General features: G+C 38.2%; 2 protein-coding genes and 1 long non-coding RNA gene across 3 annotated transcripts; 1 reads left to right on the forward strand and 2 right to left on the reverse strand.

The window, feature by feature from the left end:
* Window positions 1-25663: 25663 nt before the first annotated feature.
* Window positions 25664-26824, reverse strand: LOC139198339 (uncharacterized). The gene is made up of 2 exons (XR_011583752.1): window positions 26764-26824; window positions 25664-26093 (listed from the first exon to the last, which is right to left on the reverse strand). It is a non-coding gene; the product is annotated as an uncharacterized lncRNA (long non-coding RNA).
* Window positions 26825-27220: 396 nt separating this feature from the next.
* Window positions 27221-33490, reverse strand: LOC103441493 (putative L-ascorbate peroxidase 6). Its single transcript, XM_070826298.1, has 7 exons — window positions 33230-33490; window positions 33059-33096; window positions 28488-28520; window positions 28285-28327; window positions 28100-28196; window positions 27612-27695; window positions 27221-27341 (listed from the first exon to the last, which is right to left on the reverse strand). The coding sequence occupies exons 2-7, from the start codon at window positions 33089-33091 to the stop codon at window positions 27221-27223; spliced, it is 411 nt and encodes a 136-aa protein (XP_070682399.1). The 5' UTR covers window positions 33092-33096; window positions 33230-33490.
* Window positions 33491-50645: 17155 nt separating this feature from the next.
* On the forward strand, window positions 50646-54115 carry LOC103441494 (uncharacterized). The gene is made up of 4 exons (XM_008380177.4): window positions 50646-51202; window positions 51394-51549; window positions 52122-52547; window positions 53021-54115. Exons 1-4 carry the CDS (start codon window positions 50873-50875, stop codon window positions 53975-53977), a joined length of 1869 nt encoding a protein of 622 aa, XP_008378399.3. The 5' UTR covers window positions 50646-50872; the 3' UTR covers window positions 53978-54115.
* Window positions 54116-72089: the final 17974 nt, after the last annotated feature.

The raw sequence follows: 72089 nt of genomic DNA on the forward strand, positions 1-72089 counted from the left end.
AATAATTTTGGAGTACTGGGTGTACTTTTGATCACCTGGTTGGAGCTATTTTGGGCTTATGGGTATTCGCCCTCCACAACATGCCAGCCCATTTATTTTGGGCATTTCCATTTTTTTATAAATTTTATTTTTTAATTACCCTCTAATGGGGTTTATACATATTACCCTCTGATGAGGTTTATACAGATGTCTTCGAAAGTAAGAATAAATTACATCATACAAAAACAAAGGTTTCAACACAAAAGCTTCGACAGTTGCAACTTGTTGGTGCGTTACTTTTGCTTTTGCTTTCGTTTTCTGCTCTCTGTTTGGTTGCTGCTGGGACTTTGTAGTGGGATGGCATGTGAGGAAAGCCTCCATTTTCTTTTCCTAACGCTCCGTGGTCAATGAGTCCACAACTTGTTATCCACCTGCATTCTTGATTCAACAGCTGTTGCACTAGATGATAATTGCTCCCTAAAGGTGGAGAACAAATTGCTTTCAGTCTCTTCAATATAACTTTGGTTGCTAGAAGGTTGCAAAAGAAAAGGGTGAAGAGATTCACATGCTATCTGGTATGCGTGGGTAGCTCCAAAAGGAGCTAAGTCGGCATGGGTTTATTCCCGACCGTGAGTGCAAGGAACCAGGTCAGAGATGAGAATGATGGTGAGCTTGGAGTCAGGGGAGCCGGTGACATGGGACTCGAGCACAAGTTCTGTAGCCTGCCCTTGTTGAATTCAAGCACAAGGGTAAAGGTGGTGACAGTGTAAGTACCATTAGCAACAAAAGTAGGAAGGGACCTTGCAGCATATTTTCACCTAGTAAAAGCAACCATAAAACCCATAAGCATTCGGATTGAATCGACATGAAACGTATCAAGCAGAAGCTCCAAGACTTCTCTGGCCTCGACCTTCTCTGATCTCTACTTCAATCCATTCGTCAAAGCCATGAGCGACTTCTGCACGGAGTCTTTGAACCGCTCGATCTTCTCTTGTACTGCTACTTAATTAGTAACACTATAACTCGCTCCCTCACTCCCTCCTAATTTGCAATTAGGGTTTTCCATTGTCCCTCATTTCCGTCATTTTTTACACCGCTTACATGAAGCGCGGGTTTGACGATTTCAAAATCTCTGACGAGGAATGGGAGGAGCACTCATCAGCCTTCAAGCCTTCTTGCGTCCTCAAGAAGCCTCGCACCCTGACGCCGCGCCCAATCAAGTCCTTTGACTTCCGATCATCCCCCAAACCCCAATAATTCTATGACGAAGATGAATACTCTGATTGCATCGAGATTAAACCCGAACTGGAGGACAACGATTCCGATTGTGTCGTGATTAAGGACGAGTGGGCAGCAGGCGTTATCGTATGCCCTTCGAAACTCTTAAACCCGAACGTTGCAGCCAAACCCACCTCAGATCGTGAACTAGAGTTGCAAAATCTGAGAAACCCGGCTTCTAGTTAGTCTTGAAATCGGGGGATTTAGTGGCTTTCAGGAGATGTAGCGGCGAAGTAAGGTGGATGAGGGAAAAATGGATGGATTTGGTGGTGGGTCAGAGTCAAAGAGAGCTCCAGAAATCGTAGAAATGGAGATCAGAGCCGTCGTGAGGACCTGGTGCGACGAGACGTCGCAGGAGGATTTAGGGAAGCGGAGGTGGGGCTTAGGGGAAGAACTTGGTGAGACGCAGATGTCGGGGGTTTTGAGGAGGAAGACAAAGGTGACGGTGCCGATAAGGATGGTGACGTAGGAGAGCCTATTCAGGAATATCTCGATGTGCCTCTCCATAACTGAAGAGACCGGAAGCAAGCTTTGTATCGATGGCGGGTCTGAGTAGAAAATTGGATCTTCATTTGTTGGATGATGTTACACTTGTTGCCTTTTCCGACAGTTGAATTTTCTGAAAAGCCCTCGTGTTTGATAAAATTGCATCTCTGGCCTGTTCTTTTTGCCTCGATTTCCAAACCTTTTTTCTCAGGTTTGCATCATTTTGGGTTTTGCAAATTTTGCAGATTCTGCGGATTCACGGTGGAGGTAAAAAAAATGAAAGAGAACCGACATAGTTTTTTGTGTCGATTCCCACAGACGGCGCCAAATGTTGATGCACAAAACCGGAGGTCTTGGAACAACGTAAATCCGACCGTGAATCTGCATGAAATGTAAATAACACAAGATGTATCGTGGTTCACCCCAAGGTTTGGGCTACGTCCACACTGATTGTATTGTATTTCTCGGAGAAGTGAGGGAGAGAGAGAGCTCCGAGAGTGAGAGCGTTGAGAGGGTGAGGAGCCTTAGGAATTGGCCTCCCCTAATTGTGAGGGTGAAGGGTCCTTTTATAGAATAAGGACTCCCCACTTATTACATATTTGCCATTTCCTTTACCACATAATTACATTTAAGTCCCTCGAGTATTTATACGAGATCTAAATACGAGGCCTTAAATATGGTATAAATATATATATATATATATATTTGGAAGCAGTATGATATGGTTAAGTTTTGGATTGCATCAGGGCATGTCCATAAGCATATTATTGCGTATAATTATTGTGAATGTTTTAAAGTACGAAGGTGAACGCAGGATGCACAGATAAGTTTAGGTGAGTATATGTTGTGAAATGTGGGATGCATGGTTATGATTACATTTTATTTGGAACGTTGAGTGATGGCATGACTATCTTTATGTTTTAAGTAATATGACATTGTCGTACATGTTGCAATAAAGGCAACTCCGACATTGTCCTACAGGTTGTCTATAAGTCGTACATGCCATATTAAATGCATTTAAAGCTCATAAACCTGCACCCTGGTGTTAGTGTTCTCGCCCGAGGACAGGGCATAGCCTTCACGTGATCGTTCATCTCCCGCACCACACACTCACCTTGGATTCAAGGTAGGTGCCAACCTATCGTACATACCACATTAGGTGGTTCCGACTCGTAGGTGACTTGCGATACTTCGCACAGCCTTCACGTGATCGTAGCACTTAAGCGTAATTATTTACACCTAGCCTATCGTACAGACCACAAGAGGTGGTTTCGACTTGTGTGCAGGGATATATGATGAGCTATGAGTTCAGCTGTACAGGCCACAAGAGGTGGATCCGGTTGACATATTACCGGGATATTGATTGATGAGATATGGATAAGTTGCACAGGTCACTATAGGTGACTCCAACTTATGTGCTAGCATTGATTGATGAGATATAGGTAAGTCGTACAGGTCATTATAGGTGACTCCGACTTATGTGCTAGCATTGATTGGTGAGATATGGGTAAGTCGTACTTACATGTCACTATAGGTGACTCCGACTTATGTGCTAGTATTGATTGATGAGTTATGGGTGCAGTCATACAAGTTACATTAGGTGACTCCAACTTGCGTGCTAATATAGATTATTGACTACATGATTATTCATATTGCTGATGAGATGATGTGTCGTGGTATATTTATGGAATTACTGTTGATATACTTTTGATTTCACATGGATACATGGTATGATTTTCTAGAAACTATACATGTATTGCAGTAAGGGGTTATAACATTCTAGAAGGTTTCTATTAAAATTTTATTTCTAGGGCCATTCACCCTTGTTTTGTTTTCACCCTCCAGGTTTTATTAGCTGAGCTTTCTTATCGTCAAGGATTTGTGGCAAATCTTAGTATTGGAGATTTCTTTCGAGGGTATGATTCTTAATTCTCTCTACTGTACTTACTTATGCTCTAGCGTTACGTGTGAAGTGGGTTAACTCCCGCTCACCAACTCACTCTGGTTTTTAGGCTCTCTTAGGTTTAAATTTATTCACTTTTTTTCCACATCATCATACTTTATGGCTTCGTCACCTTTCAGGTGTTGGCCAACACAACTCGATTCAGAGTCCTAGTAGACATCTCGGGGTGTGTCAAAATGTATGTACCGAAATGTGTGTACCTAAATGTATGCACCAAAATGTATTATAATGAATTTAATGTACCTAAATGAAGAAGACAAAGTACATCAAAATATATTGTATAACAAAAATTAATTTATCTAAATGTTTACAACAAAATGTATTACGATAAATGAAATGAAAATGAAAATTATAATGAAACAATATTAATAAATTAAAAATTAGGAAGAAAAAGAGAAATAATTAAAAAATCAAAATATAATTAATAAATGAGGTTATTAATGCATCAAGGGACTAAAATTAGATTTTGATCTTACTCATGGTTTTAATCTAAAAGTCATCTTTACCAAGGATTAAAATGAAGTTTTCTATTCATTTTAAACTTAAATTCCTATGTGTATGTACGTTCATATGTTTTAGAAATTAAGTGGGAATGAAAAATTGCAGATAAATTAAATTGGCATGGTATATGAATTTTTTTTTTAACAAACGTTATAATTTATACTAAGAGAAGGAGGTGTGCTTAGCCTTACAATGAGCTAATAATAGTGTAGTTTAAATTCGTTTTTAGCAAGAATCGAAACTATTATATGAGTTATATAAGAGTGTACTATCACAGAGGAGAGACACAAGGAAGCAGAGGAGCATGGGAGCTGCCAATGCATGCCCCCTCCTACTTATTAGCCTCCACGACATCCACGACATTCTATATCATTTGCACGTGTGCTCTGTGTCCCACAAATTTCTTATTGGTTGCGCAAAGATATTAGATATGTCACGCACCATGACTCTTCTCCTCTAATTACATATATCACATATGGGTGGTGTTATCTATGTTGGAAAAAAATAGTTTAAATTGATATATTATTACGATTGTGTTGAATATTCTCTCATTATGACTCAATGTAACACTATAAAACCTCTAACTGTGATATGAGTGATGTTATCTATGTTGGAAAAAATAGAGTTTAAATTGATATATTATCACGATTGTGCTGAATTCTTTCTCATTTAGACTCAATGAAACACTATAAAACCTCTAACAATAGTGCAACATGTGTATGAATATGTGAATATAGAAGTGATTAAATGACTCCAAGAGAACTTGCATAGTCATAGAAGTAGAGGTGTATCTTTAAAAGTACGTAACTAATCATGAAGAGTTAAAAGTTGCAACTCTTCATTTGAATTTTATGTTTGGAGAGACATTTTTTTACCAAAAGGCACCACTAATAATTTCCATTCAATTAATAAATATAATAATAATATTAAATTTTCACCAATCCTCACATGAATGGAATTTGACTCAACACTATGCACACGACAACCCAAACATTAGAGAGAGATTCAGTAGGGAAAGTACTGCCTTTGGATAGGTACCTTTTGGTTTTGAACATTCTGTAATGAATTACTATCAAATTTCTTGGCTAATCAATGAACACAATATCTTGAAGTGCTCAACTAGTTTTGTAAACCAAGATAATATTAATCACAAAATACCTTTCTAAACACCTCGTGGTTGCTTGGTTGTATTTGTTTCGGCCTTGAACAATTCCTAGTTTCTCATAAGCACTCTAGAGAATTAAACCCTTCAAAAAATTCTCATAGGAACGACCTCATTCTTTACTCAAGATAGGTGACTTCCCACTAAAAGTATTCTGCTATACCCCAATTGAACTTCTAAGTATTCCAAGCTAAAGGAATCATTAAAAGCAAAGGTTAACCTAATCTCAATGGCAAGTAGCACTGTTATCATCATGGGACATAGGTAGTATAGAGTATATCTCCACAGTGCTACTTCAAGTTGTCATAATTTAGCATTCCCTTCTGAACCTAGATCTTAGGATATCCAGTCAACTAGGTTGGGTTTCCACTATGACTACTCTTGTTATGGGCTATTAACCCATTCCACTCGATGATACAACTCGCTCTCTAGTCAAACCTTTACAAATTGGTACCACTTAGGTTGATATCTCTAATATATGGCCCTCATAAATTTCACATCCATGCATAGAGATAAAACCATTCGAAAGTGCTTGTTTCCAACGTTAAGTCCTCCAAAACATATGCTAGGACTTACAAAGTAATTTGCTAATACTCGAGGTACATTCTTCCACATTTAAGGATTTGTAAGAATGTCTCCAACCTTTCAATGCCTAAAATTTACTCATTAAAAGAGATAATTTTTAAGTAGTCAAGCTGAACTAATTAACTATATTTTTATTATCTCTTTCAAGAAGCAAATTACTTTTTCATACTTTTTAAATACATATCATTTGATAAAGATAACTATGTTACTTCAACAATCTCCTTTCATTGTGGTTGCTTCTAACACTATCAATAAATCACTTTCATATGTACCTTCTGATGTAAGAATATGTGAACGATAGGTTCTCTATCTTCACTTGCCAAGCCTTTTAGCCTCATTAGCCTTTCTAATGAGGAGAAGTCGGCAGTTTGAAGTACAAGCACCTTCATGGCTCTTAGCACTTTTGAACTTTTTAAGTACATTTAAATACATTTGCAATCTATTTAACACCCACGAAATAAAGAGATTTCGTGTAATTAAGAATAAAAGTGGACTAATCTAATTGTTTAAAATTTATACTATTTTTTTTTGTAGTGTCACAAATCCGCTCCATACATGCTACAAAAATAAAAATTATCATTCATCATCATTCATTCACGTTCAAGAAAACTTTTCTTTTTCTTGGTTGTGATTGAAAAAGACGGAAATATGAAAATGGAAACTACATTTTTGTAGACAAAATAAAAGAAAATCTTAGGCTGACTTTAGGATGACTACTGGACTCCATCATACTCAGACCAGGTGAACAACCACCGGTCAGGTCAGGAGTTGCTCTTGCTCTGCCCCAACAATATTTGTCCTTTTGTTTACTTATTTAATTTGCTCCATTTTCAAGTTTTCTTGCCCCCTAATCACTCCCATTGGATTTTTTTTTTTTAATTTTTTGGAAGGAGACTCCCATTGATATTTTTTGGAAGGAGGCTTCCTCTGTGTGTGTGTGTGTAGAGAGGAAGGAAACCTTTAAGGGAAGTGATCCCTATTTTTCAAAAAAAAAAAAATGAGAACATCCACTTGACCGTTAGATTTATATATATAGGAAGGAAGCCTTTAAGGGAATGGATCCCTATTTTTCAAATAAAAATGAGAACATCCACTTGATCGTTAGATTTAGCTTTAATGAAATTCTGTGGTTGAGATTCTGTGGCTTGTAATTTAATCTCAATTACAGAATTTCATTAAAGCCAAATCTAACGGTCAAGAGGGTCTCCCCATATTTTTTTTTAAAATGGGGATCCCTTCCCTTAGAGGGCCTGATATATATATATATATATATATATATATATATTTTTTTTTTTTTTGGCAAGAACAACATATATATTGGTGTAAACATAATTAAAAAGAAAAAAAAAATTCATAGTATTGTAACTTGTACGTTATAACTAAGCATGAAGAAAGTGGAAGTTTCACTATAAATTAATTGACAATATAAAGAATAGTCCAACTTATTTATAACTCCATGCAATGTCTCTACTCCTATTAATGTCACATTCATTCTCAACAAAGTAAATTGTAACATGGTGTAATTATTTTACTTAAATTATAACACGTGATTTTATTTTTTTAGTAATATAAACCTAAAAGAGAAACATATATTAACCATGTCATTCACACATGGCCGGCTTATAAGTTATGTGAAATGTGCGACCGCACAGGACCCAACGAACTAAGGGCTTTGGTTGCGGAAAATTGCAGGGGCTGCGGGAGGTTGTGCAAGTCAGTTATTTTTATTTTTATTTTTTTGAATAAACGATATTATTTACAATAAGGGGGTGGGGAGTGGCTAAACCTCACAATGAGCTAGCCATAATGTGGTTCAAATTCATTTTTGGCTAGAATTGAACCTAAGACCTCTCACTTACTAGTGAAGAAAAATTCCACTATATTGTAAAAAATAAAAATAGAAAAAAAATTGGCCACACTTTTTGTACAAAAAGATAAATGAGAGTAAAAAAAGCCTCTATAACTAGTAAAAAAATGGGCCTCTATAAAAAAAAAACCCTGGAAATGAAAACATTTCTCTTTTTTCATGCTCCAGCCCCTACCCTTAATAAAAAAGGAAAACTAAAGAAAAGTCTAAAAAAATTTCTATTTTAATGAAAAGTCATTTTTAAAGGTATAATGAATAGTACCAGGGAAATGTATAAATGTGGTTTTTCGTTAAAAGTGAACAGTACCGGGAGTGTTTTGTTAAAACTTCCTAATAAAAAAGATCTTTCCTTTCTTTGTGGTTTAGGTTAAAAAAACAAAAAAATTATCTGTGCTTGCTTTGAGCATTGGAAGGCAGTAGATATTAGTTATTCGTGTTCTTCAAAATTAGGTGTTAATTTTATTTCCTACAGAAAAATGCCTCAAATTATTTGCCCATACAGGGCCTTCGAAATCAGGTAGAGTTTGGTACGTGGACGGGACGAAATGGGACAAAACATGACATAATGGGACATAATGGAATGGAACACAGCAGAGGTTTCATTCTACGTTTGGTACGCACAGGACGAAATGAGACAGTTGTTCTATTTCGCGTTTGGTACGTGCAAGGGGGAATGAAATGAATGATTAAATGTCAAACGTACCCATGGATCTCCGTCGATTCCATCGACTCAACCCCATGGACTTTCTGTAGAAATTGGATTTTCTGCAGCCGTCATGGCTATGGGAAGGAAGGTTAGGCAACATGGGGGACCATCGGGCAGGACCATCATTGCTGGAGCTCTGTACCTTGCATGCCACTAGACCTTCCCTGGACCTCTGGATGCAAATTTAGTAGCGTCACCGCTCACAACAGCGACGACGTCGAAGCATCTTGAGCCGCGAAGAAGAAGTCGAGGAGGCGGAGGATCTGGAGATTAAGGAAAGGGAGGCGGTGGAGGATTTGGGAGTGATGGAGGCTACGTGAGAGAAAAGGTATAAGAGAAGGGGGTTACCGGAGAAAGAGAGAGGGTAGAAGCTCTGATCTTGTGACGACACCTGAGAAGCAGCGAGGCATCGTCGAGCGACAACGTCGGTCACGTCTTGCCAATGTGTGACCAGCAGGGAGACAGTCTCGTTGTGGGACCAGCAGGGAGAGAGAAGAGGCAGAAGGAAGACGGGGTTAGGCGGGTGGGTTTGCTGGGATTGGGTTAGCGTTGGGGCCGATTGGAGATGGAGGATGAAGTCGTCCTGTGGGGAAGATGGTGGAGAAGCCATGGTTGGGTTGCTGGATTTGTAGTGGAGGAGGAGGAGAAGAGAGAGAGGGAAGACAATTGAATTAATGAAAAAGATAAGGGGTATTGTTGTTAAAAAATTTATAATTTTGTATTTCATGGGTTGAAATAAGTCCGTTCCAGAGGGTGAGGGTAGAACAAAAATTTAATTAAAATCTATTCTACGTGACAATGCGTTCTACTCTTTTCGCGCACCAAACGTGGAACAAGTGAGTTCCGTCCTATCTTACGTACCAAATAGTACCTCAATGAATCAGCCTTGTATTCATCTTATTATAATTTATAACATATAAATAATAGAGTCTGTGACTTAGAGTTTCCGATACCTACCAAAACTTTCTCTTTACAACTTATTGCAAATTAACTAGGTTGAAGCCAATCTTGTGAAAGTGTTTCGACCCCTCTAGGCCTTTGGAGATTACTTACTAAATCAAACCCCAATTTACAGTAATTAAAGCAAAAGAGGATTTGTTCTTGCGGTACTTCGTCTTTATTTTTTAATAGAGAAAATCTTAAATTTAGATCTCATGCATGCACGACAGACGTTGAATAAATAAATATTACAGTGACAGACAAGTTGATTAACTTAAGAAAATAAAAAAACATTTTAATATCCTTTTAGGGCCACAAATGTGTGAACTACTAATCTGGCAGGTGCATGTATAGATCTTTATACACACATTTTTTATTTGGATGAATGCTTAGATATACAGACATTATTGTGAAAGCCTGTTTAATGTGATATCTTTGGTTTAATCAAATAAACTAATGTAGATTCCTAAGTACATAAATTTGTATTAATTAAGATAAGCTGGTTGCAGAGATATGTGATGAAGATTTTTAAGTAATTTTGATTAAAAGGATTATAGTTTGATTATTTTCATAAAAAGAAAGATGCATAAACGTCGGATCTTTTTCTTGGGGACTCCGTGGATCGTGTAATCATATCCGTTCATCATACATTGTACAGTTTTCGTTAGGTACTAATTATATTTAATTTTAAATTTTAAATTTTAAATGATTTCTGATTGCACAATGTACGATAAACAAACATGATTACACCATCTCCGGGATCCTGAGGAAAAGGATTCGGCGCATATATTGAACACAACATATGATACAGTTCAGTCTGACAGCAAAAGGACCCTGGGTCCTCTTCACTGTCCTTATGTAGCCCTGGACAGGAAAAGAAAGGGAAAAATGATGTATCTAACTAAAAAAGGGAAAAACGGCTAAATTTATTATAACTTTTAAAGTGGGCCTCTATTTGTAGATATTGGATCAAATTTCAATTGCCCGGATCTTCAGACCTGGTGAATTAGGAGAAATCCAGTTCCCTTTCTAGAAAAATACATATTTCTTCTTAGGAATGAGTTTTTTTTTTTCTTACATGCAAATCACAATTTATGATGTAAATCATTTTTATTTATTTATTTTATCAATAAGTTATTTCTTTATATGTTTGTCTTTCTAAGTTAAAAAATGGGGCAATGCTTAAATTTTGACATCAATGGTCCACACATTGATCATTATACTTAACATATTTCTAATTGGATATGTTATTAGCACTCTAAAAATGTCATATTGTAGCAAGTGACCCTTTGACATAGTAGTGGAGAGGAGTATTGCTCTTGCACCACGGCGTGAGTTCGAACTGTGACAACCCGTCCCAAATTTTACGAGTTTATAAATTTTAAAATGTGAATTTACGAAAATACCCTAAAGGCGAGGGTATTGATTTTCGTTGACCACTAGTTCATAACGCGTATGAACTATTACCTTACTGTATTCCAAAAGTATTTGGTGGTGTGAACGCGTAGACCCCCGCAAAAATTGAATTCGAAACTACGACGGAGGTTTACAGGACTATAAATTCGGAAAGTACATGGTAAGGACTGTTATTCATTATTTTATTTATTTCTCATAAATACCACTATATTATTTTAATAGTTTGTTGTTAGGAATTTGGGGAAAAAGAAGAAGGAAATGGGGAGGAAGGATAACAGAGGAAAAAAAAAAGGGATTGGGCAAGGATGCCCAATCGGAAGGAGAGGGACAGGAGGAACGAGTTAGAAGAGGAGGGAGGAAAGTTTTCCCAATGAGAAGAGAGGAAAGGATGGGAAAGGAGAGAGGAGAAAGGGAGAGGTTTGGCCGAATCCCTTGAACCTGCATTGTAATATCCTGAAAACTTAAATATATGAAATATATTCATAATTATGAATATGTGGAGAAAATCGAAAATAAATAGATTTACGGTAATGAAGATACAATTGAGAAATTATTATAATTTACGTAATTGTATTATTGAGATTTTATGTTATTTTTCAAGAAATTATATTAGTTTATTTGAGATAAGTTTTTAAATTAAACTAATTACGAGGTTTAAAGTTTGGAAATTAATTATTTAACATTCATAGACCTTTTGAGGTCACAATTTATATTTTTGAATAGAGCTCGATCTCATGAACGCATAGGTGCAAACCGTTCGTGAAACGGAGTTATAATGAGAAAGTTATGAACGATAGAAGTTGAGGGTAAAATAATTATATTGTCATTAAGTGGGAAGATTCTAGAAAATCTTGAAACAAAAGGGGAGTGCCACGTGTGTGGCACTGATGGAAAGGAAAGGAGAGATAAGGGAGAGTCTCGGACTAATCAGGGGGGAAAAAGGAGGGAATCAGGGAGAGAAAGGAGGAAAAAGAGAAATGGGGGATTGGGACCTGGCCTTTAGTGACCCGACCCGATCGGCATCCTTAGCAATTTCGGATGGGTTTTCACCCATTTTTCCGGTGAATTACACCAAGCAATCACTTGGAAACCCCTCCACGACATCCCCTTTCCTATTACATCCAAAAAATATAGGGATTTGGACTTTAAATCAGGAGAAACCGCACAGTGGGGTGCGGCTAGTGGGTTTTCGAATCCACTAAATTTGAAACAGACTACATCCATCTCCACCACCATTAGACTCCCCTTGAGGTCTAGAACAAAGCCCAAACAATGGTAGGGACGGCAGAGCACCGGAGGTGACGAATCAAGGACACCCATTTATAGGGTTTTTGACGGGTTCAAGGCAAATTGGAGCCTTTCTAGGCCAAATTGGACTTGGCCACATGCATAAAGTTTGCTCTGCTATTTGAGATCTTTATTTTTGTAATTTTTGAGAATTTTTAGAAATAATTGATTTTTCCAGCGAGTCGAGACAGCCGACCACCACCCACGGCGACAGGTGTGGTGGTGCACGGCCAGGGAGCCGACAATTGTGTTTTATGCGAACTTCGTTATTCTAATTATGTTTTGAGATCAAATTGCTGTGGTTTGAATATTAATACGATTTTGGTATATGTTGGATTAAATGAATATATTCAGATTTGGTTTAAATTTTGGAATTTGTGAACTACGAAAGACTTGATCCCGCTAACGGGTACGTAGGTAGTCTAACAATGTTAGATGCAGCCTTAAATAACCGAGATGAATCATACTTTGGAATTTGTCTAAGAAGAGAAATTGGTAGATTAATTTACTACATTTATCTTATGCTCTTGATGAATGAGTTGGGTTATGGATTTTGTGGGTAACTCATAATTTGTCAATCAAGAATTATTTTATGTTGAAAAGTTGAGTTATTAGAAGAAAATTAGATTTGATAGAAAATTGATAGGAGCATATTTATGCGCCTTAGTTAGCTAATTCTTATGCATTTTTGTTATGTTTTCTTAGTTAAAGTAGTCTTTTAAGGTATTTTCATGTGTTTTCAGGTTTTAAGGGCATATTATACAAAAAGATGCAAATTGGAGCTTTTTGGAGAAAAAGTGAGCTTGGAGTGAATAGCACATGCTTGGAACTAAAGGTTTGGACGAAATTGAAGATTTGAAGATTTGAGGATTCCTAGTCCAAGGAATCCTAATTGAAGAAGGATTCCTAATCAACGAGGGATTCCTAGTTGAAGATGGATTCCTAGAAGAATGAAGATTCCTACTCAAACAAGGTTTCCTACTTGAAGTAGGAAAGTTAAGCCTAGAAGTTGCTATTTTGGGTTGATCTTTCCTAAACCTAAATGGCCTTAAGTTTCAGCAACATTAGAAGGTTCCTAAGCATTGGAAGACACAAAGAAAGGTTGGAGAGCATTTCCTTATCCTTGCCGTGGGTTAGGGTCTATTTTCTCTTGGTTTTGGGCTTTTAGAAGCCCTATCCTTTTCCCCTTAATCCATACCGCACCTAGCCTTCTAGAAACCCCTTGTTCCTTGCCTTGCAAGGCATTATAGAAGCCTTATCCTCCCTATCCCTTATCTGCCGTACCTTTAGGCCTTTTCCCTTGAAAATTCTGATTGTTTAAACCTATTTCCTGATGGATTTGGCTTTCTAGAAGCCCTAATCTGATTTGCTAGGGTTTTAGGTGCCTATATATATAATTGTTTGACCCTTTGCCGCACACACCACCTCTCATAATTCACAATTCACGGCAGAAATTCATTCCCTTCTCTGCCGCAGCTTTCCACCACCATTCTCCATAATTCCGGCCCCTAAACACCTCTTGCCGCACCACCCATCAATCCTAACCACTACCATACCATTCCATATCCATTCCCCTGTACAAATACCACCCAAAACCTGTCCAAAATCTCTGTGTTGCAGCAAGGAGGAAGGAGGAATCATGGATGCACCTGCTGCGAAGTTGGAGCGTTTTAGGTGTTCTCTTTCTTTGGATTTCAATGTTTAAACTTATTTATCTTTGCTTTGTGCGTATGAGGAACTAAACCCCCCCTTGGCTAGGGGGGATTCGAAATCATGTTTATGCTTGCTATATGATTTGATTACTTCTAATTGCGTTTCATAAGTTGTGAATTCAATTTACTTATCTATATGAATTAAAACTGATTTGTGTGTGTTGGTTGAGAGTGCACGCTTAATTTTCATGCATAAGTTTGATGCTAGGATATAAGAGAATTTCACCTAATCGTTATGAACTTATATTCGAAAGTAGTAAAGGTTGTTGATCACAATCGTGTTAAGTAAATTCTTGGCATAAGTTTCATGCAATTCATAGTAACAAGTGCCTCGCCAATGCTTATGGTTTTCATAGAACTTAATGATCTTTGCTTGTATCTTTGTTATGCAATTCATGCAGGGAACTTGTGAGGAATGCTTTAGGTTGTCGTATGCAATTCATCCAATTCGATAACTTTAGGAAAATCTGAGGGTTAATTAGTGCAATTCACGGTTAATCTGGGGCGTTGGGAATTCATGGTTTATTGAGAAGCAATTGGAAATCGGTTTGTATGCAAGTGTGACATGTGTGGAGAAGAACCCCTTAGCTAGCTTTCCATCCATTCACTTTTATCAAATTCGTTTTAGAATCTGTTCAATTTACAAAGTTTTGTTTTTGTTTTCAATTTTCGTCAAAACCAAATCCCCATTTATTTTGAAGTATTAGATTAGTTAGAAATCAATTTAGTTTGTGTTTTTAAGTGTCTTGAGTGAAGTTACAACCTATTTTCATCCAAATTGTGTTTTGTGTTCAAAACTGCCCAAAAAGTGTTTTTAAGGTAGTTTTGAGTGTTTCTGGGCTGTTTTGAGTCTTTTGGTTTGTTTTAGTGTTTTAGAGTTTAGTTTTGCATTCTTTGAGTCTAGTTTAGTGTTTTAAACTTTGTTTTTACGTTTTGAGTCAGTTTTCAAGTGATTTAGCAATCCCTCCTAATCCCAGCCTAGAACGATCCCTACTTACATCCTTTGCTACAATTGATAAAATGAGGGTTTAATTTGTGTGCATATATATTTCGCATCAAATTTTTGGCGCCGTTGCCGGGGATTAGTAACATTGCTAATCCCTTGGATTGTTTTATTTCAGTTTGTTTTAATTAATTCCAGATTCTGACTTTGTTTTTTCTCGTTTTAGGTTCTAGTTTATGACTCGGAGTTCTCATCTGATTCGTGAACACATCTTGGACTTTGACAACGATTTCGAGCGAGAATTGAGACGAAAAAGGAAGAATCCAGAACCTAGTGAATCAAGTTCAAATTCAGAAGCCGAAGTTGAGATTGAAGAAGAGGAACCCACGGCAAGAGTGGGTGAAGTAGAGGAAGTCATGGCACAAGACAATTGTACAATCAAGGAGCTTTCGGCTTCGGGATTGGACAATGCCGCACCCCTATGTATTCAATATCCCGCGGCTGCCCAAGGAAAGACCGAGGAATTCGAGTTGAAGTCAAGCTTGCTACACCACATTCCGAAGTACCATGGGTTGTCCATGGAGGATCCTAACAAGCACTTGAAAGAATTCGAGGTGGTGTGTTCAAGCATGACTTCAATCAACGTCGATGGGAGCATATTGAAGATGAAGGCCTTTCCCTTTTCTCTCTTGGAAAAGGCGAAAGATTGGTTGTATGAATTAGCTCCCGGAACTGTCACATCTTGGGAGAGCATGAAACGGGCTTTCTTGGAGAAGTTTTTCCCAACTTCTCGAGTCATTCTCCTACGAAAAAGGATAAGTGGAATTCAACAAGATGAAGGTGAGTCTTTTCCTAAGTATTATGAACGTTTTAAATCTCTTGTTGCTTTTTGTCCACAACATCAAATGAAGGAGGAGCTTATTCTACAATACTTCTACGAGGGGCTTCTACCAATCGAATGTCAAATGCTAGATGCCTCAGCGGGAGGAGCTTTGGTGGACAAGACTCCCACGGCAGCAAAGACCTTGATAGCTAATCGAGCGTTGAACGCTCAACAATACGAAGGTGTTGGACAAAGAAGCACCCCACGGCAACAATAAATGCATGAGGTAAGTGCAATTTCCGAAATACAATCTCAATTGGCTAATCTTACTCTTCTTGTGTCACAGGTTGTTGAAGGAAACAAGATGCAAGGACCAAAGGTTTGTGGCGTGTGCTCTATGTAAGGACACCTCTCGGAGCAATGCCCTCAACTAATTGAGAATGGAGGTTGGGAAAGTGCAAACGCTATTGGTTTTCAAGATCAAAATCAACCCAGAAATGATCCCTTTTCTAATACATACAATCCGGGATAGAGGGATCATCCAAATTTCAAATGGCGAGAACCCCAACAAGGCCAAAGTACATTTAAGCAACAACCCTCGGGTTTCTATCAAAGGCCGTTTGCACTAACTCAACCCCAAGCACAACCTGCCTAAAACAAATCAGGTTCTTCTATTGATAATGATCAGATTTTTCAATTACTAACTTCTATGGCGCAGAGTATGCAAATTAAGGACAAGAAGGTAGACAAGTTGGAGAAGCAAGTAGGGCAGATTGCGAAGTTTGTGGGCCAATTCCGAGAACAAGGAAAACTTCCTAGTTCAACCGTTGTAAATCCGAAAGGAGGCTTTGAATCTGCCAAGGCAATCATGCTAAGGAGTGGAAAAGAAGTTGGCACTGATCCACAACCATCTAAATCAGCCCAAAAAGAGGACGAGAAGTTGACATTCGAAGAGGAAAACCAAGCCAAGGCCACGACAAGGAAGGAAGCACCCTTGCCACAGCCTCCTACATCCCATAATCAATCCAATCCGTCCAAATCAGGTAAGAAAGTTCCAATTCCAATTATTTCTAACGTTATTCCTCCAAATGTACCCTTCCCTAGTAAATTTTTGCAAGCCAAGAACGAATAGGAGGAAAAAGATGTTCTGGAGACGTTTAGAAATGTGCATGTCAATATCCCACTCCTTGATGCTATTAAGCAAATTCCGAAGTATGCCAAGTGTTTGAAGAAGCTTTGTACAACAAGGAAGTGTATTCAAGAGAAAGAAGTGGTACATGTAAGCGAAAATGTCTCTGCAATGTTGCAAAGGAAGCTGCCACCTAAATGCAAAGACCCCGGTAGCTTTACAATTCCTTGTGTTATTGGCAATACTAGATTTGAGCATGCTATGCTAGATTTAGGTGCATCAATTAATGTCATGCCATATTCTGTTTATGCATCTATGAATCTAGGAGAACTTAAAAATGATGGTGTGATTATTCAATTAGCTGATCGCTCTAATGCATATCCAAAAGGAGTGTTGGAAGATGTTTTGGTGCAGGTAGACCACTTGATTTTTCCTGCAGATTTCTATGTGCTCGATATGGAGGATTCAGGCCACTCTTCACCATCACCACTCTTACTTGGATGACCTTTCATGAAAACGGCTCAAACCAAGATTGACGTGGCCAAGGGAGCAGTAACCATGGCATTTGGTGGTGATATGATTAACTTTAAGATTTCTGAATCTGTTGAGAAGACTAATGATGTTCGTTCTTGTTGTGCCATTGATGTAATTGAAAATATAGGGCATGAATGTTCAATGCTAATCATGAAAGATGTTTCTCGCACCACAATCAAGGAGGGACTTGGATTAAAGCACAAGGAGCACGTCCCAACCTCCAAATCACCAAATCTGGCCGAGAGTATCCCTTGTGCATTCACCCAATGTGCTACCACTTCATTGCAGCACATGGGTGAGCCATCTTCTCCACTTTCAATTCCCATTTCGAATAATAGGTTGTTACCTTGTTTGGTGCAGGTACCTAGGTGCATTCAAAGTGGTGGGAGAGTTCATGTTGATTTAGGGAAGTAAAGCACAAAAATCAGGAAGGATCATTATCCTCTTCCATTCAAAGATCTAAAGCATGAAGTGGTTTGTAGGACAGGTTGGAGAGGAAGCACCCTTCCATGTCGTGGGGTCCAATGAAGCCTCAAAGGAGTATCGTCTAGCTGCACGACGTTAAAGCAAGCGCTACTTGGGAGGCAACCCATGCATGCAACAAAGAGAGACCAAGGACTCACTCCAATTCCAGATTTGCGTTTCTAAACCTTTCTCTTTGTTGTTTATTTCGTTTTTGCCATGTTTATTATGTTAGTTGCTGTTTGTTTGTTGGTTTGTTATTTGTGTTAGTTTATGCTTGAAACATTGAGGACAATGTTTGATTTAAGTGTGGGGGGGTAACCAAAGTGTTTTGATGCAAATTCGTAGGGTTTTATCACCCATAATTTCCAATGTTTTTCCTTGCTGTTTTTACTCTTTGGTTTATGCTTGGTTGTGGTTATAACTTATGAATTCACATGTAATCACAAAGGAAAAAATTAGTTTTTGTAACATGCTTGAAGGAAGGAACTCAAACTAACGCTACAACCTTGTGAGACTTGAGCCTAAACGTTTATTTGGAGAGTTAATAATCTGTGCATTGTTGTTTTCTAAAGTCGTTGCATGACCTCATTATTCTTTGCTTGGTTACTACTTAGAAGGCGTTTCATCATTTAGTTCCAAATACTAGAACTCATGCCCATTTCATTCAAAGCATGCTATTGATTTGTATAACACATATTCAAGATGAAGTTGTGTAGCGACCACCATTTAAGCCAAATTGCCGTGTCCCCCATGTTCATTTGTTTTGTAGGTTTTAACCTCATTGAGCCTTGTTTAGCCTATATTGTTTGTTAACCCACATTATCCTTACCTAGCCTAGATTAGGACCATCCATACCCTTGTTCTTGAAGCATAGTAAAGCATGACTCAAGATGAATTCCTTTTGATTAATGTTTTGCAGAAAACAAGTGTGGGGGAAGGGATGTATGTGAGTGCCAAAGTCTTTAATGAGGCACGGGTAGAAAAAAAAAAGAAAAAGAAAAAGAAAATTCGTGAAGAAAAGAAGGAAACAAAGAAAAGTTGTGAAAAATATGAAAAAAAGTTGAAAAAGATGTGAAAATGAACTCTTAAGTGTTGATTGTTGAAGAAAGGGTCCAAAACATTGAATTCGACCCTAAGTTTTGCATGAATCTTCCCTTGTGTTTAGAAGTTGATTTCTGCGTTCTAAAGTGAATTCTAAGTTTCGCTTTCATTGCTTTGCTTGCTATTGCTTAAAGAACCTTTGTTATCCCTATCCGTTCTTTGTTAGTCAATACCCCAAGCCCCGTTACAACCCTTGACTTTAATCTTGAGTGTTGTGTGTTTCAATTTGTGGAGTTTAGAATTGGTATGAGCATATGGTGTCACTGGTTCTAGCATCTAAGTAGTAGCATTCCATTCATGAGATCATATCTAAATGCTTATTAACTCCAGAAAATGCTTTCTTTGTTATATATATATGTGAGTGTTTGTTTTTATGTCTACATCAATCTTCTCACATATAACTAGTATAGGGTGTGTAGTTAGAAAATCTGAGTGAAAATTGAGTGCATATCTTGTAAGGAATTGAGCAAATTCTCTAAGGCATGTTACTACATTCAAAACATCGTTTTAATTGGTTAAATGTGAGCTAGTATGTAGTGACTATGATTAAGTATGTGCTTAAGTGTGAAGATGATTAAAATCTGTGGGAATGATGCTTTTTAATATGTCATGTGCATTGGAAATCCCTAAGGCAAACGTTGGAAGGTTTAGGTTATGTTTTGTTTGTTTGTTTTGTTTCGTTTGTCTTTTGTTCTTTGTTTGCTCGAGGACTAGCAAAAGCTAAGTGTGGTGGAATTTGATAGGAGCATATTTATGCGCCTTAGGTAGCTAGTTCTTATGCATTTTTGTTATGTTTTCTTAGTTAAAGTAGTCTTTTAAGCTATTTTCATGTGTTTTCAGGTTTTAAGGGCATATTATACAAAAAGATGCAAATTGGAGCTTTTTGGAGCAAAAGTGAGCTTGGAGTGAATATCACATGCTTGGAACAAAAGGTTTGGATGAAATTGAAGATTTGAAGATTTGAGGATTCCTAGTCCAAGAAGGATTCCTAGTCCAAGAAGGAGTCATAATTGAAAAAGGATTCCTAATCCACGAGGGATTCCTAGTTGAAGATGGATTCCTAGAAGAATGAAGATTCCTACCCAAACAAGGTTTCCTACTTGAAGTAGGAAAGTTAAGCCTAGAAGTTGCTATTTTGGGTTGATCTTTCCTAAACCTAAATGGCCTTAAGTTTCAGCAACATTAGAAGGTTCCTAAGCGTTGGAAGACACAAAGAAAGGTTGGAGAGCATTTCCTTATCCTTGCCGTGGGTTAGGGTCTATTTTCTCTTGGTTTTGGGCTTCTAGAAGCCCTATCCTTTTCCCCTTAATCCATGCCGTACCTAGCCTTCTAGAAACCCCTTGTTCCTTGCCTTGCAAGGCATTCTAGAAGCCTTATCCTCCCTATCCCTTATCTGCCGCACCTTTAGGCCTTTTCCCTTGAAAATTCTGATTGTTTAAACCTATTTCCTGATGGATTTGGCTTTCTAGAAGCCCTAATCTGATTTGCTAGGGTTTTAGGTGCCTATATATATAATTGTTTGACCCTTTGCCGCACACACCACCTCTCATAATTCACAATTCACGGCAGAAATTCATTCCCTTCTCTGCCGCAGCTTTCCAACACCATTCTCCATAATTCCTGCCCCTAAACACCTCTTGCCGCACCACCCATCAATCCTAACCACTACCATACCATTCCATATCCATTCCCCCATACAAATACCACCCAAAACCTATCCAAAATCTTTGTGCCGCAGCAATGAGGAAGGAGGAATCGTGGATGCACCTGCTGCGAAGTTGGAGCGTTTTAGGTGTTCTCTTTCTTTGGATTTCAATGTTTAAACTTATTTATCTTTACTTTGTGCGTATGAGGAACTAAACCCCCCCTTGGCTAGGGGGGATTCGAAACCATGTTTATGCTTGCTATATGATTTGATTACTTCTAATTGCGTTTCATAAGTTGTGAATTCAATTTACTTATCTATATGAATTAAAACTGATTTGTGTGTGTTGGTTGAGAGTGCACGCTTAATTTTCATGCATAAGTTTGATGCTAGGATATAAGGGAATTTCACCTAATCGTTATGAACTTATATTCGAAAGTAGTAAAGGTTGTTGATCACAATCGTGTTAAGTAAATTCTTGGCATAAGTTTCATGCAATTCATAGTAACAAGTGTCTCACCAATGCTTATGGTTTTCATAGAATTTAATGATCTTTGCTTGTATCTTTGTTATGCAATTCATGCAGGGAACTTGTGAGGAATGCTTTGGGTTGTCGTATGTAATTCATCCAATTCGATAACTTTAGGAAAATCTGAGGGTTAATTAGTGCAATTCACGGTTAATCTGGGGCGTTGGGAATTCATGGTTTATTGAGAAGCAATTGGAAATCAGTTTGTATGCAAGTGTGACATGTGTGGAGAAGAACCCCTTAGCTAGCTTTCCATCCATTCACTTTTATCAAATTCGTTTTAGAATCTATTCAATTTACAAAGTTTTGTTTTTGTTTTCAATTTTCGTCAAAACCAAATCCCCATTTATTTTGAAGTATTAGATTAGTTAGAAATCAATTTAGTTTGTGGTTTTAAGTGTCTTGAGTCAAGTTACAACCTATTTTCGTCCAAATTGTGTTTTGTGTTCAAAACTGCCCAAAAAGTGTTTTTAAGGCAGTTTTGAGTGTTTCTGGGCTGTTTTGAGTCTTTTGGTTTGTTTTAGTGTTTTAGAGTTTAGTTTTGCATTCTTTGAATCTAGTTTAGTGTTTTAAACTTTGTTTTTACGTTTTGAGTCAGTTTTCAAGTGATTTAGCAATCCCTCCTAATTCCCAGCCTAGAATGATCCCTACTTACATACTTTGCTACAATTGATAAAAATAGGGTTTAATTTGTGTGCTTATATATTTCGCATAAAAAATCTAGGCACATGCCATAGTGATTAAGATATGTTACAGTTAATGAGGAGGAATTAAGAAATTTAAATAGAGAATCGTGATTTAAACTTTGCTAAATAAAGCGGGAGTTTATTTTGGGCCTATCATCAACATTATTCCCCATAAACAAAATAAATATTTTCAGGGGCGGGGTGTTACACGCAGCCAACTCGGTTTTGAAACCGGTGGAATTTCGACAGTTTCGAGCCGTTTTTCAGGCGAATTTCATCCTATTTCCACTTGCAATCATCACCATACCTCTTCCCCTTCATTCTTCTATCAAGATTCGATGGAAATTGGGTCAAATCTGTGACATTTGGCGATGGTGACACTGACAGGTCTTGTGTCGATTCTTCCATTTCTGAAGCAATCTCTTCCAATTGTCACCACCAATAGACTTCCCTTGAGGCCTAGAACAATGCCCAATCATTGGTTGGAGCGTCAGAGTCGAATTGGGGACAAATCAAGAACACCCATTTCTAGGGTTCCCAATGGATTCGAGGCAAATTGGAGTCTTTTCGGGCCAAATTGGCCTTGGTCACAGGTATGAAAGTTACTCTACTAATTGAGATCTTCATTCTTGTAATTTTTGGCAATTTTTAGAAATAGTTGAGTTTTCCGGCGAGCTAAGGGGGCCGACTGCCACCCGCGGTAGCTGGTGCGGCAGCGCATGGCCAGGGGGCCGTCGATGTTATTCTTAGGATAACTAGATGCTTTGAGTTCAGTTTTGGTAATTGTATGACGTAGGTTGATTGTTAGAATCTAAATTCTCTACGTTACGTTAATAGGTCATTATATGAATCGACGATCCGACCATTGGATTGTCACCAAACTTTAATATGTTATAGCAAGTAATATTTGAGAACCATAGAAACTTACAGATTGGGAATCCGACGTATGGATCTTCCTAAATTGGATTTGTAATTCATAAAATAAAATGTTGACTGCCACTTGATTTTGGGCAATTGGCGAAGATCCGACCGTTGGATCATAATGAAACCTTAGGATGTTGTTCTAGAAGTTTAATGTGAGTCTTTGGAAGCAACGGATCGGAAATCCGTGATGCAAATCTTCCGAATTGAATTACGTAGGGATGTGTTTTATGTAAATTATGTATGTTATCGGTCAGAACTCTAAGATGTGATTTGATAATTGGTCATAGGCGACGATGGTTCGTGATGTCTCGACATGGGTGCTAGGGAGTCGTGGCATGGACCTCAGATGAGTGGGTCTTTTCCTTTCTATCGTATATTTTATATATATATATATATATATATATATATATATATATATATATATGATTGACAATTCCACAAATGGTCAGAAATTGATTATTGCATATAATTACTGTTAATGCTTTGAAGTGCTAATGCGAACTACGAATGGCTTGATCACTGATTAGTGTACGTAGGCAGTCTAATGAAACGTTAGATGCAGCTATATCATAAATGAGACTAAATAATTAAGACAATAGCCTTGTTTGAGAAATTGAGCAATATGAAGGAATCTGGTGAAAAATGTGAGATTTAACCTTACGTCTTGGTGATTAAATGTTGATTATAAATCAACGTGTGAAGAAACGAGAAATTGTGGTTTTACGTTTTATAAATGCCATGCCATAATTAGTTTATATTTTAGTATGTAAGTCGGTACAAATCCGCATAGTGTTGCACACAATATGGAGGTCAAGGTGGGTATATAATGTCGATATGATTGAACAATAATTATTGATGAATGGACGTGAGTGGAGCTCATAAACCTGCACCCTGGTGTTAGTGCTCCCGCCCGTGGCCAAGGCATAGTCCTTCACGTGATGTTCACCTCCAACACCTTATGCTCACCTTGGATTTAAGGTAGGTGCACATGCCTGTTGTATAGACCATTATAGGTGGTTCCGACTCATAGGTGACCCGCGATTATTCGCACAGTCTTCACGTGATCGTAGCACTTGAGCATATTTATTTACACCCAGTCCTGTTGTACAGACCACCTTAGGTGGTTTCGACTCGTGTGCAGGTATACTTAATGAGATATGGATAAGTCGTACAGGTCACTATAGGCGACTCCCGACTTATGAGCTAGCATATGTTATGAGATATGGATAAGTCGTACATGTCACTATAGGTGACTTCTGACTTATGAGTTAGCATATGTGATGAGATATGGATAAGTCGTACATGTCATATGTGATGAGATATGGATAAGTCGTACAGGTCACTAGAGGTGACTCTCGACTAATGAGCTAGCATATGTGATGAGATATGGATAAGTCGTACAGGTCACTAGAGGTGACTCTCGACTAATGAGCTAGCATATGTGATGAGATATGGATAAGTCATACATGTCACTAGAGATGATTCCCGACTAATGAGCTAGCATATGTGATGAGATATGGATAAATCGTACAGGTCAATAGAGGTGACTCCCGACTTATGAGCTAGCATATGTGATGAGATATGGATAAGTCGTACAGGTCACTATAGGTGACTCCAACTTGCGTGCTAGTATGAGTTATTAATCACATGATTATTGATATTGCTGATGAGATGCTGTGTTGTGGTATATTTATGGTTTACTGTTGATATACTTTTGGTTTCACATTGATACGTGGTATGATTTTCTGGAAACTATACAGTTGTTGCAGTGAGGGGTTATAATGCTTTAGATGGTTTCTATTAAAATTTCATTTCTAGGGCCACTCACCCTTGTTTTGTTTTCACCCTCCAGGTTTTATTAGCTGAGCTTTTTTATCGTCGAAGATTCGTGGCAAGTCTTGGTATTAGAGATTACCTTCGATGTTATGATTTTCAATCCACTCTACTGTACTTTACTTATGCTCTGACGTCACGTGTGAAAAATGTTCATTTCCGCTCACAGCGCACTCTTGTATTTAGGCACTCTTAGGTTTAAATTTATTCACATTTTTCCACATCATCATACTTTATGGTTTCGTCACCCTCCAGGTGTCGGCCAGCACAGCTCGATCTAGAGTCCTAGTGGACATTCCGGGTCGGGGTGTGTCACGAACCCTGTCGGCTCTCTAATCTAATATCTTATTTAACAAATTTATTGTTTGATTAAAAAAAAAAAATATCGTACTGTACTCTTTATGTATATTTTTAGAAATAAAGAAAGTAGAATGACATTTTGTTAGATAACAATTCAATTTTTATCATGTTATTTTGCAATATTATTTTTCTTTCGAAGATGCCGCTATTTGGTTCCCATCAACGAGAACCATTAATTGGCGACCACAAAGACAAGAGCTAGTCAAATTAACAAAATAAAATAAAAGATGAAAGTGGAGTTGAGATGTCCATATATTTTCAGCGCCTCCTTTATACATGTATTCTTGCATTGTTTATTATATGGAAAAATTTGAATCAAAGCTCGAATACGACCCTTAAGAGTTGCTTGACCCACAAGCACACCACCATACTTTTTGGATAACAACTCCTCTTAATATAATTACTCTCTTTTTAGTTTCTTTGTTTTTGGTGTTCGTTGAGAAATCAACCACAAGCAGATAACAGAGGTTCTTAAAACACATAACAGTTCGTGTGTGATTAATTGTAGCTCTTTCATATCGGGTGAAACATGAATGTGGGTCTCACACGTGGGCCCCAGCTTGGTGTGAGAGAACTGCATAATAGAGCGATCACACTTAAGACGTTCAACTAGATTTGAATTTATCGCACGGGTCTAGCATGTTGATTCCATTGGTCTCTAATAGAGAAGAGGGATTCTATTGTATAACCAGAGTATTAATCCTTGTTGCATGCTCAGAAAGAGAGAAGGCGATATATCTCCACTCATACTCAAGGTTTTGGTCAGATAAAAAAGCGGTAAGTAAATGTGATACAAATAACACTCGTTCAAAGGGAAATGAGTCATGCACAGATAAATTTATGATAGCTCTAATAACCTTGCTTTCTCACATCATGTAGCTATACTTGTAGTCCAAAAATTCGTTATTTCATATCTGAATTGGCTGAATTATTTGACATAAATGTTAATTATACAAGATAAGTCTTGCTTGGGGTCTCACCTTATCTGTCAGCTAATCATTCAATTAACAGTGGCAGCTAATTAATTCTTCATTCTAGCAAGACTCAGCCCTTGTTGCCAATGCTTCGCTTCTTGATCTCTTTATTATGTTCCATTACTGCGTCATAAACGTCAAGTTTGCTCGCTTCTGCAATTATTTCACAAGCTCTTCCACCTGGCTCCTGAATTCACTAGTTTGAGATAAGCCGTCTTGAAATCATTGAAGAACGTATCTGGTCCTCGGCATACTTTGTGATCCAGCTGCGCAGGAAGCAAGATTCTCTTCAGTTGGATATGAATAAGAAACAGATACTACACGTACATAAACATAGAGCATAGGCTACTCTGTCATTTTTCTAAGCTGATGGCTAAGTATGCAACAGAATTATATATCTATTTTCTTCCGGAAAAGGGTGAAAGTAGTCCAGGTTTAACCAGTGGGAAATCAGACGTAGCATGAATCAAATAAAATGCACATGGTATTTCAGAAACGTATGTGTTTTGCTTGCATGGATCAGGAAATTTCTAATAACTTTCTGATCGCTGGAGCATGACATATCAAGCAGTTATGCAAGATATGTTAGATCATAGTAATACAGAAGTAGGCCATCGTTCTAAAACATTCGCAATTGTTGCGTCAACCCACCGTGACAAAACCTTTAATTCCTCTCCTAGTGTAGAATATTAAGCAGAAATATCAACTCTTGCATATGGAAATTGTGAATGATCACAATTATCCCAACTACTGTGAGGAGCTTGTGGATTTATTTTCATTGAATTTAGATTTTTCTGTTTTAAATAATGGCTCTTTCTTTTTCTTTGAAGTCTTCTGACCAGATAATATTCATTTTAATACGTGTATGAGTAACTGGGTCGAGTCTTCAACTGGCAGAAAAAAAGTGCAGATTAAAGTTTTTGAAAGGAAATAGACGTTAAGCATTCATCATCCTTGGCAAGTGCACGGTCTGAGGGAAGGCCAATCATGCTACCTGCATGCAAAGAACAGAATCAGGAATCGAACAACAAAAATTGATATTTTGACAAGAGAAAATAATTGTCTATCAAGTCATGGATTTTCAAAGCCGTGTGTATAAGTCACGATACTTTTTTTCCATGCTATCGTTGATATCATGATAGAAAAAACAATGGCTTTGTTAACCAAGTATTTGATCAATCATACTTGTGCATCAAAATGAAAAAAAATAATCTCATTGAAGATTAAACAGAAATTTGAAAGTTCTCTCACTCTCATTACTCCGTTGTATTCCTATGTTTCTATTGTTGCTCAGTTATCGTGTTGCAACACAAATTCCCCAATAGTGGGAGCTTGGGCTGAGTTTCTTTTAGGCCTCGTTTATTATGCACCTTATATCCATGTTACTGTTATTTTACCTGAAGATGGTTTTGTCAAGCAGAATTTTGAAGTATGTATTGTCGAAAACAGTTGGGTTCCCGAAACCTTTATTTCCAATAGTATGAGCTCCTGACAGAGCAACAAGTTCCTGAGTTCTGAAAAAAATATAAAAGGTCATGTTTCCCTTCAACTCCGTACGTACCAAGGCAAGTCAAGGATAATAAAGTTTGATAAAGTGGTTTACTTATAACCATATAACAAGAACAGAAATCAATTAAATGCAGAAACTAAGTAAATCTATCAACAAAATGTCCATTGATATCTCAAGGACTATAATCTTCGTGCATATCTGGTTTATTTTGAATACAACGAAACAACCACACCTCGTCCACCAAATGCAAAGGTTTTAACATATACGAACTTACGACAAGCCTTTTGTTTGAAAGCTTTGCTTCAGACCAAAAGCATCCAGAGTTTCTTCAGGCAGTTTTCCTTCAGGATCAAGCTCCCTGATCCCAGTGCACAAGGCTCCCGCTTTACGCAGGGTTTGGGAGAGGTGAATGTCGGCTAGCCTTACCCCCATTTATGGAGAGGCTGCTCCCAAGTCTCGAACTTGAGACCTACCGCTCATGGGCGTAGGCACTTGCCATCGCACCAAGTGCGATCTCTCAGGATCACGCTCCCTGATGATAAAATAAATAAAAAACAAGAAAAATATGAGAGATAGAGAGAAGTAGCTATTCACGACATCATTTCTTAAAATAGGAATTACCAGCTTTTGGTAGCATTAGATTGATGTTCCTACAAGAATTAGAAACTCTTTTTTTTTCTTTTTCTTTCTCCTTATAGTGTTTGCGTTAACACTAGCAAGATTCAAGCATGATGTTGGCTTTTTCCCCTTGATGCATCTTACTTTGCATCTAGTCTGCCCAACGGGACTTGGATTGTTGGACCTCCACATATTGAAACTGCTTCTGCTCCAGCCACAGCAATCATGTCTGTCCAGGACACTAGTTTTGGAAACACCCACATGTTAGCTCAGAACCAAAACACCGGCACTACTGAAACCTAGACAAACGTATCTAGTAGATGGAAAACCTGGGTTGACTGCATCCACCTCACTCTTTGCTTTCTCTAGAATCTACCAACAATTCAATCCACCGAGGAGTTAGCTGGTAGAAGATCATATAAAATAATTTGTTTACTCAATCACTATGCAAAAGATTAAAAATTGGGAACTCGATGGAAACCAAAAGATTGAATCAGCACACATCTATATATAAAGTCAAGAAGGGGCATGCCTTGAAAGGACTTTTAAGACCTTTGTTTTCTGGTCTATCTGTTGGCGTGAGTCAATGCTATATTTCAGGAATTATATGTGTATTATTTGGGTATGTAATCATGTGATTAATATCCTATAGAATTAGGATTCTAGTTTCCTGATTTATAGGACCTCTTGTACAACTATATATATTCCTTTGAGAGAGAAGAATAAGATATACATGATTAAACCCTAAACACATACTTTTATCTTGGCATCAGAGCAGGTTTCGGCCTGTCTCTTCCCAAACCCTAAAACAAGTGAAACCCAAGCCGTGCATTCTTCAAAGATTGCATAAGAAAAAAACAAATCCTGGTGTTCTTAAAATTTGAACCCAGAAACTAAACAAAATCCTCGTGGCTTTGTAATCATCAAAGTTACATCAAAATTTAATCTTGCCAAATCACGATCAACCTGGTGTGATGGCAGAAGATAGAAAGACTCGAGAGTTGGTTACCATCCAACCTATGTCCAGTTCGATGGAGTCCACCAACATCAGCGGCATACCGTTTGGATTTCGGATGAGTGATATGAACTTCGAAGTTGGGTCGAAGATGAAAGAGATTCATGCTTCTGGACTTGGCGATCTTGGCTACCTCACCGGGAAAATTTCAATGGTCGATGAAGACAGCATGGCTGCTATAGCAGCAAGTTAGCCTAAAGTAGGAACTGGCGTAACTGTTGTTGCAGCAAGTCGATTTGGGCCCAGGGGTAGCACAGCTTCAGATCATGACTTGGAGCACAGTAAGGATGCAGCAGCCAGAGATAAGGACTTTGGTTCAATGTTGTCCCTAATTGAACTAATTTCAATGATTGACGACTCTGAAGATTCAGGTAAAATGGGTACTGCTTTAATGGCATCCACCACGCGTGACTCTGGTTGGATAATAGATTCTGGGGCTACTGACCATATGACATACGATGCATCCTTGTTTCACCACATGACCTCCCCGCCCAAGGAGAATGTCATCACAGCTAACGGTGATGTGGCTCTTGTTATGGGAGCGGGTTCTATTTCTCTTACTCCATCTCTATCTCTGCATAACACACTACTTGTTCCATCATTATCAAATCATTTACTTTCAGTTAGTCAAGTCACCGAACAGTTAGAATGCGTTGTGCAAATGTTTCCTACCTTTTGCCTTCTTTAGGATATACAAACACGGGCAATCATTGGACATGGTACTAAGAGGAGAGGGTTATACTACGTGGATGATGTGATCGCAAGCCGAGTAAATCAAGTCTGCAGTGGTCACAGTAATAAGATCAAGATAATTTGGTTATGGCATCGTCGACTAGGGCATGCTTCTTTTGGTTATTTGAAAAAATTGCTTCCATCTTTATTTAGCGGCGTTTCAGACTCTCATCTTCAATGTAATGATTGCATTCTGGCAAAAAGTCATCGTGCTTCTTATCATTTGAGTTTCAGTAAAAGAACGGTACCGTTTGAGTTAGTTCACTCCGATGTGTGGGGTCCTTCCCCAATAGCTACCAAACATGGAATTCGTTGGTTTGTTGTTTTTATGGATGATTGCACAAGAATGACATGGCTTTATACAATGAAACATAAAAGTGATGTGGGTCAAATTTTTCAACAGTTCTACCGGATGATAAGAAATCAATATTCTTTTCCGCTTAAGGTTCTCAGGTCTGATAATGGTGGAGAATACCTTAATTATGAACTTTCTCAGTTTTTCCAGGAACACGACATCCTTCATGAAACTAGTTGTCCTCAAACTTCACAACAAAATGGTGTGGCTGAGCGCAAGAATCGCCATATCTTGGAGACCACTCGCGCCCTTCTCATTGGCGCTCACGCACCTCATTCTTATTGGGCAGATGCTGTTACCTATTCCGTTTATCTCATGAACCGAATGCCTTCCCGAGTCCTTAATTTCCACACCCCGATGGAAGCCTTTGTGGACCATGTCACTTTACCGTCCTCACTTCAGTTATCGCCACGCATATTTGGATATGTGGTCTATGTGCATCTTCACAAAAACCAACGTAGTAAATTGGATCCATGTGCCGTTCATTGTGTATTTTTGGGATTTAATGGCCAACAAAAGGGATACCGATGCTATCACCCATCGACTCGACATCTATATGTCACTATGGATGTCACATTTTCTGAGAATGAAATATTTTTCAGTGATCAAACCTCTTCTACTCTTCAGGAGAGATGACTACAAGTGAAGATTATAGTTGGTTTGATATCATCCCTACTTGGCAAGACAGTGGAAGCAAACCGAATTTGGGTGCAAAAAAAGATATGGAATTTGGGGACTTACCAGATGCAGCGACAAAGGAGCAGCAGCCCATTGATGCCGAGCTGACCAGGCTTGAGATAGATGGGTCGAATGGAATTGTTGCTGGGGAAAATGGACAACGGTAACAGCAGGCCATTGACCAACAACAGTCCACTGTTGGACCACGGCTACACCATGGTACTGACCAACAGCAGCCCACTGATTATAGTGGCAAGTCATGGCAGGAGCAACCCTTTGATAAGTCACGGCAGGAGCAGCCCACTGACGCGACTACTGGGTCGGAAACAATCACATTAGATAATAACCCTCATTCTCCACTTGTAGACGCCCATGTCCTTGAGGAAATCCATGAGGTACGTTCATCTCAATCTAATGAGACTCATAATTTGGCTACATATGTATTACCTCTTAGAGAAAATCGTGGGAAACCACCTGACAGGTTTTCTCCGAATGGAAAAGTAAGATATGCAATTGCATAATACATGTCTACTCATCAACTATCACCCAAGTACTAAGCCTTGGTGAATAAAATGGAAGGAATTAAGATACCAACAAAAGTAGAAGAGGCCCTGAGAGACCCTTAATGGACAGAAGCCATGGAGGTAGAAATGGAAGCTTTGCAAAAAAATGGAACATGGAATGTGGTGTCACTACCACAAGGGAAGAGACCGGTGCGATTTAAATGGGTGTTCACCATCAAACACAAAGCAGATGAAACCATAGACAGATACAAGGTAAGATTGGTAGCTAAAGGGTACACACAGACGTTCGGGGTTGATTATCAAGAAACTTTTGCTCTTGTTGCAAAAATGAATACAATTCGTGTTCTGTTGTCCTTGGCTGCTAACTTTGATTGGCCTTTGAAACAATTCGACGTGAAAAATGCTTTCTTGTATGGAGACCTGGAAGAAGAAGTGTACATGGATTTTCCACCTGGGTACGAAGTGCCAAATGGAGCTGGCAAAGTGTGTAGACTTCGGAAGGCCCTTTATGGACTTAAACAATCACCTAGGGCGTGGTTTGGAAGATTCACCGATGCAATGAAGAAATATGGCTATCAACAAGGGAATGCAGATCATACTTTGTTTATCAAACGGAAGGGGAGTAAAGTCACCTTGGTAATAATCTATGTGGACGATATGGTGGTTACAGGTGATGATACTGAGGAGATGAATGAATTACAAGAGCATCTCTCTTCAGAATTTGAGATGAAAGATCTAGGTGGCTTGAAGTATTTTTTGGGAATTGAAGTCGCTCGTTCTCGTGATGGTATTTACTTGTCTCAACGAAAGTATGTGCTGGATCTTTTGACTGAAACTGGGATGTTGGCATATAAGCTAGCAGAAACCCCCATCGTACAGAATCATCATCTAGTAATTTATCAGGATCAAATTCCTACGAATAAGGAGAGGTACCAGAGGTTAGTAGGAAGATTGATTTATTTATCGCTTACAAGACCATATATTACATATGCTGTTAGTGTTGTAAGCCAGTTTATGCACTCTCTTAGTGAGGATCATATGGCAGCGGTAATGCGGATACTTAGTTATTTGAAAGGTGCATTTGGAAAAGGATTGATTTTCAGAAAACATGGGCATTTGGAGGTAAAAGAATACACCGATGCTGATTGGGCTGGGAACATCACTGATAGACGCTCTACATCAGGGTACTTCACATTCGTTGGAGGAAATCTTGTGACTTGGAGGAGCAAGAAATAGAATGTGGTTGCTAGGTCCACAGCAGAGGCCGAATACCGTGGCATGGCACATGGGATTTGTGAGTTATTATGGCTCAAAATTCTTCTCACAGAGATAGGATTCAAGCCACAGGGACCTATGTCATTGTATTGTGATAATCAAGCTGCTAGGGAGATAGCTAATAATCCTGTTCAACATGACCGTACCAAGCATGTGGAGGTGGATAGGCATTTTATCAAGGAAAAGCTAGATGTCAAGTTGATTGACATTCCATATATGAGGTCAGACGAGCAGTTAGCTGATATGTTAACCCATGCAGTGGCTGCAAGGGTGTTTCAAGACTCACTTGTCAAGTTGGGCTTGAGAGATATCTACGCACCAACTTGAGGGGGAGTGTTGGCGTGAGTCAATGCTATATTTCAGGAATTATATGTGTATTATTTGGGTATGTAATCGTGTGATTAATACTATAGAATTGGGATTCTAGTTTCCTGATTTATAGGACCTCTTGTACAACTATATATATTCCTCCGAGAGAGAAGAATAAGATATACATGATTAAACCCTAAACACATACTTTTATCTCTATCAAGTTCATAAACGATAGAACCATCCATACCACCTGCAAAGTTAACAATAGCCATGAAGACGCATTACAGTAATAGTAGAGCACTTGTAATTCCTCATTTGAAAGAAATTTGGACAATATATCCGTTGTTTCAATGCGAAACATATCAGTGGCAAAATGATTGTACCATCAACCACTCGTGCATCCCCGATCCACAAGACCCAAATGGGTATTGCAGGAAGTGTAGGAATCTTAACTCCAGTTGATGTTACTTCAACTTCAAAAGGCAATGAACTAGCAAGGTCAACGCATATAGATATCTGCACCTAAATTATCATCAATTTGAAAGGTCCCGGCATCATGGAACACCAAACGAAGCACGCCGGCGGCCTTACCCTTCGTCACCACCTTCCTGATCTCCTTCTTCATAAGCTCATATTCCCTTCCATCCGACCTTCCAAATGCCACAGACAAAACCCAGTAATTACATTACACAAAATTAAATCTCTTCAAACACGAAAAGATCAGAGATTTTGTTGACTTCTCCAACCAACCAAACAGATAATTTAGGGTTATGTTAACTTTTACCTGAAGTGGTTGCACTGACGGCGTGGAGAGGATTGGCACGAAAATTCACCGTTGAGGGGGATTTGGCGGGAAAGATGAAGTTGAACGGGAATACGGTGGAGGAAGATGCAGGAGAGATGGACGTGCTTGAGGAGCAAAGGAGGAAGGCGGTGGAGGTAGTTAGCGCCATATCTAATGGATGGTCGAGGTAATGAGAAAGGAGATGGATTGTCTCCTCTTTCCATACCCTCTCCATTCCTCCCGTTTTATGCGTTCACAGTTAAGCTATGTCAACATTTTATATTAATTTTTTTATAAAAATAATAAGACAAAAAGCAAATGTTGACGTGGCTTAACCGTGACTACACAAAACATGAGAGTATGAGGAAGGTATGGAGAGGTGAGGGCATATAATCCATTTCCAATGAGAAATGGGTTTGTTGTCATTTTAAGAAGAGAGATATATGTAGGAAAAAGGGCCTCATCCCATGTGGTCAAGTCCATGGGAAATCCTACACCCAATCTATTCAAAAGGCGTCTGTCAACTCAATCCAAACTTAGGATCTCTTATGGACACCCAATTCAAATTTGGGATCTTTTCCAACATTAAGAAGGGATGTATCGTTCATTGACGAGTAAGGCAATTCAACATGGGTCTCCCTTTGTAACGTTAGGAAGAAAAGTATTATTAGACAAGTTAACTTATGACGTGATAAAATTTGTTCAAAGCCGCCAGAGCAATGGAGCAATGGTTTAGCTCTGGAGCTTATCAACATGTAAGTAGTGATAAAGTTTGTATTTTGGTGTCTTTTGTCATTGTTTTGGTTAGATTTCTTGGGGACTCGAAATGACAGAATGAATAAGGAATGTTGCAGGTATTTGACGGCTACAAGGCCGTGCCATTACATCAGCTATAATTTCATTTATATAGGAGTGTTTGTAGGGTTTTGGTACATTGCCAATGCAAAAACCTCTCTCTAAATTATGCTAAAGGATAAGCATGTACTATGAAATTCACCTACTCTACTCCAAATTTAATCCTAACCCTTCATTGGGGTTTTAAGTGATCTAATCTGGAGTGTATACTTGTCACTAACTTACACACACAAACTTTAAATAGAAACTAGCCGTTAACTCTAAAACTCTTTGTTTCTTCTTTCTTCTTCAACTTAGCAGCAAACTATCCGTTGGAGCTTCACCTGCTGCCTTCGATCCTTAGAACTAGAAGCAATTTAGGTTCCAACACCCCCCTCTAAATTGGTTATGGTTGTCACTCCAAGCAATCCCCTCAGGTAATTGAATCTATCATTTGAAAGAGCTTTTGTGAAAATGTATGCGATATGTTCTTCTATCTTGCAATAGTGTAACTTGATTGTGTTCTCTTGCAATGCTTCTCTGATGAAATGATATCTCATTTTTATGTGCTTTGTTCTATGATGAAAAACTGGGTTTTTAGTCATGGCGATTGCAGAGGTGTTGTCACACAGAAGTGGTGTGGCATTAATTTGCAATTCACCAAAGTCCTTGAGTATGAATCTCAGCCAGATGGCTTGAGCTATTGCTTCTAAGGCACTCACATACTCTGCCTTAGCTGTGGACAGTGCAACACTTTGTTGTTTCACTGATGCCCAAGAGAAAACCCTTGAACCAAAAGTGAATGCATAACCTGATGTGCTTTTGCAATCATCTTCACTGCCACCCCAGTCACTATCATAAAATCCAATTAGGATAGTTGACTTCCTTTTTTTATACTTGATTCCATAGTCAAGTGTTCCTTGCACATATCTTAGCACTCTCTTAGCAGTCCCCATGTGTATCTTAGTAAGATTCTGCACAAACCTTAATAGTAGACTTGCTGATAACATTAAATCAGGCATTGTTGCAATTAGGTACAATAGACTTCCAACAATGCTTTTCTAGATACTAGAATCCACAGCTTCACTTCCATTATCATTCTTGAGCTTCTCATTTGCAATTAGGGGTGTATAGGCAGGTTTGCAGCCTTTCAAACCAAATTTCTCAAGCAATGTTTGAGCATACTTCTTCTGATGAATGAAGATGCTAATTCCTTCTTAAATTACCCCAATGCCAAGGAATTGATGTAAGAGGCCTAGGTTTGTCATCTCATACATCTTTATCATTTCTTCCTTGAATTCTACAATCATAGCTTCATCATCTCTAGTGTAGACAACATCATCTACATAGATTGATACAATGAGTGTCTTGTTATTGTTTTTTGTTTTTGGTGTAGAGGGTAGCTTCACTTGGACTCTTTTGAAATCCTTTCTCAGTGAAATAAGAGTCAATCTCACTGTACCAAGCCTTTGGAGCTTGCTTTAGGCCATAGATTGCATTCCTTAGCTTGTATAACTTATCTGGAAATTCTTCACTTGTTCCACAAACACCTCATCTTCTAGCACTCCATTTAGAATTGTAGATTTCATATCCAGTTGGTGTAACTTCCAACCCCTTTTAGTTGCTAGGGCAATTAAGGTCCTTATAGTGTCTAACCTTGCTGATGGAGCAAAGGTTTCATTGAAGTCTACACCTAGTTTCTATGAGTAGGCTTTAGCTACTAATCCGGCCTTGTTCTTTTGCATAGAACCATCTAGGTTTAGCTTGGTTTTATACACCCATTTCACTTCAATCACAGACTTGTCACCTGGTCTATTCACCAGTTCCCAAGTGTCATTCGTTTCTATCATTTGTAGCTCTTCTTTCATTGCCTTCTTCCAAGACTTATCTTTCTCAGCTTCCTTATAAGTCTCTGGTTCCACTACACAAAAGTTACAAGTGGCATATATTTCTTCCAGGCTCCTCAATCTCACTAGAGAGCTTGGTGTTGTAATCTGTGAATGGTTTTGTAACATCCCACATCGACCAATGGAGAAGGGGTGATGTGCCTTATATGTACATGCCCACCTCTATATAGCACGAGGCCTTTTGGGGACTTACTGGCTTCGGATTCCATTGGAACTCCGAAGTTAAGCGAGTTCGGGCGAGAGCATTCCCAAGATGGGTGACCTACTAGGAATTTATCATGTGAGTTCCTAGAAACAAAACCGTGAGGGCATGGCTAGGCCCAAAATGGTCAATATCATGTTACGGCGGAGTCGGGATTAGGATGTGACAGAATGATATCAGAGCCATTCTGTCGTGTGGTGCGAGTGTGTCGACGAGGACGAGCCCCTAAGGGGGGTGGATTGTAACATCCCACATTAACCAATGGAGAGGGGGTGACATGCCTTATATCTACATCCTACCTCCATATAGCACGAGGCGTTTTAGGAACTCACTGGCTTCGAGTTCCATTGGAACTCCGAAGTTAAGCAAGTTCAGGCATGAGCAATCCTAGGATAGGTGACCCACTGGGAAGTTCTTGTTGAGTTCCCAGAAACAAAACCGTGATGGCATGGTCGAGGCCCAAAGTAGACAATATGGTGCTAAGGAGGAATCAAGACTGGGATGTGACATGTTTGATTGTGGACTCATACTTGCTTGCTGTGGAGTTCAGTGTGTCTCAATATTCTTTGTAACTTTTTCTTGAATTGAGGTCTCAATAGGTTGTCTTGTTTCTCTATCATTGAGATCAAGTTGTAAAAAGGCAATGTCTTTCTTTTTTACACTTGTTTCCCAATTCCATGTGGAGTCTTCATCAAAGATAACATCTCTATATATGTTTATCTTCTGAGTTGACAGATTGAAGATCATGTACCTTTTTTCACTAGTAACATAGCCCACAAAAACACATTTGTTGCTTGATTTCTCCAGCTTCTGCCTTATCTATAGAGGTATGTGAGCATAACATACTGAGCCAAATACCCTCAGATGCTTCACAAATTGTTTCTTTGCACTGAAAACTTCAAATGGTGTCTTTTTGTCTAGTGTTTTGGTAGGGCACCTGTTTAACAAATACACTGCAGTATACACTGCTTCACCCCATAAAGAATAAGGCATGTTCTTTTTATGCATCATTGACTTAGCCATTTCAACTATAGTCCTGTTTTTCCTTTTTGCAATGCAATTTTGTTGTGGTGAGTATGCTACAATGAGTTGCTTCTCCAATCCACATCTTCACATAATACATTAAACTCTAAAGAGGTATACTTTCCTCATTCTTAGTCTTTTTATCTGGTGTTCACTATGCAATTCCACGATTGCTTTGAACTTCTAGAAGATCATGAACACTTTTGACTTAAACCTTATGAAATACACCTAACACATCCTTAAGTAGTCATCAATAAAGGTTAGAAAGTATTTGTTTCCACTGATTGTTATAGTTTGCATAGGACCACACACATCAGTGTGACTCAATTCAAGTGGCATATACGTCTCTGTGATGTTTTCCAAACACCACCCTTCACAGGTTTCAGTGCAATGATCCAACTATGGTATACCTTGCACCATTTCATACTTTTGCAAATTTTGAAGACTTGTCATGTTTAAATGACCAAGTCGCTTGTGCCATAGCTTCATTGAACCTGTCACACTTGCTTTCTTTGCCATTTCTTCAAAATACCTCAGAATGAGTGAAAAGCTTATGTTTTTCACTTCCACTCTAGTCACTAGATTTGAGAAAGACTTGTCATCAAATATTTCAACCACAATTACTCCAAAGAGTAGGAAATAGCCATGCTTCATCATTTGGCCAACACTGAGTAGGTTCTCATCCAATTGCACTAGCATAGCTTCCCTTATGTGTATTCTCCCTTTCTTGGTTTCAATAACTAGAGTTCATCTTCCAGTGGCTTTAACAATGTTCCCATCTCCCATTTTTACTTTTCCTGTGAAACCAGTGTCAATGTCAATAAGTAGTGACTCATGTGCAGTTATATGGTTGCTGTAGCCACTATCAATGTACCATAATTTAGTGTTTTTTTCAACTTTGGCGCTGAATGCACATAACACATTTATTTTTTCTTCCACTTGATTTGCATAGTTCACATGTTGCACATTGTTTGACATGCAATCCTTTATGAGATGCTTCAACCTGTTGCATTTGTGGCATTTAGGCTTGCCCTTGAACCAACACTCCCTAAAATGGGATTTATCATAGTGCTTACACAACTATTTGGTTTTGGGAGCCTCACTGGTGTTGCTGCCAATGTTAGATCTAGGGTTTTAATACCCCTTTCCTTCCCATCTTTCGAACTTGCCCTTTCATTGTGGTTTCTGTTTGCTTGCACCAGGTTGACTATTAGAACCAATATTGAGAGATTGAAAAGCTCTCTTAATGGCAGAGTTAGCATGCCTTTCAAGTCTTTGGTCAAAGACTCTTAAAGATGCCATCACATCTTGCACACTAAGAGTTTCCGTGTCTTTGGTTTCTTCAATAACACTCACTATTGAATCATAGGGTTTAATCAAGCTAATCAATAGTTTTTGGACAACTCTTTCATTTGGCAGTTCTTCACCATAGGTTTTCATTTGGTTTACAACATCAAATAGCTTAGAAAAGTAGCCTTTCAACAGTTCATTTTCCCTCATTCTTGTATATTCAAAATTTCTTCTAAGGGAATGAAGCTTTACCTTTCTTACTTTGGTGTCTCCTCTGTATTCCTGTTGTAAAACCTCCCAAGCTCCCTTTGCAGTGTCTTCATTTACTATCCTTGGAAAGATGGTATTTGAAACAACTCATTGGATGATCCATTCGGATGGTGGTCATCCTTATTCTCCAAAAATCATAGTTCTCCCCATCAATGATAGAAGATTTTAGCTCACTGCTACTGGATCCCTTCATTTGCAGGCTTAAAGCTTGAATTTTGGGGTTGTAGACAATATCTGAGTACTCCCAAAGATATTTGACGGCTACAAGGTTGTGCCATTGTATCAGCTATAATTTCATTTATATAGGAGTGTTTGTAGGGTTTTGGTACATTGCTAACTCACAAACCTCTCTTTAAATTGTGCTAAAGGACAAGCATGTACTATGAAATCCACTTACTCTACTCTAGATTTAATCCTAGCCCTTCATTGGGATTTTAAGTGATCTAATTTGGAGTGTACACTTGTCACTCACTTACACACACAAACTTTAAATAGAAACTAGCCGTTAACTCTAAAACCCTTTGTTTCTTCTTTCTTCTTCGACTCAATAGCAGACTATCCGTTGGAGCTTCACTTGCTGCCTTCAATCTTTGGAACTAGAAGCAATTTAGGTTCCAACAAGTAGGTCTATTACTGGCCTATGATGGACTAGAAAGACCTAATAGAGTAATCCTTATCTCAAATCGGAGATGGTAACGGGGCGGGAACAGAAAACGGGAGACAAAGAAAGTTATATCTTTGTCTCTTAGAGTATGTTGTTTTGGGTGTTTTTGGTTTTTAGAGATGTATTGTTGAGTCTTAAACATTAAACGTCCAGCTGCTTGAGAGAGATAAATGGAATTCCACTTCATTTTGCAATATTCAACTATATTGAACACTCATTATTTACAGAAAAAGCAATGCCAAGAAATATATAAAGAACTTGAGCTAAGAAAAAGGTAACAACTAAGGTTACAAAATTTCAGTAAATGGAGAAAAATATACAAAAATATCGGAGATAAACAATGTGTACATGTTTCTTATCTTTAGCAAATGTTATCTTGGGCTGGAGAGGCGCACTGTAGAAAGATAGGCATCGTTGTTGCAGTCTGATGGTCATGAGGAAGTCCTCTTCTCACTGATCAATTTGAAAAAATTTGTATAAAGATGAGACCTCGTTGAGTTGGAAGCTGGAGGCTAAGAATAGGATATATACCTTCAAGCATTTGGACAACCTTTTTCATTGATGGTCTCAAAGACATATCTTCTTGTATGCACCACTGAGCAACCATAATGGATGTGTGTACCTTAGCGTCGGCTTCATCTTTTCCTAGTTTTGTGTCCAGGATGTCCTTTAGTTTGCCTTCTTCCAACATCTTGAAGGCATAAGATGGAAAATGGGATTTTTTGTTCCTGAAGTTTCTGTCGAGTCATAGTTATATTCTCCCCCTAATGATCTTTCACAATAGCATTCCATAGCTATACATATCACTCTTCTCTGATATTGTGTAGTTGATCCACTTCGGTGCAAAGTACCCATGGGTTTCTCTTAACTTTGGGAAAACATGGCTTTACTTCCTGGTCATTAGCTTTGCCATACCAAAATTTGAGACTTTGGAAAACCAAAATATGAGACTTTGGCAAGGTAATTAGTGTCGAGGAGAACATTTTTAGGCTTTATCTCACAGTGAACAATCTTCATGGAGATAAGCTAGTCCTTTAGCCGTACATAATGTATGTTGAATCTTGTCTCCCAATCCAATAGGAATTCTCCATTGTTTTTCTTGAAAATCCAGTTATCAAGAGATCCATTTACCATGTAATTGTAAACCAGAAGTTGATGACATCCTTCTGCATAGAAGCCCCTGAGCAGGACCAAGTGCAGATGATGGATGCTGCCAATGATGCTAACTTCAACTCCAAACACTTTCTTTCCTTGACCACTGCCTTCCAACTTCTTCATAGCTAGTTGAGTCCCATCTGGGATACTCCTTTGGTAAACAAAGCAAAAACCTACTTGGCCTAGCTTTAACGAATAGTTGTTAGTTGCAATTTGGAGATCTTTGTAACTGAAACATCCAACATCCAAGTCAAGTCAGCCTAACAGAGTTAGTCTACATCTGCTTGACAGGGGTGTTGAAAAATATTAGTATTTTATGGTTATTTGATTATTTAGATTTGCTTGTTAATTAATTTAGTATATGGACCTAGCCCATCCAAATTAGCGTTTCTAGGTTTTGTTGTGTATAAATATAGGTTATAGTTTAGTATGAATAACAAGTTAGTCACAATGTAGCCTTTTGAGATTTTGTTGCCATTTCGGCATTCTTGTTTGTTTAGTAATATTCTTATTATTTTGTAGTCTTGTTCATTGCGCACTCTGATATTCAACTGTTGCTACCATCTTATATACACTCAGTTGTGTATCTTTTTGTGTTTACAACACTTATCTTTTGAGAACTAACAATGAGTTGATCTTGTTGAATCCTAGTAGCAGAGTCAAGATTAGGATCTCATGATCTTCTCACATTTGACTCTGTGTTTCGGGAATAATGAGAGAGGGAAGAGGGTGAGACCCATCCACGAAATTATAAAAAAATCATGGTCGACGAGATATGGCTTCACTTGACGAAGCCAGGGAAATAACACTATAAGAATGTCAGACGAAACCACTTAGTGAAAGGTTTTAAGTTCGATTCTCGCCAAAGACGAATTTGAATCACATTATTGCTAACTCATCGTGATAAATCCACCCTCTCTCCTTTAGTGTAGATAATATTGATTTGTTCAAAAAAAGAATGTAAGACGAAAGGCACAAAAGCTATTGTGCTTTCTGCTATAAGGGGCACTTATATTTGTGCCATATGTTGTGGGCCATGGTGCAAGCGCGTTTAATGGGTCGGTTTGTGCAAGAACTTGAAAATTAAATAAGGAAAACAATTTAATCGAAAATTCAAAAAAAAAAAAGAAATCAAATGAAAAATTACTTATAAATAAAAAAGAAAAAACCAACCACATTGCTTTCGAAGTGACAACGAGAAAATCTCAGGTTAAGTTGAATATGTATCGTCGACTAGTCAAGCAAGAGCACGTGAGTAGGTGGCCAGTCAAAGTGAGTAGATCTCAAATTAAGTATGAGCAAGCGGCAGTGAGCTGATGCATAATAACGTTGTTGAGCAAGTGGCAGAAAGACAAGACGAAGAAGGAAGATCCTGCGATGATTAGAGAAGTAAAGTTGAAACCTATGATCGAGAAGGGAGATTTGGCGAGAGACGTCCTTGAAAGAGCAAGAGAAGAATTGAGAGAGAAAGGAGAAATTTAAGGAAAAGAATTAGTGTAATGCTATCCACACATGTCTTTTTGCTCCCAACACATTCCTTTCAATTTTTTATCATCACAATGAATTGAAGAATATCAAGGACAAAAAATTAACAGAGAATGTATGACCATATGAAAGATAAAAAGAAGTGTGTGAATAGTACCATTAAAAATTATAATGCAGCTTTATCTTTTGCAGTCCCACCGGAAAAAAAAATTAAAGATACAAACCTCGTAGTGGAATGAGGAAACTAATTTGATACAAACATCATATTTGGAAACATATAACCCAACTAGGGGTGGATTGTTTTATATTATATATTATTGTGCCAATCCAACCGTGCCATACCAATTTTATGTCAAATTTTTGTGACAATCGGTAATGACACAATATTTGTGCCAAACCGAGATTTTCTATTATGGTATTGGTGTTCAATATCATTATCCACAATACTGAAAAAAGTAAAAAATAAATTTGTTTGTTTTATCTCCCATATCTTCCCATCGACACTCTATCTTATCGATTCTAACCTTCATCTTTGTCTCTCGATCCCAGCTCTCCGTATCATACTCTCCGACGAACTGTGGGTCAATTGTAAGGTGATTTCTGAAACCCTAAATCAATAAATTTGTTAGTTTTATGTTTAGTTGATTCTTCAACTCAAAGTCTGTATGATTATTGGTTGTTAATGGTTGATTTGGACCTATATTAAGTGGTTATAGATGGCTTTATTCATTTTACCAAAATGAAATGGTAAAATATGCAAAGGTAATCCCATTTTGAAGTACTTACCGATCCTTAAGCCTCCTCCCATTTCAGGCTTCAGCTTGTCACTTATTATCTTTGTCTGCCATATTATCTGTATGTATATTCCTAATACCTTAAGGCCTCGTTTGTTTGACCTCCTTAGTTAGGACTGGACTGGCTAGGACTAATAACCCATGTTTGGTGCAAGCCGGGATTAAGTCGGACTCGTGCCGACTAAATCCTTCGTTAACTGGGCTTTGCGAGAGCCCCCGAAAATGAGGGGATTGCTAGTCCCGTTTCCCCGCTTCCCCTCACTTTGCCTCACCCCACGCCTGAGAACTTGCCCTCCCACTGTCTTTCTCCCCACCTCCCTCTCGTCTGTCCATAAGATTTCCAAGTCAGAGACCCAGAAAACCCAAAAAAGCCAAAAACCCAGAAACCGAAAGCAGATTCATAAAAAATATACCAAATTGAAGCTGGGAGTGACAAGATTACGATTCTACCTGAATCGAGGCCAAAAGGAGGTCGAATGTGGCTGGAAAATGGTCTGGAAGTCTCGGCCTGTTTGGGCTTCTTCGAATCCATGACAAATTCGAACATGCAAAGCTAAGATCTTGGTCCAGGGATGGTGAGGAATTTTTTGGCGGTGCTAACTTCATCCAATTCAACGAGGGTTGGCCGGAAAACACGTCGGGAAACCTGCAACTCGTCGGGAAAAATGGAGCCGTGAGGTTCCGTTCGAACAGCGCACAGCTAGAGAGGAAGGGAGGACAGAGAAATAGAGACTGGAATTGATAAGGAGCTTGACCGGGAATGAGAGAAAGACAGGAATTGAGAGGTCTGGTTGGAAAAAAAGAGGGAGAGGGTGGGACGAAGAACTGAGAGAAAAGGGAGAGTGGGACGGAAATGGTAGGAAAAGAAGGAGAAAAAGATAAGATCATAATAAAATATTAATAATTTATAGATTAAATAATATAATATTAGAATTTGTTATTATCCCGCTTCTTAGTCCAACACTGCACCAAACACTTCACTAAGTTAATCCGACTTAGTCTAGTCTAAGCCAGTCCAGCTTAATCCTTGAAGCTAGTCCAGTCCGAGATAGTCCAGCGCAACAAACGCACCCTAAGGGTCTACTCTCACTTTCTCATAATTTTCATGATTCTACTTTGTGTTGGATAATATAAATGATTATGATCATAATACACATGTAAATTCAATCAATTAGATAATACCCAAATGCATTAAACACATATATCAATAAATAAAGCAGTAAAAAGGAAAAGGTAAAGAATAATCTGGCCTGTGATATCAAGAGAGGCATGTTGTCAATGTCCTAAAGCCGTAGACGCCTCACTACGTGCTGGTTATAACGGCTATCTACAACTCTAAGATACAACCCTTGAATCTCACAGCTAATCCATAAGCACGATTATGGTAGACGGGATGTCAAGTAGTGATCAATTGCCCATTGATGATCATGATGAGTAGAAAGATAATAAGGATTATATATGAGTACTGTAGTAGGAAGAGAAGGAAAACATTTGAACATATGTTAACCAATTTGTTCTGTTTGAGGAGTTCTCTATTTATAAAACTCTACATATCCCTTAATAAGACATGACTTCTCTAATGGATAAGACTCTTCATATTATTATTTAAAATAATAATAAATAAAGTTTTGAATCTTTAATAAAATAAAGTAAATAACCAACAATCCCCCACAAGATTCAAAACTCCACAGAAGTGTAGAAGACATAAACATATAGATACTAATGGAAGAAATTTGGGCAACTTGTATACCATGCAATGGGTGTAGGTGTCTTTTGGACTTGAACCTAACTTAGTGTTAACAACTTTCATTTGAAGGAATCATAGTGAACTATGTCTTGAACTAGACTCCTTTTGACTAGATTACTAAATGTAACACACATGGTACCAATCGAAAAATTGGCACGGGTTAGCAGTATTTATGGCCATGCGCTTACTCTTGATTCTCATGAGAGTTATTAGAGAACAGCCTAATCCTTACAGTCGCGGCCTCACAACTACTCTCAATTAGGTGAGTTTTCCAAGAGTACATTTGACTTGTACCCTGCGAAATTGCCTGCCTCAAAACTCATTCAGGATTAATACCCTTCCTAACGCCACATAAAATAGCACTAAAGTCCTAGGGTAAGCAAAAGAATATCTCTCATGGATATCTTCATTATAATATGAGTGCTATAATGAGTCACGCAATATGGATTGTTTCTACCACATTGAACTTCCTTCATGGGATCTCCAATCATAGAAGTTGGGTTTCTTCCTTAGGTGACTCCCTTACGGGCTTAAGCATATCCCCCTCGACAATTTTGTAGTTAGTCTCCATGAGACATGCAGATAAATGGCTAACAAATCATTTTATTATGATTGCCTTCACAAGGTATATGTAGGTTTTCTTTCTGGTCGTATATTTGATCATCAGTAAACCTACGTTATAACTAACTACAAGCTAAAAAATATTTTAGTCATAATTTCACATATAAGTTGCTTAAGGTGCATAATCATCATAGCTTCACTAGAATAAACATGGAGACAAGCAATGAAACATACCCCCACATTATGGCGCTTATTAGAAAATTAATTTCATGAAAATGTCAAATCAATTTCAGTATATATAAGATATCAAAAGTAAGAGTAAATTACACACACCTTGAAGAAAAGTTTAATATTATTTGTTTGTTCTCAAAGAGTAACTTACATGTCTTGCAATGAAGAGAAAATATTAATCTACTCTTGTGACTTTATTCTCATTGTGATACCAAAGCTCAACAAAGCAAAACTCAATCAACATATAGTTCACAATTTGTAACATTTGATTAAGAAATTAAGAAATTAAGAATTTAATAAATTGCGATAATTGATCACACAACCAAAATAACAACACATATAAATTCATAGCGTTTTCCACGACAATAGAGATGTAATATACAACTTTAATTGTTGGATAATATAAATGATTATGATCATAATACACATGTAAATTTGATCAATTAGATAATACCTAAATGCATCAAACACATATATCAATAAATAAAGCAGTAAAAAAGGAAAAGGTAAAGAATGATCTGGCTTGTTATATCAAGAGAGACATGTTGTCATTGTCCTAAAGCCATAGACACATCTCTACGTGCCGGTTATAACGGCCATCTACAACTCTAAGATACAACCCTTGAATCTCACAGAGTGTCTAATCCATAAGCACGATTACAGTAGACGGGGTGCCAAATAGTGATCAATTGCCCATTGATGATCAAGATGAGTAGGAAGATAATAAGGATTATACATGAGCACTATAGTAGGAAGAGAAGGAAAACATTTGAACATATGTTATCCAATTTGTTCTGTTTGAGGAGTTCGCTATTTATAAAACTCTACATATCCCTTAATAAAAGACATGACTTCTCTAATGGTTATGACTCTTCATATTTTTATTTAAAATAATAATAAATAAAGTTTTGAATCTTTAATAAAATAAAGTAAATAACCAACACTTTGAAACTTAGTGCAACCAAAAAGGTTACATCAATTTTGATACTTGGTCAAGTGGTTGCATTACAAATAGAGATTGAGAATAAAAAATATGCTACCAATACTACAGTGCAAAGGGTGGCTTCTACAGTAATGTGGAAATTTAACAAGTATTGGGGGAGTTATGAGAATGTGAAATCATTTATTATTTTTCTTGGCCAAGTTCTAGACCCTTGTTATAAACTTCAATGATTTTTATCAACCTCAAAAAACTTGGATGGAATGATAGTAAGGTAGATTGAATCCTTAAGGAGATAAAAAAAATGTTTGCTTGTATAATGAGTATAGCAGGGGTTCTTGTTTTACCACTGGGGCTTCATGGAAGATGTATGTGGAACTCAATAAGGAGTTCATAATTCAAGTTTGTTGGGGTGATGAGTATAAAGTTGAAATGATGGAGGTTTTGGTACGGTGATTGGGGCTCCATTGACATAGTAATTGATATAGAAGTTTTAATGCGGTAACCATACCGAATACACACTAAACACAACATGCCACATTTGAAGCTTTTCGTGACATGTACTTGTGATGAACTGATAAGACAAACGCATGCGCTTGCATAATTGAAATCTAAAGCACGATTTTTATCTATTGTGCTCTATGAGTTCATGTCAGGGGCCAGATTTTTGCTTTTAGTGCTCTCTGAGGCACGAAAACTTGATGCGTGTTCTTTGCAAATGAAAATACATAAGTACGATCTTTTAATTATTTGTACTTGTCATGTTAAAAGCAAATATAAGTGGCACGATGTCACAAATGTGTCCATTAATCAGGAATTTTGTCACGAAACAGTTATTGGTGCCATTCAATATCAGTAATCCTCATTCTGAAATGGATATTCACAGATTTCTTTCTACATAAGGCACGGTGATTGTGCCCACAATGTGCTGGGACATATTTATTTAGTATTTGTGCCCTGCTTAGGCACGAAATTATTGTAAAGTAGAGAACACAAATAATTGCCTATTGTGCTAAATATCGGTTGAGAAGGCACAAATCTTGAATTGTGCCCTTAAACCAATATCGTTGTAGCGTAATTTTGTTCGGTTTGACAAAGTGAGAAGTTTGAGGGCCGGGGAGAGATAGAGGACGCCGTGAGAGAGAATAAGAAAACTAGGAATACTACCATAGTGAGAAGTTTTACGGTAAATAACAACAGATAAAATTTAGTTACATGTGTAAATTGTAATACTACCAATAAAATTTAGTTAGATTATGATGAGAATATAAAACCTGTCTGAATTAGGTAGAGTTAAAGTTAGGTCTGGCAGTGTACGATGTGGTCAACTCTCACTCCCTCTCTCTATTACGGAATAGGATCCTATTCAGATATTCTTTGTGAGGATTACAGGGATCACTTCATCTTCTATCAATTTGTCATCCTGTAGTCAGAAATCATTTTGATTTTTTTTTATTTAAAATTGAACACAAACAGTACTTGACGAAAACTGACCGCATTATATACGACAAACGAACGCGATGAAGTTTTTCCCGGAATCCTCACAAAGAGGATCTAGAGAGGATCCTCATCCTCTATTTCCATCCTAAAAAGCCCTAAAAATTTGTCTTTCATATTTAATGAGGCCAAATGAAGAAGATAATCTCACTTAGGTGGCATTTAGCCCTCTAATATTAATTAAACAGACGACCGAAAGCAACTCATCCACTTAGGTGGCATTTAGCCCTCTAATATTAATTAAACAGAACGACCGAAAGCAACTCATCCACTTACTTAAAAGGATTATATGATATTAGCTTAATTTTTCAAGAGCTTGTGGAGCCTCCTTCTTATTTGGTTCAAACTCTTTCGGATGACTGCTCTTGAGTTGCTATAGCTAGATTATTTGTTTCTTAGTGTTTTTCTTCTTCCATGTTACCGGAAAAAAAAAAGCAACTCATCCACTTACTTAAAAGGATTATATGATATCCTAGCTTAACTTATCTCATTGGAGGCTTTCCAATGTTTTAGGACAGCTAACTTCTAATTCACCAAATCCCTCGAACGAGACAAACTTTCGTGCAACATGTTGTACTACAACACCAAAAATGGATGCTAGAGCCAACCTTTCTCTAATTTGTTTACGTTTTTCCACATCTATGCTTCCATTTTCTTATACTTAATACAATAAATTACGTCTTAAAACTCAAATAATTTGAATTAGAAGAGAAGAAAGGAAAGACCAGGTCCATAAATTGATCTAGTCAGTCATTTGAATATACTCCCCAAGTCTCCCACGGGCAAGGCCTCAATAACATAATCATACATGAATAAAAAATGTACTATAATTACAAAGGTTAAACTGGTCGATCAAAACAATATGTTTGGTCTTTTGCACCCAAGTTTGTATCACCTTCATATCCAACTATGGTTTGAACAAATCCTATGGGTTTAATTGACCAAAATCATCAAGCCAATAGGTTAGTCTTGCTTTTAAGTAATATTAGAGTGAGATTTCTACACCATAATGCGTAAATTACAATTTTTTTGTTATATTAGTCGAAACATAAGTCAAAACTTATCATAATCTTTTCTGCGACTATGCATTGAATTTATTGACATCCAGTTTTTAATTCCTTGGATGAGATCTTGAGTACAAAATCATGAATCTTATTATGATCATAATATACTTCTCTCCTTCAAACACTACCTTTTTACTTGTCCATTTGGGTTAATACTTCTCCATCATTTATTCTCCTAAGAAGCTCATAGACCAAATCTTTTACCAACTCACCACCTAGCGACTGAGGTGGATCCACTTTGGGGTAAGGTGAGTCAGCTGACCCTTTCAAGTTTGGAAATTCTCAATAGAAGAGTTGTGTGTTGCCCCTTAAAAATCTAAGATGTCCTTAAAAGCTTCCCTCCAACTGCTCGACGAATTGCCTCTATGAGCGCTAGGTTGGGTAGCTGTAGCCTCATGCCTGTGTATGCATTGCTATAGGCATATGTTGATAGGCTCACTCGGCATACGTTAACATCTGTCGGCATGCTCGCTCAAAAGTTATTGGCATTAGTCAACATGCTCGCTAGGAAGCTATTAGCATCTGTCGACATGCATGCAAAAAAAATTACGCGCTATTCATATTGGCCATCCAAATAATATTTTCTAAATCTGCCACTGCCTAGCGGCTACCACTATCCCATTATTGCCTAACAATTTTTTAGAATATTGCACACAAGTTTTTCTCCTTAATATTATAGGAAAACTAATGAAAATGGCTTGAAAATTTTGAGTTTTAATGATAAGGACAAAATAAAGAGTAAAGTGAATAGTATCATGATTGACTTTTTAGTGTAAAAATGTGGTTTTTCGTTAAAGTGAACAGTACTATGAGTTTTTCGTTAAAGTTCTCTAATATTATCTATAACATCGTATATCCAAGAACACCTGGCAATAGAAGAAGAAAGTAGTATCCTTTTTTGGGTGGCTGTCGATGTTCTTTTATTTTTCTATTTATTTTATTTTATTTTTTAAACAATAAATATTATCTATACTAATAAGTAGGAGAGGGTATGTTTAGCCTCATAATGGTAATTACCAAGTTGAGAATAATAACGGTATTGTTAGAAGTGAACCTTTAACCTGTCTTTCTGATAATTCTTAATGTCACCAAGTTAAAAGGCCACAGAAAGGCCACAAAGAGTTTTCGATGCTGAAGATTAAACTCCCCCAAGCCTATTACTCAAACCAACCTGTCGAACCGTTGCCAGATGATCCTTGTCGTATATTCACGTGACACTTGAGTGGAAGATCCAAGAACGTGTAAAGTGATGGCCAATTGGGTCGCACACTCGGAATCATATAAAACGCGGGGTTTGGAGTCGTTGGGGACTCTCTTGAGAGACTCGGCCATGCAAAAGCTTTAGAAAATTATAGCTGTCACTGTGACCCAATAAAGAAAGACCCCCTTTCTTTGATTTCCCAAAAACCGAATTCATAAATTCATACATTTTCATCACAAGAAACCATTCAAAAAGCTGAATCCGTCGTCGGTCGTTTTGTAACTTTTTGGCTTTCTGATACAGACGACTAAAGGTCATCAAGTTTTGAGTTCGATTGACATGTGGTTGGATCATCGTATCATAATTACAAGCGCAAGATGAAGTGGTCGCCGTGGCTGGGTGGGGGAACAAAGAGGTTTCACGTGAAGGTGAGCCAATTGAAGCTGCAAGGGTTTAATTTTGACAAGGAGAAAGATAGAGTTGGTGTGATTGAGGTGAAATGGAAAGGGTATAAGCCTGGAGGGCCTGGATTTTTGGTTCCATTCTACGGAAGAAGTTCGTCGAGGCATCCGAAAAACTACACCAGCCATAGATTTTTGAGTCGTCAAGTCATTGAATGGGATGACGAATTTCAGAACCTCTGTAATTTTGGGTTGAAGCAAGGTGGTAACTTTTGTCCTTGGGATTTGACTTTTACCCTGTTACACGTAAGTTTCTAATCTTTTGATTTTTAAGCATTAATGGGTTTGTGTTTGTTTTCTCTATACAAGTGATGTTCTGCTTTAAACTATTCGAATTCAGGTATATAGGAAGAGCACATCAGCTCAAGCCGATGTGGTTCTGCTTCTATTTGTTGAATATTTGAAATTGATTATTCTTTTGCGTTTGTGAATTTCAGGGAGCGAGTACAGAACAGAAGAGTAATATGGTGGTTTTCGGGACGGTTTCGTTGAATCTAGCAGAATTGCCATCGACAATGGATTCTCAGATTCAGAGGAAGCTCTCTGTTACTTTGAAAATGGAGGGGACGACTCCCAGCGAAGCTACCCTTTTGGTAAATTAACTTCATTTTTGCTATTTTCCTCATTTTTTAATTTCTGGTAATTAAGTTAATTAATTGCAAATTTACAGACAAGATTAATCTGGTTTTCCGTTATTTAGTCATGTCTAATTTTACCTAAACAAAGTTACATTTCTTAATTGTGAAATCTATGCTTAATTAGCTGTTTTAAATCCCATTTAAGGCAAAGCCAGTTTATGAGATCATCTGGTCTTAATTGGGTAATATTAATGACCAGTATTGTTTCCCCTCAACTTTTTTTATTCGTCTATTCGTTTCATTATTGGTAACACCACGTAACACCACTACATATTAATCACGTATGACTAATTATTTCATAAATGTGAAGAATTATACTAATAAATAAGTGCATGTGTTATAATTCTAATTCATTGATAATCTCACGTAGCAAATGTAACAGCGGAAAGTTTCTCAGAAGTACCAAGTGGCTAGTTCATACCAACACACTTATGATCAATCTTTAGTAATTAAATTAATAATCCATTAATCCTGTCATTTTATTTCTGTGTAAGCTAATGGACTTTCAATGTTTGATGGAGCCGCAGGTTTGTCTAAGCTTTGCTGAGGTCAGAAACTCGCATGGCTCGGCAGGACTCGGTCAAGACTCGACCGAGTCAGACAAGGGGAAATTGACTCGAAGGGTAAGCTACTTCAGGAGCTTTAGAAAGTCAAGCAATGAGAGGATGAGTCGTGGGGACCAAGTCACGAGTGATTGGCACGAGTCATTCTTGTGTGACTCAGAAGGGTCCCCGGGGAACGGACTCATATCCAGTGATGTCAATGCAGACTTGAATTCAAAGGGTGAGTCAGGATCTTTCCCGAGTCACGAGACTCAGTTTGACTCGGGGGAGAAGAGCTGGTTCTTGAGGAAGAGGAAGTGGTTGAATGGAAGACCGCCTAGGAGAAAAGTGGAGCTCCTTGTTGGGAAGACTAGTAGAGCTGTTGACAATAATCTCCCTGATTCTGTAAAGGTATTATATGTTACATTTTTTAGGGTAATGTTGTGTAAGTGTTACTATTTGAATTGTGTTTAGTAGGAGAAAAACTTACGTGTAACGGATTTAACACTCATCTCTATCTACATTGACTTATCGAGAGGATATTAAATATGTTGCATGTGGGTTTTGCAGTTAGTCATTACTGTAGCTTAAATAGTTTTAGGGTTTGTTTGAGACTCTTTGTAGTCAACACTTTTGCTAGAATTGCGAAAATTTTATTTTAAGACCAAACACTTCCTAAAAGAGCACCTGGAGATGCTTTCCTAGAAAGCGCTTGTTTGACCTAGAAGCACTTTAAAGTTTTTTTACCTTACGTAGATAGAAGCATTTTTGGTTTTCAGAAAACAATCTTAGCCTTTCCAGCTTTGCTATAGATCAATGCTTCTTACCAAAAAGATAAAATGATGCTCCAAATGTTAGCTCATCTGGCTTTTCTTTTTCTACAGGAATCAAATAGTACTGCTGAATATTCTTCACAATCAGATCATGAACTTGGAAATTACACCACAAGTAGATGGGAAGAAAGGGAAGTAGAAAGCAGAGATGGGCAAGCAAAGCTCACGACCAATGTGTTCTTTGCCTCCTTTGATCAACGGAGTGAAAAGGCCGCCGGAGAGAGTGCCTGCACAGCGCTAGTTGCGGTCATTGCGCACTGGCTGCATTTGCATCAACACTTGATGCCTACAAGATCCAAATTCGACAGCCTCATCACACAAGGTTCCTCAGAGTGGCAAAAACTCTGCAGCAACGAGACCTACATAAATTTATTTCCCAACAAACACTTCGACCTTGAAACAGTTTTGGAAGCTGATCTTAGACCTCTCGATGTCTTGCCTGAGAAATCCTTTATTGGATTCTTCAGCCCCGAGAAGTTCGAGAGCTTGAAGGGACTCATGTCGTTTGATGACATATGGAATGAAATAAATAAAAACACAAAGTCTTACGAACCGAGGATATACATAGTAAGTTGGAACGACCACTTTTTCGTTCTGAAGATTGAAGCCGATGCATACTATATGATTGACTCTTTGGGCGAGAGGCTCTTTGAGGGGTGTAACCAGGCATACATACTAAAATTCGACAATTCGAGCATCATGCATGGGAAAACAAAGAAAGTAGAGGATGATTCAGAGGAAAGATTAGAAGTAATATGCAGTGGAAAAGAGTGCTGTAGACAGTTCATTAAAAGATTTCTTGCGGCAATACCACTTAAGGAGCTTGAGGAGGAAGAGAAGAAGAGTGCATCTTCTATTTTACCTCTTCACCGGCATTTGCAGATCGAGTTCCACTACACCTCCTCCTCCTCTTCGTCATCATCGTCATCGTCATCATCGTTGTCGTCCTTCTCCTCCTCCACTTTGTCGACATCTTCGACTTCTTCCACTTACTCTCTTCTCAGGTGAAGAGTGACTAGAAATCAAGTAGCCGAATTGTACAGAAGGGTTTGATTCCTTGACATTTTCTGACATATTGGAACTAGGTAGAAAGTTCAATGAGATGTAACCAAAAAAAAAAAAAATTCAGTGAGATTCCAATTTGTGGCATAACCTCGAGTACAACTTACACACAACTAGAACGCTAAAATGACAATACTTTAAACCAATCATACAATATCATGTAAGGTTAAAACACATAACCGAGCATGATAAACTTGATGTTTGGATTAAAAGTTAACTTTGGGCTCAAGAAAGGAGCTGGCCCAAAAGGAGGCCCGAAAGGGAGGACAGCCGAAGCCCAGTCAAAGCCCAGAAGGCAGAAAGGGCCTTTTCTGACTTGGTGCAGCTCATGAAGACCACTTGCTTACCTACCCAATGGCCAAGTGGTATAGACTGATCAGCTACACAGCCCATAAAGTACTTTATGATGGCAGTACATGTAAAAAAGCTCATCACCCTCAAACCGCATTCGGGCAAGGCTGCTGCTACAGGAGGCCAAGCTGAGTTGTCTATATAAGAAGAAAGAAAAACCAAGAATAAGGACACTCAATCAAACAAACAAATGCAAGCACAAACTCTGCTCAAAGCCAGATTTGCCTTCAAAACAAAGCTGTAGTCAGCCTTCATCCCTCTCGGGACAAGCCTTCATCCCTCACGGGATAACCCTCCCTTCAAACCTTTGTAATAGCTCTGCTACCTTGTTCAACCTTGCTGTAGTATCGATTCATCTTTTGTAATCTCTCTCTCTCTATCCCTCTAAGCTTTCAGACCTTTGACAAAACTACAAAGATAGGAACCTGCAAGACGAGCAACCTTACCCGATAAGGTTTAACCTTGCCCGACCTTCTTTGTTTTGTTTTTGTCTTTTCAATATGTTGTATACTTCCAGTTATATGCAAGTTATTTCTAGCAATATGACTATTAAAAGGCTTTCTCAGTACTTGAATCCGATTTGAATATATCGTCAGTGTTCAAACCAGATCCAAGTCCTAAGCCCTCGGGCATGTAAATCTGATCAGTTAAAAGTCCTTGGCCTCAAGGCATAAAAAAGAACCTTATATGGACTTAACCCATCCACGATAGTCCTTGATAAACGAGAAGTCCGAAGTTACTTGGGGCGCAAGTAATCGACCTACCCTCTAGTTTTCTTTCTATTATATTACGATTACCATAGAACGCTTGAGCATGGAATGGATTCTGATGGAAAGCCTCAAGGCCTACACCTAAGGCCCCACAAAGGCATCCATTTGGATTCATTCCGTTCTACGATCTAGAGAGTTTGAGTATAAGAACGAACTCTGATGGGAAACCTCAAGGCCTACACCTAAGGCCCCTTAAAGGCACCTATTTGGGTTCATTCTACTTCTTGGAATCGGGTAATCAGAAGTATAATAGTTAGAAAACTCCGGCAATCACAAGAACAAATATGATGTGTTCGAGCACCGATTTAGTTATTGATGGGAAGCCTCAAGGCCTACACCTAAGGCCCCACAAAGGCACCTGTTATAACTAATACGGTTTCTTGGATACATACATATATACAACTAAAATGCGACATCCATTTTACATCTGCCATGCTAAAGATGGCAGTGGCACGCCTGAGCACCTAAAAGTTAACCTTGATTGTGAGCCTCAAGGCCTGCACCTAAGGCCCCACAAAGGCACCTCTCAAAGTTAACGTTGTCCTTCTTTTTCAGCCTTGCCCGACGAGCCTTGCCCGAAGAGTCTTGCCCGACAAGACTTTCCAGACGAGACTTGCCCGACAACGCCCGACAGTGAAGCAGAAGCCCGACAGCAGCCCTCAACCGGCGCCAACCTCCAGGGGAGCTGTGTACTCGTCGGCCAGGAAACATCCCCGACGGAAATTCCTGACGCGAACAAAAGCGCTTATAAGTGATTATTGATTAAATTTTAAACATTTCAAAATCCCACCAAAAAAAGCACCAAAAAATAGACATGCAAAAATTGAGAGTTGAGGGAACCTGAAGATTTATTTGATGAGAGAACCTCTCATGGGTTGGTGCCTCTCACTTTGCCTGTTGAGATTTAAGCTGCAAACTAGCTTGATTTCAACATTGCAGATGACTATCCTTCAAATGCAATTGAAGAGAATGATGAAATCGAAGAACAGTGAAGAACTTACTAATTTTAGTAATAGCTGTTAGAGTTTAAGTTGTAACGGCTAGTTTCTTCTTTCTATTTTTAGTAAATAGCACAGCTATTGCTCTTGTCTATTAGAGTTGTACTGTGTCTTTCAATCCTCTCCCGAGTGGAAGAATCACAACCTCCGATGGCCTAAATGGCTGGAGATGTGTCCTTACTCCCTAAAATGTAGGATCTGAGCAATGGACCAAGTTACGATGTTAACCTTGTATTTTCCCTCTCTTAGATTTCAATCAGAATTATTAGAACTTCTCTCTCTCTGTGTTCATCTCTCACCATTGTTTTCTGTCACAAAGCTTTGATCTTTATTGTTAGTAAACTTATCAACTACATGCCTGATACCATTTCAACATGGTATCAAAGCTCTGTGGTCTGATTCCGAAGAAGGGACGTGAACTATGAGTGAAATTCTTTAAAATAAAAAAATAAAAATAAAACCCTGAAAAAATTTAAAGAATGCCCTATATGGTCTAAAGCAAGGTCCCAGAGCCTGGTATTGTGAAATTGACACTTATCTCATTAGTTGCAACTTCAAGAGAAGTGCTAGTGAAGTCACTTTATACACCATAATCGATGAAGAAGGAAAAATGATCATAGTTTCAATCTATATTGTCTATATTGGCAATAAAGATGTGTTACTCAATGAGTTCAAGAAGGAAATGATGTAGAGATGTGAAATGTCAGACTTAGGACTCTTTCACCATTTCTTGGGAATGGGACTACTACAATCTGATAAAGGGGTGTTTACTCACCAAAGCAAGTATTCAAGGGTCTCTTCTTGTCAAGTTTGGACTTTAAGATTGCAAGCCTGTGTCAATTTCCTTGCTCACTGGATAAAAACTAAAGAAGATTGATGGAAATGAGCTAGCTGATGAAGCTCTATACAGAATGATAGTTGGCAATCTACTATATTTGACAGCAATTAGGCTAGATGTAATGTTTGCTGCAAGTTTGCTATCTAGATTTATGAATGGTCCCACAAAGAAACACATGGTAGTAGCAAAAAGAGTCCTGAGATACATTCAAGGAACTCTCAATTATGGCATTAATTTTACAAGGAACAAAGATTCAATTCTAATTGGATTTTGTGACTCAGATTGGGCAGGAAGCGAATATGACAGTATGAGTACTTCAGGGTATGCATTTAGCTTTGGAAGTTGAGTGTTCTCATGGGCCTCTGTGAAACAAAACATTGTTGCATTATCAACTGCTGAAGCTGAATATGTCTCAGCAGCAAATGCCACAACTCAAGCTATTTGGCTAAGATTTGTTCTTAATGGCTTTGTTGAGATGCAACCTGATGCAACTCCATTGTTTTGTAACAATATGTCTGCAATATCTATGGTAAAGAACCCTGTGTTCCATCAAAGGAAAGGCTGTTAAGATTTAAGCTGCATACCAGCTTGAAATCAACATTGCAGATGACTATCTAGCAAATGCAATTGAAGAGAATGATGAAATTGAAGACCACTTAAGAACTTACTAATTTTAGTAATAGATGTTAGAGTTTAAGTTGTAACGGCTAGTTTATTATTTCTATTTTTAGTAAATAGCACAGCTATTGCTTTATCTATTAGTGTTGTACTGTGTCTTTCGATCATCTCCCAAATGGAAGAATCACAGCCTCTAATGGCCTGAAATGGATGGAGATGTGTCCTTACTCCCTAAAATGTAGGATATGAGCAATGGACCAAGTTAGGGTTATAACCTTGTAGTTTCCCTCTCTTCAATTTCAATCTGAATTATTAGAACTTGTGTGTGTGTGTGTGTGTGTTCATCTCTCACCATTGTTTTCTGTCACAAAGCTTTGATCTTTATTGTTAGTAAACCTATCAACTACATGCTTGATACCATTTCAACAGTGCCACACACACATCTCTCACCATTGTTTTCTGTCACAAAGCTTTGATCTTTATTGTTAGTAAACCTATCAACTACATGCTTGATACTATTTCAACAGTGCCAAGCTCTTCTCACACATTCATATTGTCTTGGCTCTAATCTTGGCATCCTCTCTAACCAATTCTAGAGAGAGAAAAAGAGGGAGAGTTGGGTTTAGACATTAGAGAGAGAAGCAAAAGTCCTTCAGCTGCAATTAAACAGCTTGTATGGATAGTTGCGAACTTGAGGCAACTTCTGCTTATGGCTGTTCTTGTTAAATTGTGTGAGACTCTCTCCTTCATCAGAGACAACTACTAACCCAAAATGTAGTTCCACCAAAATTTCAAGTAACCAGTAGAGGAGAAAGAGAGTTTTGTTTGTACATCTTTTTTTAACTTGGGTTTTTATGGGATTTGGATCATATCTGGATTCTCTTTGTGAAGATCTTAAGGATCCTTATATATTACCCGTTCATAATACATTGTGCGGTTAGAAATTATTTTAAATTTTTTATTTAAAATTATAAACATACAATATTTAATGAAATCTGACCACATGAAGTACAATGAACATATAAAAGGAGGAGGCTCATTCGTTTTTCTATAAACTCAATAATTTCAAAGGGGGTAGAGTTGGGGTTTGAAATTGACCTTTGAAATTGATTTGATTGGGTGGGAGGTTTTGGTGTCTCCCCCACTCATTCACATGCATGCATCCCCCTTATCTTAGGAGGCAGGAGTAGGGATGGGCAAATACTCATTGGTTATGGGTAACCGCGGTTACCCGCCCATTTAAATTAAACGGTTACGGTTATGGGTAACCGTTTAAATAAATAAACAGTTATGGGTATAACCGTTTACCCGCGAAATTTAAATGAGCGGTTATGAGTATTAACCGTGGTTATAAACGGGTAACCGTTTACCCATTTATTTTATATATGTAAAATTAACACAAACCATGTTCTCGATCCAATAATACTTAGCACCCAATAAATTAGCAAAGAATTCATTAGTCTTTCTCTCAATAACACTGCTACAGGAATGATGATTCTCATCATCAAGGAATTGGCCAAATTAATTTAAATTCTTTGCGGGTAACCGTGAAATTGACAGAAATGCTTTGACATAAATGTCTTATAAACAATTTTTGTAACCCAATAATACTTAGCATATATTATATTTACCTTCATTGGTAACAGTTAAAAATATCGTCTGTAAACTATTATTTCAATTATTGGAATTGTATAAGGACTTAAAAAATTAAAATATGGAAATGTATGATGAATGTACCTATAACGGTGTTTAATTGTCCAAAAAAAAATTATGACAATTTTTTTTTAATTTTCAAGTTGTTAAAAAACATGTAAACGGGTGAAAAAGGGGTAATGGTAAAAAAAAAGATAAACGGGTTAAAAATGATAAATGGGTAAACGGGTATTAAACGGTTACGGTTAAATGGGTATGCGGTTATGGGTATGGTTAACCGTTTATAAACGGTTATGGGTATAGGTATTACCGTTTAGGCAATTACCCAATGGGTAAATGGTTATGCGGGTATGAGCATAAACGGTTATGGATAAATAATCGCGGTTACCTGCCCGCCATAACCGTTGCCCATTCCTAGGCAGAGTCCCTCTTTCTTATTTTTCTTTTTCTTTTTTTTTAAATTGCTTTTGGCTTTATTGCCCCTCTTCCTATGTTCTGTGTGTTGTGTGAATTCATTCATGAGTTCAGAGTTTCTGATAGTATTTGTCATTGTCGGTTGCCTTTAATTAAGAAACCCGAACCTCACATTGTTAACAATGGCCGGTGGCCATCCCTTCCAATTCAACTCTACTTTCATCATCTGTGCAATTTACAATGCCAACTCTTGCCTCAATTATGCCATGCAACTGGAAAGATTAAAATACGTGGCGGGATGTGCAAACATGAGTTAAAAGCGACACCAGTATTTAAATAATATTAAAATGTATGTTTACGTCGGATTAAAAACGACACCAGTATTTAAAAATATTAAAATGTATGTTTACGTCGGTTTAAAAGCGACACCATTATTTAAAAATATTAAAATGTATGTTTACGTCGGTTTAAAAGCGACACTAGTACTTTATGACATTTATAAGCGACAATAAATCCAACGTCATATTCAGTTAGTGTCTCAACTATCTTATCCGCCACCATATTAAATTAAAGTGACACCACCTACTGACACTATAAGACCATTTTGTAGTAGTGGTTTGACGAGTTGGTAACAAAATTACATAAATATACTTGTATTCTTGCATTCATCTCTCATAGTGACGGCGTATGATAGGTTTTATGACGCTAAACCTAGTGAAGATACATAATCAATTTTGAGACACACTACCTCCACGATAGAGCATTTCCAACAACTTAGTTAAATGAGGCTTTTTGGCTACCTTAACAAAAAAAAATGCAGAAAAACGAAACTCGAACATAAGGAAAAAGGGTTTGGATTGTCAAGTTTGAGAAAAAATAAATATTTTTTTTAACTAAGCTAAAATAGCTAGTATTGGTGAAAGCAGTGGCAGGCCAAATTAATATTTGAATTGCTAAAATAATACAAATTTAACCTAGTATTACTGAAGATGCTCTTAGTATCCCCAGTTCATGTCTCTCAAGTAAAGACTAATGGCTTTTTTATTTGGTTCAAACTTCATATTGCCAACGTCAATTTGTATCACGTTTTCAAAGGTGCGAACCGAATGTGGGCCGTTGGATGAAATCTAAACGGCTAAAAACCAATCCATCAAAATAAGCTTAAGGTGAAACCGGGTCATAAATGACCAGTCACTTATGGGAAATGGTACCCATATAAACTTTGAAAGCTTCATATAAACGCAAGTCTAAAAATTCAAAGCAACACTGTCAAAGGAGTCTCTCTTAGTCGAGCTCGTCTTGAAAGGTTAACAGCTTGAGAGACTCAAACCGTAATAAGCATGGTAACGATTGGCCGGTTACGGGCACTAGGAAATAACGCCCTGACCCAGAAGTCCAATACACCTTCCGGCCTTCGAAAAGTTTATACAACTAAAACTAGCAAAGTTGTGGGCTATACCATTCAAACCTGGGCTCTACGCCATTCGAGGGAATAGTCGAAATGGCATTTCGGAAATCATCCAAAGGTGGCTCTGAACTCCGACACTGAGTACGACTACTTCTATCCCATACCAATATACTAAGTCAAGTATGTTTTGCAACATCGAAAGGGGCATCCAGACTAGGCAATCCCCAAAAGGAATTTTACCAATGAAGCTCCGATATGCAGAAATTCTTTGGCCAAGACAGCGAAGGTGGTCTGATCGAAAACACTTAGGTTCGACACATAGGGTGCGACAAAATGATTCAAAAAATATTTCCAACCCACATGCTGCCGACCAAGTTTCCAAAATTTTTTTTGTTTAAGCTTCATTGGAAACAAACACGCAATCTAGTCTAGAAAGAAAAATCGCTTTCTAGACTACATTGCAAGTATTGAAATCCTTGCCCTAAAGGATGGGGCAGGATAAAAAAATTATTACTAATTCGCTCATCGCAGGTCATTCCAAATATAAGCATTGTACTTCTTCAATTCAATAAATATGTTAGTGAGCACGGAGCATAGTAAGGTGGTGCTCCGACTATCGCGATGAATCTTTACGAATGCTAAGATTGGGAGGTAAAGTTTCTTCAAATCAACGTTACCAATGGGGCTTTTGAGCTCTATCCCAAGCCCACAAACTTATTAGCATTTTGCTATGTTGCTTACTTATTTCTTGAAGTTCATTTACTTAAAAAAAAAATTATCAGTTTAAAAATCTTACACAAATATGAAGACATGTAAACAATCATGCAAGCACATGTTCATTATCAAATTCCCAGAGAGGGACTAAATAGATACAATGGTTTGGGGGAGGCAAGCCCTCACCCCGAGCAAAAGGAAATTTTGAAGACAATGCTACATATTAAACATAACTCGCCGATGATTGGACAAAGTACTACTATCAGATTAATTGCGTGCTATGTCCGTCTTGATGTGTTTCGAGCACAACATTGTATTGAGGGCGACTATTCTGATAGAGATCTACCACTATCGTCGTCCACAAGCTGAGGAAGAAGAAGAAGGCAGTGATGAAGAGCCTCCGAAAGAATTTCAATCCCTTGAAGAGATTGGGATCATATTCAAATCCTACATCTAGAGTGCTATGATGGGATGAACGTATAAAACAAATCGCCAAAAGCAGGGGACATTAAGATGAGACTATGGCTAAATTAGGTGTTACTTAGCTTTGTTTGGAAGAAATTAGCGAGAACAAAGGAAGTTTTTATTTGCAGAATTTGAACATCAAAAGATCAAGGAGAAAACTGAGTATGGAAATGAAGCTTTGGTTAGAACACATAAGTTCCATGTTGTAGAAACAAAAATGGTTGTGAAGATCTCAAAGGAAAAGTGTTTATATAATGACAAATCACTGAAAGATCTTACCATTGAAAATGGAGGGTCGTCACCTAGAGATTGACGGATGCAGGAATCAAAGCCAATCAAATTAAATGCGTGAAGAGCACGCACACAAGGTGGAGACATTTGTCATCATTGCGGTTGATTGTTTGCACGATTTTAGAGGATGCGTGACAGAAATTGAAGCGACTTAACTATCCCAAAATGTCAAGAGTCAAACCAGTGCATATAAAGATTGAAGACTAAGACGATACGTATTCCAGCCTACTCCAAAATGCATAGTCTTTGGGTAACTATCCATTCTCAAGAGGAACAGATTGGCTCTCAGATGGATAGTTATGGGCAATTGTGGGACCCTGATTTTCGAGGGTCAAGTTAAGGTTGATCCGAATACAGTTACCTTAGAAGTCCGGTCATGGACTCACAGCTTGGTGCATAGCTGTATCAGATGGACCGCTGGTGCCACCATCACCGTGTTTCAGGGCAATAAGGGGAGTCCTAGTGACTCCGCTAGATGACTATGCTAGTTCCGCAAGACACACGATCTGATCCGGATATGGACACAATCAGATCCTTTAAGTCTTGGAGTTCTTGCAATCTAGGAATTAGTGTCTGCTGCAAGTAATCATAACTCCTAAGAGGGTGCAATGTCTACTTTTAGATATCTTCTAGGATTCTCCCGGCTTAGAACGAGGATTATATCCTAAAAAGGTCTCTCCCATGGTGTAAATACGGCCATCTAAGGTTTATCTCTGGTAATGCAATCTAAACACTTGAATTCTCTTGCCCACTGCTTGAGTCTAAACTCATTCACTAACTTGACCGTTGGAGAGTCTTTGGCCGACACAACCCCGCCTCCCCCCGGTTCTAAGGCTTGGTTACGGTTGTTTATTATTTTGCAAGTTGCTTGAGTTTGTGTACAACCACCACTCACGACAATGCACGAATTTGGTTCCAACAACGTGCAATGCACAGGACTTGTGTTCAGAGTTATTTCGGAATTTTGACCTCATTTTCACAATTTTTTTTATTTTAATACAAGAATACATTGACACTACAAGGTGGAGGAATAAATTGGTTTTGACATTTGACCTCCTTTTTACAAGTTACTTCTCTTTGGTACAACCCAAAAATTTTGGCTAGTTAAAAAAACTTGTTGTGTTCCCTTCAAAAACTTATGGTGAACTACTAAAAAAGTATATTAGGCTCATTACATGGAGTTTAACTAATTGCGAATTTTGAGAATTTAGTGCAGTCCACCTATTCTAAAAAAGAGGAGTTGAAATGTCCTAAATCATCCTGAAAGTGTGGGGGGAGTTATAAAGACCAAAATAACTTTGAAACTAAGTCATGTGCAAGGCCCATGAGTTATTTTAGATGGAAAACTTAATGGAATTATTGTGAAATGACAAATCCTTTATATGAGAAACTAAAAAATGTGCATAAGTTCATATGACATGTCAAAAAAAAATTCCTTTTCATATTTATAATTTACCATGATTATTCATACTACACGGTAACCACTAAACTTAAACCTGAAAGCGGAGTTCTAAGAGAAAGGGATTGTGTTGTAATATAGTAAAGGCGCTAAAGGTGAAGAGGGTGTACGAATAATGACTTACCAACGAGAATCCAACCGTGGTCTGCCACGTGCATTTTTTGTTTTGCTTTAAAAGATATGTGCTACTAAGAACCAAATAGAACTTTCGATTGTTCGTATTTCATTTTACTTTTATTTAATAGATTAAAATTTCCACATTTTAGATGATCAAATACTTTAAATCTGGATGATTTTCAACAAATGACCTTTAAATTATGATTAAGCAATTCTAATCGTTGAAATGCATTGAGGAATAACCTTACTGCCTTAGGAAAGATGTCATTACCTTAAGAAGGTTAAAAACAATCTATCGTAAAAAGACTGTATAAACTATCTACCCACAATTATTTTCAATAATTCGTACGATGCTCCTTCAAAAACACCTTTGGTTTGTTGCATCTTGTTTAGGATCTACAACTTGTTATCTTTTTTGGTATAAGCAATAATGTGAAAATTGAACACATAACATTAGAAAAGATAGATACTCGTAATCATATGACCAAATCAACCTCACAATCAAAATTATAGCAATTTCATTTATTGTTCTAAAAATCCTCGCCTAGGTGCTAGGCGGTTGGTCACCATCCCGATTAGTCTCTAGGCACTTCAAAATTAAGAAAGTGCGCCTAGACTTGCTAGCCCGTCTAAACCCACCTACATTGCGACTCTTACTTAGATAAAAAATCGATAATTTTCATTTTGTATTTTATTTTTCCAATAAAATGTAAGAGACTTGTTGAATACTTGGATGAGCACTAATTATATGTTTGCTCTCCATGTCTTCAATTGTTTTTAATATTTTATAATATGTCATATTATTTTGCAATTTATGTATGCAATTATGTTTTTTTAAGTATAATTAGCCACTTATTTATACAATATGTAATAAATTTACTTAAATTCATCTAGTTCGCCTAGACTCCTGCGTAGGCGCTAGGCTCTATCACACCGCCATACTAGCGCCTAACGTCTTTTAGTAATTCCAATATGTAGCATACATACATAAACCTACTACATGGAAGTTTGTTTTGGGTTTTTTTTATTAGCACCCCACAATATGTTGAATACACCCTTCATTAAAATTTAATATTAAATGACTTACATACCTAATTTGTAATGACAAATTTCGATCCCAAGTTTATTTATCTTCTTCAACTCTTGAAACCACTCTCATCATCCATTGTAGAATTAATGAAACTACAAACACGTTAATTGAAAAAATTATTCTTGACGAATGAAACATGAAATCAACGTTCGGAAACTTTACATGAGGTAAGACTTCGTATTTTCATTGTTTTAGTGATTTCAATGACATTGGCATGCATATAGCTGCGTTATGAATGATATCGATTATAAACAAATATGATTGATGATGAGAATCACACACCTAATAAACCTTAGCCACATTAGATCACAAAAATCCCTTCATTTTAAAAGCAACGTAACAACCTAATCTCTTCCTCTAATTCAATGATTCAATAACTAAATCCATTCTCATGATTTGATCAAAGGAAAAGAAGAGGAATCATCATCATCAACCCTAATATTTATTTAATCCCCATTACCTAGTGCCATCGCTCCTACTCTATATAAAGCTCTACACTTCTATAGCTGCCATATTTTTTTTTGGATTTTTTTCTTCCTCATCTTCCTCATCCACTGGTACGGAACACCCACAACCTTCCACCACTTTCCATGGAAGGGATAGAGAAACTGTCACAACCCGTCCCGGAATTACATTATCGTTGATGTGAAAAGATGAAATTGCCCTTGACGGGTACTAAGGTACGTGTGACATATTATTTGGAATAATGCATACTCTCCTAATTTCTTGGAAAATAAACTATGTGGATTTTTTTGTATGCATTTTGTGTGGTTAGGGATTAAAGGATTTTGGATTTGGGCTTGTTTTGTATGGACCACACACACACACGGGACAAGTACTCCCCGTGCTCTATCTCTCCCTTCTCTCAGAACTCTCTCTTTCCCTGTCGAACCGTACGGACACATTCACCCACGATCATCCAAACATGGATCGAAAGTTTTGAAGGCACCATTGTGCTCGTGAGGACCCTACGAACTCATCCATACACATTTTAGGTAAGAAATCTTTCGATTTCACGTTGAAAACTCAAGGTCCGATTTGAGTACTATTCATGAACTTTGTAATGGTTGGGTTTTAGGACAATCCAAGCTCACAGTGAGCTTTAGGAGGTTCTCACGAAGCTCAGGGACGTTCGTTTGTAGGTTTTGGACGTCGGGATCACAAGGTTCGAAGGTGGCCGGTTTTGGGTGAAATTTCCCGACGTGATTTCGAAGGTTTTGGAAGTTTTTAAAGGTATAGCCTTCTTCCTCTCGTAATTTGTGAAGTTTTGGTGAAAATTTCAAGGAAAATGGTTGAGAATCGAGTGAGAAAAGAGCGATTATAGGTTTGCCCAGTTTCCGATGCCGGCGACTTTTTCCGGCGACTGGAGGTAGGTGATGACGCGCGTGGGGGCGCGTGGACCCGTGCCTATCCCAGCGCGTGGGGGCGCGTGGCAAGTCCAAAAATTATTTTAAAAATACCTCGACGTCCGAGACGTCGAGTAGGTCACTGTGGTATATTCATATACCCAATTTGAGCATCGTATGAGAAGTTATTACGTACTGTCGGTTATGCGCTTTAAATAACGTTTTTATAGTTGTTTCGCATATAGGTGATACCTATCCTGAGGACGAGTGCATTCAAGGACGTCACGGGGGTTACGACCCTTCGACTTACCAGTAAGTGGGCCGTATTTTCTGTATTTACCTATATACTATTGATTCTTCCCAGAAATTGAATTTAAATGAAAGTGTGTTTTAAAATGTCATGCATGCATATTATATGAAATATATGAATTAGTATTTGATGCATATATGTGAATTGGTGTTGTGGACGCATAGGTGAGTATCAGGTGAGTTTTATGTTTTTTCTTATGGTTTATTGATGATGTGAATTGTATTGAAAGCTCAAACATGCACCCCTGGTGTTAGTGCTTATATTATTCACCCCGCACCACACGCTCACCTTGGATCCAAGTAGGTGCATGTCGTACAGACCATTAGAGGGTTCCGACATGTCGTACAGACCATGGGAAGTGGTTCCGACTTGTAGGTGATTTTAGATTATTATACAGCTGTTGATGAGAAAAGCACTAGAGCGTATTCTTACACCTTTCTTATCGTACAGACTACTTCAAGTAGTTCCGATTTACGTGCAGAGTAGCGCCGTACAAGTCATTGTGGTGACTCTGGTTGGATTAGATTTTGAGCTTTAGAATTAACCGTACAGGACCAACTGCAGGGTCTCCGGTTGATTCCTCATTTCACCTGTTATAATGTTGCATCCTTATTTTGTTATTGACGCTTATGGCATGGCATACTTTCTAGTTTTTGATAAAGATTGGTGATTTGAGATATATGAAGATTTATATGTATATTATGTTATTTTCTGGGAAAGTATACAATTTTTACAGTGAGGGGTTAGAAATGTTATTAATTGAAATGTGTTCAAAAAGCTTTGTTTTACTGACCCACTCAATTTTGTTTTGCGCCCCTCTAGGTTCTAGTTAGCGGTGTGGTGGCTCACGAGGATTCCTACGGCGTTCTGACAGACTACATAAATGTAGGACTCACCTGCGGGTGTTGTAATTTAGTTATGGTCCTACTTGACTGCACCTAGTATTTATACTCTGAATATGTGTGTTTCACACCTAAACTCACCCTAGCACGTTACTTGGTTTTTATTGTTAGTATTTGGTTTTAATTTCTTCGTATTGCTCTTATCTATTGCTTCCGCGTCGCACTTTTTGTTACGTCACGCCCACGTGACGGCCAGCACGCCTTGATTTTAGGATCGGGGTGTCAGTTTGGTATCAGAGCCTAGGTTGCAGTCCTATATAAATTGTTAATGCTCTAATGATCTTTTGATGTCTTCTGTCAGAACTATGCCGCCTCATAGGGAATCACGTCGTGCTTCTGAGCCTAATTTCCCTGATATAACTCAATTAGGGGAAGCGATGGCACATGCCTTTCAGAATGCAATCTGTCATCCTCCTCCTCAAAGAACACCCCTGGAAACTATGTATAATCTGAAATTGGACCGTTTCATGGGTAATGAGGGTCATGAAGAGGCAGAAAAGTGGTTAGACCATATTGAGAAGACTTTTCAGGTGATGCAGAGTCAAGGGAATCTTCCTGCTAATAGATGGGTTGAGACCACTTCTTGGTTTTTAGGGCGAGAGCCAGCAGCTTGGTGGGTAAATCAAACTCAGTTTATGTCACCTGAGATGGCAACTGATTGGGAAGTATTCAAAGAGAATTTTAAGAAAATATTTGTTCATCCGGAGTACATTAATCGTAAGAAGCAGGAGTTCACTCAATTGAAGCAAAAGAATATGTCGGCGCATGAGTATTACAGGAAGTTTACAAACTTATCTCGTTATGATCCTAATACAGTTGGTAATCAGGCAGAGATGCTTCGCCGTTTTAAGCTGGGAACTAAAAGGAAATGGTGGACTTTTGCTAGTGCACTTCCTTGCACCACTTATCATGAGTTTTCTGAGATTTTGTTTCGGATGGAGGATTCTGACAACCTTCCTAGTAATAGTGAGGAAGATAAAGATAAGAATGATAATCAGAAGAAAGATGATAGGAGTAAAGGTATCTCCACTCAGGGACCCCGTAAGACATAGAATTTCAAGAAAAGTGGAGATAGCTCAAGTTCTTCCAGTGGAGGATTTAGTGTCATAGGCCCGATGAGAGGTAGAAGATTTGCTGGTGGACCCAAGTTTCAGAGACAGAGAGACTTTGGTGGTGCTGGTGGTTCTAGTGCTCCGTTGTGCCGCCGTTGTAATTTCAAACATCATGGAGAGTGTAGGAGAAGTGGTGGTGGTTGCTACACTTGTGGACAATTGGGACATAAGGCTGCTCAGTGTCCCCAGAGTTAGCAGAGATCTCAGCAGTCTGCTATGCCACCTCCAGCGCCGATTCAGCAGAACTTTGGATCAGGCAGTTATGGTTAGACGGGTCGTGGTGGTGCTTACCACTATCAGGGTGATGCTGCTCCTTATGCTTCCGGATAGAATCAGTATTCCCAGGATCCTTATTTTCAGACTGGGTATTCCCAAGATCCTGGAGGTTATACTTCATATCCTTCCATGCCAGCTAGCAGATCTCAGTGGTATCAGGGAGGTCAGCCCCGACAATGAGAGGTTGCTGCTAGCGGTGCAGGACCGTCTAGGCAGTCTAGCCAGTCAAGATAGGGACGTACTTCTCAGGGGTGAGGTAACCAAGGTAACAGAGGTCGGGGTGGACGACAGCAAGCTCAGGGACGTGTTAATCACTCATCACTGCAAGATGTTCAGAATCATCCGGATTTGATTATGGGTACGTTAAATATTCTTGGTCACTTTGCTAGATTTTTTATTGATTTTGGTGCTACTCATTCTGTGATTTCTCATACATTTTCTCAAATGACTCAACCTCACCCTACACCTCTAGGATTTGATTTAGAGTTTGCTATGCCTAGAGGGGACAAATGTTATATTGATAGTGTTTATCCACGGTGTCCAGTGATGGTAGATGGTGTAGTTGTGCCAGCTAATCTTATCCCGTTAGATATTGTGGATTTTGATGTGATTTTAGGGGCGGATTGGTTGCATTATAATCGTGCCCATATAGATTGTTATTGGAAATCAGTTACTTTTTATCGTCCTGGACTATCAGAGGTTACTTTTGTGGGTGAAAGAAGTGGGGTGAGATATGGTGTTATTTCGGCCATGAAAGCAAAGAAGTTGTTGTCGAAAGGTTGTCAAGGATACTTAGCACATGTGGTGTTAAATGATGTTGTTCCTAGCAGTATGGAGGAAGTTGGAGTAGTTAGGCATTATCCTGATGTATTCCCAGATGATTTGCCTGATTACCGCCAGATAGAGATGTGGAGTTTTCTATTGATTTGCTTCCAGGTACGGATCCTATATCTTTGACTCCATATAGAATGGCTCCAGCTGAATTGAGAGAGTTGAAAATTCAGTTACAAGAATTAACTGATAAAGGTTTCATTCAACCTAGTACTTCACCTTGGGGAGCTCCGGTGTTGTTTGTAAGAAAGAAAGATGGAACTTTGAGATTGTGCATTGATTACAGGCAATTGAATCGGGTAACGATTAAAAACCGTTATCCATTACCTCGTATCGATGATTTATTTGATCAGCTTAAAGGTGCGTGTGTGTTCTCTAAGATTGATTTAAGATCTGGCTATTATCAGTTGAAGATTAAAGATGATGATGTACCTAAAACGGCTTTCAAAACCCGTTATGGACATTATGAGTTTTTGGTGATGCCATTTGGATTGACTAATGCACCTACAGCTTTCATGATGCTAATGAATGAAGTATTCCAGCAGTATCTTGATAGATTTGTCATTGTTTTTATCGATGATATTCTGGTATACTCTAAGTCAAAAGCAGATCATATTAGACATCTTAACTTGGTATTAAAGAAATTGAGAGAGCATCAGTTGTATGCCAAGTTTAGCAAATGTCAGTTCTGGTTGAATCAAGTGGCATTTTTGGGACATGTAGTATCGGCACAAGGAATTCAAGTAGATCCTTAAAAGATTGCAGCAGTGGAGAATTGGGAACAGCCACAAACCGTCACTGAGGTGCGAAGTTTTCTTGGTCTAGCAGGTTACTATCGACGGTTTGTTCAAGATTTTTCTATGATTGTGTTGCCACTAACGAAGTTAACCAGGAAGGATGTTAAGTTCGAGTGGGACGAGAATTGCGAGCAAAGTTTCCAGCAGTTGAAATATTGCCTCACTCATGCTCCAGTATTGGTACTTCCTGATGATAGCGATAACTTTGAGATTTACAGTGACGCTTCCTTGAATGGTTTGGGATATGTTTTGATGCAGCATAATAGAGTGATCGCCTATGCTTCTCGACATTTGAAGATTCATGAAAGGAATTATCCTACTCACGATCTTGAGTTGGCAACCATTGTCTTTGCTTTGAAGATTTGGAGGCATTATCTCTATGGTGAGAAATGTAAGATCTTCATAGATCATAAGAGTCTTCAGTATCTTTTTACTCAGCATGATCTTAATCTTCGTCAGTGAAGGTGAATAGAGTTACTAAGTGATTATGACTGCACTATTGAGTATCATCCGGGTCGTGCAAATGTGGTAGCTGACGCATTGAGTAGGAAACCTCAAGGTCGACTTAATGCTTTGTATGCTTGCCGTGTTCCTCTTCTTGCAGATTTGAGAGCTACTGGAGTAAAGTTGGAGTTAGAAGAACGAAGAGAAGCTTTTCTTGCTAGTTTCCAAGTCAGGCCAGTTTTAGTTGATCGTGTACTTGAAGCTCAGATGGTTGATGAAGAGATCCAGGAAATGATCCAGTTGAGAAATGAAGGGAAAAAGAAAGACCTCAGGATTCGAGAATCAGATGGCATGCTTATGCAGGAGAACATAATGTATGTGCCGAATAATGAGGAATTAAAGAAGGAAATTTTGGATGAAGCACATTGTTCAGCTTATGCGATGCATCCAGGAGGGACTAAGATGTACCGTACCATTCGACCATTTTATTATTGGCCGGGCATGAAAAGGGAAATTGCAGAATATGTAAGTAGGTGTGTTGTTTGTCAGCAAGTCAAAGCATAAAGAAAAAAGTCTTTTGGACAGATGCAACCACTGCCCGTTCCTCAGTGGAAATGGGAAAATATAACTATGGATTTTGTGTATAAGCTTCCTCATACACAGAATGGATTTGATGGTGTTTGGGTAATTGTAGATCGGCTTACCAAGTCAGCACACTTCATTCCAGTGAGGGAAAAGTATCCCCTGAATAAATTGGCTAAGTTGTTCATCACAAAGATTGTGAAGTATCATGGAGTTCCAGTGAATATTATTTCTGATCAAGATCCAAGATTTACTTCTAAGTTTTGGGTAAC

The sequence above is a fragment of the Malus domestica genome, chromosome 08 (assembly GCF_042453785.1).
Source record: "Malus domestica chromosome 08, GDT2T_hap1".
NCBI classification, from domain to species: Eukaryota; Viridiplantae; Streptophyta; class Magnoliopsida; order Rosales; family Rosaceae; genus Malus; species Malus domestica.

Bases quoted from the DNA above. Each gene is read 5' to 3' on its own strand.
- LOC103441493 (XM_070826298.1), bottom strand. From the start codon at position 33,091: ATGGATGGTTCTATCGTTTATGAACTTGATAGA. The intron at 27,696-28,099 runs GTAAGATGCATC...CACTGGGATCAG, and splicing joins TTGGGCAGACTAGATGCAAA to GGAGCTTGATCCTGAAGGAA. The intron at 27,342-27,611 runs GTAAGTTCGTAT...TATTTTTTTCAG, and splicing joins TTTCAAACAAAAGGCTTGTC to AACTCAGGAACTTGTTGCTC.
- LOC103441494 (XM_008380177.4), top strand. From the start codon at position 50,873: ATGAAGTGGTCGCCGTGGCTGGGTGGGGGAACAAAGAGGTTTCACGTG. The intron at 51,203-51,393 runs GTAAGTTTCTAA...TGTGAATTTCAG, and splicing joins TGACTTTTACCCTGTTACAC to GGAGCGAGTACAGAACAGAA. The intron at 51,550-52,121 runs GTAAATTAACTT...ATGGAGCCGCAG, and splicing joins CCAGCGAAGCTACCCTTTTG to GTTTGTCTAAGCTTTGCTGA.